Source organism: Zootoca vivipara, chromosome 11 (assembly GCF_963506605.1).
Source record: "Zootoca vivipara chromosome 11, rZooViv1.1, whole genome shotgun sequence".
In the NCBI taxonomy this organism is placed as follows: Eukaryota; Metazoa; Chordata; class Lepidosauria; order Squamata; family Lacertidae; genus Zootoca; species Zootoca vivipara.
The window spans coordinates 53,223,655-53,288,919 of NC_083286.1; the positions used below are offsets into that span (position 1 = coordinate 53,223,655).

The following is a 65,265-nucleotide window of genomic DNA, read 5'->3' on the forward strand; positions in this document are numbered from 1 at the left end:
AATTTGCACCAAGTTCAGCTCCGCCGGGAAAATGACAGAGACCACACGATGCTATCAGGAAAAACAAACTGATCCCTTTATTGCAGAATGCAAAGCTACAGCTGTGGGGTCCCTGCCTCTGGAAAGAAGGAAGGAACCCCAGGAAATGGTGAAGCCCCTTTTTATGCCCTCCTGTCCCTGCGTGAAAATCCCTGGACTGGGAGGGAGGGGAAGGACAAGGAGGATGGGTGGTGATCGGATTAGCTGGGTGGGGAGATGACTTTTTCTTTCAGATGGCGGGATGTCAATTGCTCTTCTCCTGTCGCTGATGGTGCTCCCTGTTGTTTGGCAGGAGGGGCAATCAGTCGAGATGGGTGCAGAGGTGGGGCAGTTCCTGGCATTTCCGTGGGGTGGAAGTCCGCCCAGCAGGTGTTTTCCTCCAGGCCATGGAAGGGTGGGCTACGTAGAGGATGGCAATTTATTTGAATAAAGTTGTTCCAGCTAATCCCTCTATTGTCCGTGTGTCCTTGAATGGGTATAGGGTGGTAGTAGGGCAAGGTTCAGGTGGGTTGGGATCATACAGGGTTCATACAGAAAATATACCTGGAAAACACCTAATACAGGGATTTCTAATTAAAAGGTAGCAGTCCTGACATATACAGTTCTAAGATATAAAACAGCCATTCTAATACAGGGGCAGCGGATAGAGATTTCATGGTAAGAGAACATATAATAGGCTGTATTATTAACTTGAGTAGAAAAGTGTCACTTTGGATTTGGGCGGTTTCCCCCCCCCCCTTCTTCTTGAAACATTGTTTTGTTCTGGGCGGAGGGGAGGTGGAGAGGGGAAATGTGTGAGTTTATGCTAACTGTTGTGCATATGCAGATCCTTAAGCCTTCCTTCAGGCAGGGTCTCGTCCTAGCGGGAGGGGTGGGGAGACAGGGAAGATGGCATTGAACAGGATTCTGGGTATTGCAGCTGTCAAATTCTGTCACCCCTCTCTGTTCATTAATAATGGTGTCCTGCAACCCCCCCCCCAATATTATTTTATAACACTTTTCTGGTTTATCACCACAACAGTTCTCAAGACTGGGCTTTAGGAAAGCAAATAATTTAATCAGGCAGCGCCTATATGATACTGAGCACGACAGACTGATTTGGCCACGATAAGGAAATTTTGTCCATGGTATGATTCTTTCCCACCTAGTCATTTTGACACGTTGGCACCCCATCTGCAAAATTTAGCAATTCCAAAATACAGAGCGCTTTCACTTACGCAAGATTGAATAGGCTGCCTTCGTTAGGGTCGATTTTTTAAAAAAATCTCCACTGGAAAAACAGTTATGTCCCTGTGGAAATGGCAGTATTGAATCAGTAGTTCGTGTGCTTCTAGCTTGCACTCTATTAAGATTTGAGGAGTGAGGTTATTACCCCTCTAGTACTATCCATACCAGGTTGTTCAACCATTGCTACTGTGTCCTTCTAGCAGATCAAGATAATCAGGCGACAGGGGGGGGGATGCAAATTTTTTTAGCGGGGGCAATTGGAATAAGATTTATTATTTGATTATTGATGTAAACCTCCAGAATGTATTGTGTATACTTAAAGTTTTTACCTCTATCTTCAGTACATTTTATTTTTATTATATTGCTATGGCTAGCGGCTGATGCAAATAAAGATTCTTCCGATGATGAATTAGAGAGCAAGGCAAGATAGTTTTTAAGGAGGACTGGGAAAAGTTTGCAGATTGTTTAAAAATTCTTGTACATGTGTTAAAACACAAGCAGGTTTTGAGTAAGAACAGCAGCAAAGTGTACGCTGAGAATATGGTGGAGGAGAGACGGCATTGTATAATTTTAATATGAAGAAGAGGAGGAGTTTGGACTTGATATTCCGCCTTTCACTCCCCTTAAAGAGTCTCAAAGTGACTAACAATCTCCTTTTCCCTTCCTCCCCCACAACAAACACTCTGTGAGGTGAGTGAGGCTGAGAGACTTCAGAGAAGTGTGACTGGCCCAAGGTCACCCAGCAGCTGCATGTGGAGGAGCAGGGAATTGAACCCGGTTCACCAGATTACAAGTCCACTGCTCTTAACCACTACACCACGCTGGCTGGTATTAGCAGTATTAGGAAATTTGGGGAAACCATGAAGTCGAACATTAATGGAATGCTAATTGGAAAATGTTGTATAATTTGTTTTATTTTCTTTTGGGAAACTTAAGCGTTAAAAAGAAAAGGTACAACATATCACTGTATATGCAAACAACTGCCATTTCATATATGCTTGTCTAGTATGTAGGTATGTGTTATTATCCAAATACATATACAGTGGTACCTCGGTTTATGAACACAATTGGTTCCGGAAGTCTGTTCATAAACTGAAGCATTCATAAACTGAAGCGAACTTTCCCATTGAAAGTAATGGAAAGTGAATTAATCCATTCCAGATGGGTCCGCGGCGTTCGTAAACCGAAAATTCGTAAACCGAGGTGTTCATAAACCGAGGTTCCACTGTATAGCTTTATACAGTGGTACCTCTGGTTACGAACTTAATTCGTTCCGGAGGTCGGTTCTTATCCTGAAACTGTTCTTAACATGCGGCGCCATTAGCGAAAGCGCGCCTCCCGCTAACATCCCAGGGCAAAGTTTGCATCCGGGAGCAACTAATTCCGGGTTAGCGCTGCTCATAAACCTGATGCGTGCGCAACCAGAAGCATCCGTATCCAGAGGTACCACTGTATGTAGGGGAAGCCACAGAGATCTGCTTCTGCATGGACAAGACTGGTGCAGCTTATCACATGTATCAGCTTGAACATATGTGGAGGATTTTATGCGTCAGCCTTCCTGGTGCCCATTCCAGATCAGTCCTATCCACCGATGCCAATAAGTGATGCAGTTGCCCTGTGGCACCACCACTGTGCAGATGATTGAAAGGCATATTGACAAGCTGGGAGGATATTGACAAGCCGGAACATGTGCCGAGGAGGGCAACCAAGATGATGAATGGTCTGGAAACCAGGCCTTATGAGGAACACTTGAGGGAATCGGGCACGTTTAGCCTGGAAAAGAGTAATCTGAGAGGAGACATGATAGGTAAAGGGACTCCTGACCATTAGGTCCAGTCATGACCAACTCTGGGGTTGCGGCGCTCATCTCGCGTTATTGGCCGAGGGAGCCGGCGTACAGCCTCCAGGTCATGTGGCCAGCATGACAAAGCCGTTTCTGGCGAACCAGAGCAACGCACGGAAAGGCCGTTTACCTTCCCACTGTAGCGGTACCTATTTATCTACAGTACTTGCACTTTGACGTGCTTTCGAACTGCTAGGTTGGCAGGAGCTGGGACCGAGCAACGGGAGCTCACCCCGTCGCAGGGATTCAAACCGCCAACCTTCTGATCGGCAAGCGCCACCCGCATCTCAGTAATCTGAGAGGAGACATGACAGGCATCTTCAAATATTTTAAGGGCTGTCCCATGGAAGATGGAGCAAGCTCATCTTCTGCTCCGGAGGGTAGGACCCCAAAGCAGTGGATTCATGTCACAAGGAAGGAGAACTTTCTGATGGTAAGAGCTGTTTGACAGTGGAACAGTCTTCCTTGGGAAGTTGTGGACTCTCCGTCCTTGAGAGGTTTTTTAAGCAGAGGTTGGATGGCCACCAGACATGGATACTTTAGCTGATATTCCTGCATTGCAAGGGGTTGGACTAGATGGTCTTCTGAGTCCCAACTATGATTCTATGATGAAGGAAAGCTGCATCAATGAGTGAATAAGTAGAGAGGGGGAGGGCTCCCTTGTGCGCGAGTCGAAGGCTCGAGCAACTTGGCAAAATAATAGTTTCACACACACATCGTAGGCAAAAGGGACGGCTTTTACTATGAAAATAGAAGACCATAACACGTATCTCAGTACAGTTACAATATTACCAAAGGAGAAAAATAAACCCACATTTTTAAACACAGTGTTTGTTCATTTTTAAGCCACAGAGACTACTTCGCAATAAACCATATTCTGAAAAAAGGTACATCCTGAGGATTTGTATTTTGACTATGCAAGAATTGCTCCCGCAAAAGTGTTTGATTTGCTTTAGAAACAGCCCAAATAGCCTTTATGCAAGACACAACAGCTGATGGAACTAAAATTGCCTTGCTTTTGTGCCATTTTGGGCTATCAGAGAGAGTTGGGGTTTCTTATTTCCCATCGGGATTCCTCATGCAGAGGAGCCAGAAAAATGAAAAGGGTTTCCCACTAGAGCCATAAGAAAACTGTCCCTTGTTTCTGTATACAGTACATGGTTTCAGGGCCGAATCCAGGAGCCCGACACATGGCAACAGGAATTTCCTGTTGTATAGATCAGTGGTCCTCAATCTTGGGCCTCCAGATGTTTTGAGACTACAATTCCCATCATCCCTGACCACTGATCTGCTAGCTAGGGATCATGGGAGTTGTAGGCCAAAAACATCTGGAGGCCCAAGGTTGAGGACCACTGGTATAGATCATCATGTACACTTTAAATTCAGACAACATTGGGTTTCAGCACATCTCAAAAAATGTAGCTTCTGACACATTTCTGGTGGCATGGGCCTAAAGCGGATCTGGGCTGAATTCAATAAATAGTGGTGGTTACACAGACCCAAAAGGACATCACGGGTTCAGGCGGTTGTGTGAACAGCTCCTTCACTGACACTGGATGTCTGACAGCTAAGGAGAGACTTGGGTCAAGTTTTCCAAACCAGAGTTTCGCCTCTCAAAAAAGAATTCCAAGCTTCTCCAAGCTAACAAGATGTACAAATACATAACGAACCCTCTTCTGAAGAATTGCTTTCAGTCCCTCTAAAGTGGCATTTAACCTTTTGTCGCACTCATGGAAAAGCAATCTTCATGCACAAGCCTCAAGAGCAATCATTAAAACAGATTTGTTAAAAACGACTTACAGAATAAATAAACGTCGCTAAAAAGAAAACAAGGGTTAGGAAGTGGGGAAGTGCAATGATGAAGCCATGTTATAAGGCAAACAAAGGGGAGGGGGAATCCCTTCTAAAAGAGGTGCCAGGTGACACTATTTTGTGTGCAAAAAAAAGACATTACAACTGAGACACATTTTTAAGTAGCATTGTCAACACCCCATTTTTTTTGCCAAGATCACAAGAGAAACTTACGCTCACAGCTACATTATAGTGCCTTGTTTTTCACATGTTATTTTACTTGCACTATTTTTTAAATGGTATTCGTCAAGGATCTTGCAAAGATCGACTTGAATTGAAGGCAGCCCATGTTCACATCCCTGGAGGAGGAAGATCGAGTAGATCGGAACTGAACTACGCTCAGCAAACTCACAAGATTCACCTGTTCCCGGACTACCACTTCACGCTTGAGGGGGGCAAATAAATATCCGAATATCCTAATTTATTTATTTTTATTTTTTTTAAAAAAACACCTTCCTGCACATCACAGAACTAGTATAAGGGGAAGGCTGGTTCAAGGCAACTTTCTCCTTGACATGTTCCGTTTTGCATGTGCACAGCTCTCTCTCGCTTTTTATTCTGGGGAACATTTAAGCACGCAATCCCCACTTGGAGTCTGAAGGAGGTGCAATCCAGCGACAGATACATCACCCGAGTCTGATAGTTGTGTGAGCTCAGTTCTTACAAGTGCAACATGGGGAGAAGGGAAACAGTAGGTGGACCATCTCTCAGACTAAATACATTCTGTCAAAGCTTGTGTACTTGGATCCAAGTGTTACCACACAACTACTTCTAGAATCCAGCAAATTATGTGCCCAACTGCATTAAGCATGCCTCTGAAGGGGGGGGGGGTAGACAGTTTCAAACTGCTCCTGCATCTTAAAACTGTAGCATGGAAAACACCCTCAAAATACTCCTTTGAATTTTCTATGTGTCCAAGACATACTGGGCTGTTCATATACAATATGTATGATCCAACTCTAAAGCCTTGAGGGCGTGGCATGGGAGAAGAAGACCTTTCTGTTCTGCTTTCTGTTGAGAAGTGTGGTATAAGCAGTGCTGCAGGAACAGTCCAGAAACCCCAGTGAAATCCACAAGACTTTACCCAAAGAACAGTAGCTGGCTTGAGCAGCTCCAATGAATTTACTGGAGCTTGTGCAAACACCGGTATATTACGCCTTTTGTAACCACAACCTTCACTGGTGCAAAAATTAATCTCTCTGCTGTATGAGCATGCAATCATCTTGGCAGACATAAAATAATGCAGAGAGGCGAAGTAGGAGAAATGTTAGAGAAGACATTAGCATAATGCCAATCTAAAGTTCAGTACTAAGTGACGCTTGTCCAGCAGCTCATCAGTCTGCCGAGAACATTCGAATTAAATCTGTTCAGAAATGTACCCCGTACGCTCGTATGGTTTAATTTCTTTCATCATGAATGTCTTCCATCCCTTTTGGTAGGCAGGCGAGCCATTAAGGGCAGCGAGCGTGGAGTGCCACATATAAACCCCGATATCTCATTGTTGCTTCTACACAAAATGAGGCGGCCAAGAAAAATCACTCTGCAGCACCTAATCCATTTCCCAAGTCTGTTTAAAACTCGAGTTGCTGTCACCTGATGCTTATCGGAAGCTTTCTCCATAGTAAACAGGGAACAATGCCCACTCTCCATTTCCCACAATCATCACAATTGTATAGGTAATAACTCATTTGAGAGATTAAAAAACAACAGCCAGGCAAACTAAATGTTACGTGTATCAGATGAAAATTCAGTTTTGCAACAGCTGTACACATAGCGGATCTGTGCAATCTATAGTTAAGGGCGGTTCAGTCGGGTGGAAGCCGTGCCAGACTGCTCACCGACCACGTTGCATGCCTAACGCAACCCTTGCATCTGGTCAGGTCAAAATGCAGCTTAGCAGCACTGGGGAAGCCCACACTGAAACTGCCCCTTGTTTTAAGAGGCGCAATGTACCCAACAATTCTTGCTATTGCGTTGTAAAATAAAGCGGGTTCAAGCTAACTCCTAAATGCATGCCTCAATCCAAAGCTTGGGTGGGTATTGTGTTTTTCCAATGCAGAATTCCCATGGGAGCTGGGGATGCCCTGTGCAGGAGACTGAAATGCAGAGATGGGAAGACTACCCCAATGCTGATGCCATTGGGACACAGCTCTGAGGATGCATTGCAGGTCCAGGATTTGGGGCTATGGAGTGTAACCACCCCGCAGTGAAAAACTTTGAAAAGGCAAAATGGGTAGAATGGATACCTCACACGTACCTTGGTCGCAAACCCAAAGTTGCATGAGACACTGTAGAAGCCAACACTGGGCGCACGGGGTGGAGAACCTTTGGCCCTCCAGATGTTGCTGAACTCCAACTTCCATCAGCCCCAGCAAGCATGGCCATTGGGCCAGGGATGACGGAAGTTGTAGTTCAGCAACATCTGGAGGGTCAAAGGTTCTCACACCCCTAGTATAGATTCAAGAGACTTAGGTCACTTACACACAGTTTACTGTGGACTCTGTGCTGTTCACGCACAAAGGTTTTTTGCTGCATCCCTGAAACATCATCCTCATCAGAATGCCATCCCATAATTTAGCCCACCGCATTTAAGCCAGTTCTATTGTTGTTGTTTTTTGCGAGGAGGGTGTTACTTCCTGGATTTTCTGCAGAAACGGTAAACCCGTATTAAATGGGAAAATAATATGGGAGGGCATTGTGACATTGTGTGGAAGCTGCATTTGTGAACGGCAAAGACTTCACAATAAACTGCCTTGTGGAAGCACTCTGAAATCATGCTTGCTGGCAAAGTTTTGTTTTTGTCTTTTATAGCAGAGCTAAAGAAGGGCAAAGTTGCTTACTCGAAGCTCAGAACAGACAACTCATCAGGTTTACCTGCAAAGGAAGCTGGTAGCCCGTCCTAAAATCTGACATTGCCCAATTGAGGCCACAAAGCTCAGAACATCAGACAACTGCAAGGGCCATCAGGCCACATATAAAATACAGTACAAAAAGGGGATGGAGAGATTTGGTAGCCAGCTGAAGGCCCAGTTTATGCATGCAGTCAGATCAAGAGGTAAAACCTTTTCTGCGCTGCACCACTTCAGGATACTGGAAGGTTGCATGTCTGAATGTTTCCTCCATAAAAAAATAAGTTCTGTGCAAGTAGAAAAACAGCACATGCCAAAAGGCTAGGCCAAATCTTTCTGACATGCTAATTTTCTACACTCAGTGAGTTTATTCCTTTCCAATATAGATAAAGAAGATCACTTGCAGTCTGAAGTGGGGCAGCTCAGAAGAAGCTTCAGCACTAAATATATAAACTGGGTCTATATAACAGGAATGACAATTAAGGATTTCCTGTATATGGTTAAGTGACCCTGAGGACTGTAAAAGTGAAGTTTTTTTTAAAAAAAAAAATCAATGTAAGTTTTTGTATCTTGGTTCCAGATAAATCACTTCCATCCACTGGAATGCAAATCGTCAGAGGGAAAATCTACACCAGGAGCAATCCAAGCAATTGTTATGGGGCAAGGTTTAAAAATACTTTTGTTGTTGTTGGAAAAAAAATAAAAGTCTCAAAACATTCCTGGTTTTAAATCTGTTCCGGAAAGAGATTCCCTGCAGAATTTCAGGTGCCACCTGAGGAACATGCCCCTTGGGCGAGTCAGTGTGTTTTGGGTGGATACGCCGTAGATTCTGGCCAATCATACAAATCTGGCAGAAACGATTCGTACTTAGTGTTCCAGATCCTCGACCGTATGTGCTTGTTCTTGTCTGCAGGCTCAGGGTAATGGAAAGCCATGTTGTTGGCATACAAAAATTCCATAACCTGGGGGAGGGGAAAAAGATCAGATTATTGCTCTGCAGAATTCCCACAATCTATCTCAGAGATGGAGAACACAGAAAGCTGCCTTATACTGAACAAGACCACTGGTCCATCTCATTCAGCATTGTCTACACCTCTGGCGAGCCAACCTGATGCCCTTCAGATGCTGCTGGACTACAAAACCCAGCATCCATGACCATTGGCCATGATGGCTGAGGCTGATGGGAGTTGGAGTCTGACAGCATCTAGAGGGTGCCTCTCTATGGTTTCACATGGGCCTCTCCCAGCCCTGCCTGGAATTGGATCTGGGACCTCCTGCCACTGAGCTACAGTCCTCCTTGTGGTCCTCCAGCTTGCTGTTGGACCCTCCAGCTCCCATCAGCCTTAGAGCAAGGCCAGCAGTCAAGGATGATGTCTTCCTATTCCCCATCACTGGTCTTCCTATTGCAATATTTTGTTTCCAACCATGATCAGCCAATTGCTTCTGGAAGCTCACCAGCAAGGCTTGAAGACGCCCAGATGTTTGCTACCTACGTCCTTCAAGGTTTCCATTTAATGATGATTGTCATTATCCAAACCTTGTACGAACACCTAGAATGGGCAGTTTAGGTTCATCCCATGCAATCAATTCCAACCCCTAGAATGTCATGGAATGTTCCCACCTGCTCCACCATGCGATATTCAGAAGAATTAAGACAGGCTGTACATCTATCCAAACACTCCTCCTTCCACCACCACCCCCAAAAATGGCACTTACTTTAACGGCAATGTTAATGGAAACCTCCCGGATGTTTGCAAGAGGAGGATAAAGCCGTCCCTCGGCAAGTTCTTCCTCGGTCAGCTGCTCTGTTAACGCCTTTTTTTAATACGAAGAGAAAAATATTACACAGGAACGAACCAACACCTGGGGTTACACTGGTCCTGGGCCGTTTAAGGCTTTAGAGACGATAACCAACACTTTGGCTGAGGCCTGGAAATGGCTCCCAAGACAGTAACGTTGCTGCAATAATGGGGGCCATACGATCACAGTAACTGGCTCCGATCTACATCCTTGCCGCTCCGTCTTTGAGCCAGAGGAAATTTCTAAACCCACTTCCAAGGCAGCCCCATGTAGAGCACATTGCGGTCACCTTGATCTAACCAAGGTATTTGCTGTCGTGGAGCAACCTCCTCGCTTCTAGCCTCTTAAGCCAACCAAAGCACAGGTCAGTTTTGAACTGATCTTCCATCTTTTCCATTCGAAAAACCCCTTTACACATGCGGAAACTGCAATGCGCGTACTATTTCACCCACCAGGAGTTTCGCCTTCGGACCACTTACCTTCGCAGCCTCCAGGAAAACTTGATCGCTAATGTGCCGAACCCCACTGAGAATAACAGCAAGAGCAACACCTAAAATACAGAGACATTCAAAGTCATTTTGCAAAATCATCTGGATTTGCGGAACTGAAAGGCTTTTATGCCACTGTTTGCGTAGAAGCTTACAGCACTGTTTTTTTTATAAGCGTCGCTACCAACAATGCTCAGCAATGAAAGCCAACAGCATGAAGGAACTGAAGGTGGGGTAGCACAGAATTCCCTGATGCCTTTGTGGCAAAAAATATTTTTATTATGAACATGTAACCTGTCATCACAAAACCCCATCTCGTAATGCAAGAGGCCTTTGGATTCTTACAAGCCAAAATTGTTTCTTAACAAACTGCTTTACCTGGAAATATGTACGCATTGTTTCCTTGTCCCGGTTTGAAGGATCGCCCATCACTTAGCTTCACTGGCTCAAAAGGGCTGCCGCTTGCGAACAGACAACGCCCCTGTCAGATAGAAAAAAAGAGGAAACGATACTTTGGGAAGCCACTTCTGCAAGAATAAGGGCAATACAGTACAGATGAAGTTCCACTGCAATTTTATACATGTGGGTATTTGTACACTGGACAGACGCAACTCTTTTAGCTATGCCAAGATGTGCTCACACATGTCTCCAGCCAAATATTACAAACTGCCAGGGTGGATTTTATTTAAGTCAGTAAAGGTAAAGGGACCCCTGACCATTAGGTCCAGTCACGACCGACTCTGGGGCTGTACAGCTTCCAGGTCATGTGGCCAGCATGACAAAGCCACTTCTGGCGAACCAGAGCAGCACACGGAAACGCTGTTTGCCTTCCCGCTTGGAGCGGTACTCAGGGCCGGCCCTAGGGCAACGCTGGGTAGCGCAGGACGCCAGGGTGCCGCACTGCTGTGGCCGTGGAAGCCGTACTGCACGAAGCTCCCGCCAGCCAGCCGCGCTGGGAAACGGGGGGGGGGCGCGGAGGGATTGTTGCACCACGGCGCCCGATATGCTTAAGACGGCCCTGGCGGTACCTATTTATCTCCTTGCACTTTGACGTGCTTTCGAACTGCTGGGTTGGCAGGAACAGGGACAGAGCAACAGGAGCTCACCCCGTCGCGGGGATTCGAACTGCCGACCTTCTGATCGGCAAGCCCAAGAGGCTCAGTAGTTTAGACCACAGCGCCACCGGCGTCCCTTAAGTCAGTAAGACTTGATGTAAATCTTTTTTCTTTCTTTTTTTACAGAAAGGCATTCCTGCTGGTATAATCTTCATATTTACAACCAGATGAAGGTTTCATTTTTGGAATAATAAATTTTCAGAGTAGTTTTTACAAAAATTACTGATTTGGTTATACTAACAGAAATACATAGATAATTATGAAATTATTGTGAGGTTTAATAAGCTAACTGTTTTTTATATTTGGACAACTTTTCTGCTGTACTTCCTTGGAAGGAGAAAAATAATCATTTCCTTAATAACAATTTAAACAATTTATTTAACTAAAACAATAACATTATAGCATATGTATCCATGTTTGTTAACTGATGTGGTTAAACATTAAAAAAAAAACACAACCTCAGACTGAGTTTCAGCACACATGGAAAAACTTAAAACAAATCCTTATTTCCTGATGGCCTTTGGGCTATAATGTAACTTAAATAGAAAACTATATTTAGAAAGATTTTTTCCTCCAAAAACATTTTATTTTAAAAATCCAATTTAAATAAAAAAAAATCGATTCAAATAAAAAAAAATCCTATCTAAATAAAAAAATCTGATTTTAAAAAAAATCTTTTTAAAAAACCATTGATTTTTATCCACCCTACAAACTGTATTACAGCAGAATCTGACCCCTTGGCAAACCTACCACATATCTGTATGCTGGACGCATGTTTCCTTTGGAAGTGTGTAAGCCCAACAATATGACACGTTAACTTTTGCACACATAAAAAAGGGATAATATTGCTCTATTCAGTCTTTGTGTTTTGGATCCGGTGTGTGTTGATCGTTAAGTGAATATGACATCAAATGTATGGGTGTCTGGTACACCCAGAAGTAGGGCAGATACTCCTGGTGGGCAGCTGAGATTCTACTTCACCATGCCGATTCCATATCTAGTTAGAGCCTAATCAGAAGTTGTTGCTGCTGGCATCCATCTGTCTCAAGGGACAATGGAGTGCACCTCTGGGGATTATCGTCTTCCAAAGCAACTACTCTATTCGGAACTTAAAAATGGAAAGCGTAATGCTGGTGGTCAACAAAAGAGGTTTAAAGACTCTCTCGAGGCAAATCTAAAAAAATGTAGTATAAACACCGACAACTGGGAAACAATGGCCTGCGAGCACTCCAGTTGGAGAACAGCCTTTACCAAAGGTGTCAGGGGCTTTGAAGACACTCGAACTCAGGACGAAAGGGAGAAACGTGCTAAGAGGAAGGCGCGCTTGGCAAATTCACACCGTGATCAACTCCCGCCCAGAAACCTATGTCCCCACTGTGGAAGGACGTGTGGATCCAGAATTGGCCTCCACAGTCACTTACGGACCCACTGTTAAGACCGTGTTCATGGAAGACAATCTTACCTGGCTATAAGTGATCGGTGAAGGAGGAGAAGGAAAAGGAGAAGGAGAGGGAGGAGGAGGAGGAGGAGGAGGAGGAGGAGGAGGAGGAGGAGGAGGAGGAGGAGGAGGAGGAGGAGGAGGAGGAGGAGAGAGAAGAAGAAGAAGAAGAAGAAGAAGAAGAAGAAGAAGAAGAAGAAGAAGAAGAAGAAGAAGAAGAAGAAGAAGAAGAAGAAGAAGAAGAAGAAGAAGAAGAAGAAGAAGGAGAAGGAGAAGGAGGAGAAGGAGGAGAAGGAGGAGAAGGAGGAGAAGAAGGAGAAGAAGAAGGAGAAGAAGGAGAAGAAGAAGGAGAAGAAGAAGGAGAAGAAGAAGAAGGAGAAGAAGAAGGAGAAGAAGAAGAAGAAGAAGAAGAAGAAGAAGAAGAAGAAGAAGAAGAAGAAGAAGAAGAAGAAGAAGAAGAAGAAGAAGAAGAAGAAGAAGAAGAAGAAGAAGAAGAAATCAAACCACTGTGTTAGCAGCGTCCAAGTGACCTCCTCGGGGTGCCAACCTGGGCAGTGTGTCTGGAGGTCCTCATGAGAGAGGGAGAAGACCATTGATACCAGTTCTCGGCAGGTCAACTGATCAGCCACATTAGTGCATGAGCCACAACCACAGAATGTCTTCAGCACAGAAGGCGCTTCCTGATCAAGCTTCGGGCAGCTCAGTTGAGCAAGTCAAGCTGCACAGTCCAGGAGAAAGGCTGTGGTGACCAGCGACGCTTAAAAATATTTGGCTCACCTCTGTTAATGTGTATGCCTCCTCAGCAGTGCACTCGGCTTTCGCAGTAGGGTTACTCAGTGCAAATATGATCGGTCTCTGGTTGATGGAGCCCATCGCTTTGAGAACGTCGTGAGAGAAGAGCCGGCCTGCGCCTGCAACCCCTGGAAAAGGCAAATAAAATAATGCCTTTTTCTCCGCCCTCCTGCCCAAAAGGCGGCTTTTAAAAAAAAAACAATGCTAGCAATAAGACACTGGAACACAGCAAGTATTTCTGCAGCAACTGGGCTGGACATAGCATGGCCACTCTGGAGATGTGATGGCACACGTTTCTGCTAAAGCAAAATTATTTCTCATACTCCTACTTGCCGCAATGCCAGTGGGATATGAAAGCAGTTAATGCAGGACAGACAACACACCGACTCAGAACATACGTATTTCCAGCACAGTCTTGTCTCGTGGCAAGTTCATATATAATGTTTAATAGATTGTTGTGTTTTATTTTTCTGTTGGAGGCCGCCCAGAGTGGCTGGGGAAACCCGGCCAGGTGGGCGGGGTATAAATAAATTATTATTATTATTATTATTATTATTATTATTATTATTATTATTATTATTATTCCCTGATCTCCACACGTAACTGACAGGGACATGAGTGGCACTGTGGTCTAATTCACTGAGCCTCTTGGGCTTGCAGATCGGAAGGTTGGCGGTTTGAATCCCTGCGACGGAGTGAGCTCCCGTTGCTCTGTCCCAGCTCCTGCCAACCTAGCCGTTCGAAAGCACGCCAGTGCAAGTAGATAAATAGGTACCGCTCCGGTGGGAAGGTAGATGGTGTTTCTGTGCACTCTGGCACTTGTCACGCCTCAGATGATGAATGCAGAGTCTGGGATGGTTTATATGGGGAGGGGCGGTCCTTGAGGTATTGAGGTCCTGAGCCACACCTCTGTGGGAAGTTGCACAACTCAGGGGCTGAAACAGAGAATGCCCCCGTCCCGGCAAGGTTCTGATGGTGGAGGAACTATCTAGAGGGCCTCCTCTGTTGATCTTAATATCCAAGAGGAACTGTAGGGAAGGAAGCGGTCTTTCAGATATTTGTGGCCTACACCTCTTAGGGCTTTAAGCACCAACATGAATTGGGCCCAGAAATATTCAACCAAATGCCTACGGGAAGCCATTAAGCAGGGAAGGCTACCTCTAACCCTGAAGGCAGTATCTAGCCATTAGTACTAGCAGCCGCTGATAAATTTATGGAGGATAAGGCTCAGTTCTGCTTTATCGGGAATAGCAGGGCACAGGATGACCAACACACCTATACCGAGTGTGCAGTTGGGACGCGGGTGGCGCTGTGGTCTAAACCACTGAGCCTCTTGGGCTTGCCAATCAGAAGGTCGGCAGTTTGAATCCCTGCAACGGGGTGAGCTCCCATTTCTCTGTCCTAGCTCCTGCCAACCTAGCAGTTCGAAAGCAGGCCAGGGCAGGTAGATAAATAGGTACCGCTGTGGCGGGAAGGCAAACGACATTTCCATGCGCTCTGGTTTCCGTCACCGTGTCCCGTTGTGCCATAAGCGGTTTAGTCCTGCTGGCAACACGACCCAGAAAGCTGTCTGTGGACAAACGCCAGTTCCCTTGATCTGAAAGCGAGATGAGCGCCACAACCCCATAGTCGCCTTTGACTGGAATTAACCGTCCAGGGGTCCTTTACCTTTACCTTTTACCTTAATGAGTGTTCACACAGGTGTCCATTTCACACTCGGTTGACAGTACAAGCACACAAAGGCCAGTCACCGTGGAAAATGTAATTCTTGCAGGTCCTGTGCTCAGTAACCACATAGCCTCCTTTGGGAATCCACTTGACATTAAAATCCCTTCCTGAAAGCACTAGTATTATTATTACTGGGCTGCTAACCTGATATGAGAAGAGTCTGCAACACTCACCAATGATGGCCGAAGGCTGAAGCACATTCACTGCTTCTAAGAAGGTCTTTGGCACCTGGTCTGGGGCTGCGTGAGTAAAGGACTCTTGGTTGGCATCAACTGTTTGTTCCCGACCCTGGACATTTTAAAAATAAAGAATTATTGAGAGTTGGCAGGACGGGGTGGTGGTGGTGGCAAGAGTAGAGCAATAGGATTGTGCCCAACCAAACCCCAGCCCTCACCTGAACCAATAAGCCGTATTTGTCGAACATCCATATTTTCTTATAAGCTTTTTCTGGAGAAAGACCGCTTTCCACCATAGCCATGACGATGAGATTTGCAATTCCAAGGGCAGCCTGATAAATAAGAGAACTGCTGGGGAAATACTGTATTTATTCATGTATACGACTATTTTTGGCGACTCCGATTTAAGAAAATGGGGTGGTGGTGGTGATGTATCCGTGTATAAGACGAGCCCCAATTTTGAACATTATTTAAGAGTTTAAAAAAAACATAGGAGGACCAGGAGCAAGACAGCAGCGATCACTTCTCCAGGAATACTTGTGAGTGTGTGCTAAGCCACAGTTTGGCTTGGTGTGTCGTGTGAAACAGGCCAATATTTATATGTGCAAAGCTTTCTGTAATCCCTTACTGCGTTTGGTCATTGCAACAAAGCTGTGAAAGAACTACATGCCTCGCTCGAAAGCACAACTCACCTCTCCTGCACCAAGGAACAAGATCTGGTGCTCTGTAATTGGTTTACCAAGAACTTTCTGCGCTGCCAACAACCCAGCTAAGGCCACCGAAGCTGTCCCTATGAAAGGAACAGACCTTGCTGAAAAGGGCTGGAATAGAAGAGGCGTCTACAAATGCAGCCAGCAAAATGTCATCAAAACAAATACCCAAAAGGGGTGATTTACCCTGTATATCATCATTGAAGGTACAATATTTCTCTCTGTATTTCCTCAAAAAGCGGAAAGCGTTGTGGTTGCCAAAGTCTTCAAACTGAATGAGGGTGTTTTGGCCATACCTAGAGGGCAGAGTGAGAAATACGGAGTCAATAGCTGTGCTGCAAAGGGCATATGTTTTAATACTTCGTGCATGTTTGTACATGACTTGGAAACAGCCATGTAAGAATCTTGCCATGTAAGGAAACCAGGCAAGAAAACCTTTGTAAATCTAAGCTGCTGATTCGCTTCTTAACTTAGTTACTTTATAGTGAGTTGGTTGGTTAATCTAGCTAACTATAGCCTTCCTTATTTTTTACTTATTATTACAATAATATCCCACTTTCCCTCTAAGGAGCTCAAGGTGACACATATGCCACCCTCCCCCCCTGCCATTTTATCCTCACAACCACCCTGTCAGTTAGGTCTGGCTGAGAGAAAACTTCAGTTCATGTCCGAGTGGGGATTTGAATTCTGGTCTCTGAGGTCCTAGACCAGGCATCCCCAAACTGCGGCCCTCCAGATGTTTTGGCCTACAACTCCCATGATCCCTAGCTAGCAGGACCAGTGGTCGGGGAAGATGGGAATTGTAGTCCAAAACATCTGGAGGGCCGAAGTTTGGGGATGCCTGTCCTAGACTGACACTCTAACCACTATACCACACTGGTTCCCTTGAGTAGCTGCTACCCTTCAGGCTGTTCAGAGTCCTTCTCACTAATTTTCATTTTAACTGAAGATACTAAGGAATGAACATGGAAGCTTCTGCATGCAATCCAGAGGTGCTCTCAAAGAGCCACAGCTGCTGATGTGCTACAAGAGCTGTTCTGGGGTAGCGGCCAAGAAACCAAGCTGCAAACTGGAAAGCCCCAGGTTTGAATCTTGCCTCTGCCATAAATTCAATAAATGGCCTTCAGCAAGCTTCTCCCTCTCAGTCAGAGTCCCACCCCCTCCTGACACACACATTTGCAAAATGGGCAGAAGCGAATACTGACTTACAGATTTACAACTAGATAACAAACACGAAGCACTTTTGAGCAGCTGAAAGTGCCATGCCACCTTTCCGCACCCTGATACGTCCCAGATGTTTTGGACTCCAGTTGCTATCACCTCTGGCCACTGGGCTTGTTTGGCTAAGGCTGATCAGAGCTGCTGTCCAAAACATCTGGAAGGCACCACAATGGGGAAGGGTTGCACTATACAATGGTACCTCTACTTACGAATAACTCTACTTACGAACAGAGCTCCGTCCGCCATCTTGGATGCGGTTTAGATAGGGTTGCTTCGACTTATGAATTTTTTTTCTCCCAATTCATCCCTATGGGATTCGACTTACAATTTTTTTCAACTTACGGATGTGCGTTCGGAACGCATTAAATTCGCAAGTAGAGGTACCACTGTACAGATGTTAACAATGGCAACAATAATAACTGGCAGCAGCAGTAATAGAGGTGTGTCCAGATCAGGGAAAATTTATCTTTTGTGGCTTTACCTGCAATTCTGTTATAGAACAACATACACACTTTGCCCCTCCTGAAACCCCTACAGCAGCTTCCTGCCTGCTCCCAGATGCAGCACAAGCTCCTAGCCCTTAACTCCAAAGTCCTCCATAGGCTTGCCCCTCAGCCCTTATGTCCCAATGTAAGGTCTCATGACCTTTGACCTTTGCTCTTCCAGCCCCACCATTGACAGCCATCCAAAGATTTCTTGGTCCCCCCCAAGACTCTGCGTTTCCTCAATTGCTGCCTCATATACTTGGAACATGGGTTGATGTTTGGGATTATTGGAACACATACCTGTCTACGATGGCTTCCATGAACTCATCAATGAGTTCATCGTACAGCTGAGAGCGGTCTCGGTTCTGGTAGAGCCCCATATAAAACGGGTCCTGCAGAAGCGTCTGTGGAAAACGAAGAACAAAAGCCATTAAAGGAAGCGCTTAGATCATTCTGCAGTACCCTGCTCTACAGAGGACTTGCTTATTTTGTGCCATTCCCAGGAAGCATGGACTTTAGCAGCAGATATCAAGTAGCTAAACCGCTACTGGTGCACGGAGGACCATGACAAGTGCCAGAGCGCGTGGAAACGCTGTTTACCTTCCCACCGCAGTGGTACCTATTTATCTACTTGCACTGGCATGCTTTCAAACTGCTAGGTTGGCAGCAGCTGGGGCAGAGCAATGGGAGCTCACCGCATCGCGGGGATTTCAACCGCCGACCTTCCGATCAGCAAGCCCAAGAGGCTCAGTGGTTTAGACCACAGCGCCACCCACATCCCTGACTGGAAAAAGCTAGGGCTTTTTGTGTCCACCAAGTGGCAAACCCAAATGTGGAAGTCTAAATAACCACACCCCATAAACAAAGGGAAGGCCAAACCTCCCACTAGGCCTGGGCAACGTAGCGATACAAAACTGGTATCGGGAAAGGGGGTAAGGAAATGTTGTAACTTACCTGATTGTCTGTGCCGACATCAATACACACGGGGAGGCACTTGTCGGGTTGTATTCCAGCACATGCTGTATATAAGCAGAGCTTGCCAACAGGAATCCCCATCCCATACACACCCAGATCACCAAGACCCAATATCCGTTCTCCATCTGTGACGACAACAGCCTTGAAGGCACAAGGGGGAAATTAACCTCAGGGACATGAGTAAAAAGATAGAAGCAGTACAGTATAAATCTCTACAGTTTTTCTTTTCTGGTAGGTAAGAACATTTATGCCGAAGAAGCAATTATTTTCCTAATTAGGTTAGGGCGACTATGAGTACCCGACATTTTGCTGCACTATAGACTTAACTATTAAATCAGTTTATTCCCCTTTCCCAGAGAATCCTGAAACCCTTAGATCAGGGGTTAGGGGGAGCAACCAAAAAATTTCTCAGCACCCTGACTAAACCACAGGCAAAAGAGAGGACGATGAGATGTCACTTTGAGATTGCGAAGAGGTGGGGGTTGCACAAGTAAAAAAAAGATTAGACTTGGATTGCCTTGGATTGGGGAATAGGTGGACATGCATGTGCAATGTGATACATAAGTAGCAGTCAAGTACAACATTCCTTGTTTTCTTAGAGAGTACATGTGGGGGAATGTTTGGTCAAGCCAGTCGAAAACTTCCTGTTTCCTCCTGGCATGGAGCAATTGGAGCATCCTTCCTCTTGCATGTGACTAGAGATGGGCGTGACCTTACCTGTCTAGGTAACAAAAGGACAAGGCACACAGCACACCTTCTCTCTTTGACTTCTTCCGTCATTGGATCAGCTCTTTTTAGCTAGAAATGCTCTGTTGGCTTTCAGCCCACTGGAAATATCCCCATATGGGACAGATTGACATGTATATACTTTGTAACTAAGTCTACCTTCAGGAATACAACTGTAAACTGATGATGTGAGTAAACTTCTTTTACATACTTTACGAAAGATTGTGGCATGTTCATTCTTTTAAGAGGGATATAAGGGAACTTACCAGGAACCTAATATTGAGAGGTTTACACAAGCCTGCAACCAGCTATCTGGTGTGTGTTTAAAAGGAGAATGTAAAACTCTGCTAAGTTACAGAACTTGCTAGCAGAAGTTATGAAGGATATTAATAAACAATATATCCTTTCCTGCCTCCTTGAACATTCCCACAATGCATACACATTTTAGAAAGCTCTGTCAATGGTAGAGAAGCAAGGAGATGCAAACAGTTGCCCAAATCAGTCTTCCCAAACCTGGTGCAGTCTAGTTGTTCTTTGGCTCAAAGAGTGAGCACAATGGGTCTCACAAAAAATGGTCCTGTTTTCATGCATTCCTAAGTTTCATACTCAGAAACCCAGAAGCGGAGCACATGTTCGTCAAGACATGGGACAAGGTGGCTGTGCAGCATTCATAGTTCTTGCATGACACAAATTCCCTGACTGCAAGACAAATAACCCCTAGTATTTGTCTATCCAGTTTCCCCATTGGTGTAAAAGCAAAGCTGGAACTAAGAGAAATACACACATACGAGGAAGAGGATGCAGCGTACCTTCACATCGTTTTCTGGCCAGTTATTCACAACGGATCTGATATGGCCCCTATCTGTTATGGCAATGAATAACCCTCTGCAAGAAAATAGAAACACGTTGCTCACTGACGCATTCAAATCATTCCTTTCCTTTGCAGTGTGAGCTTAGCAAAGGGCACCCTCTCAATTAATAAATCAAGCTAAAGATAGTGCTTTGAAAAAGAAGAAGAAGACACAATGAATATTAGATTGGAATTTTGGAATGTACTATTTAAAGGTTATGGAGTTTGGAAAATGTGAAATTAATCCACCCCAACTTCAATCTGTCACATGAAATGAAATTAGACAGAACTTCATAAATCAGCAAGCTAAGCTGACAGAAGTACTTAGGGTTTAGATCAAGTATAGGACTGAACAGGGAGAGAAAGATGGGGGGGGGGGACCAGTACTAACATTCTCTTCTCCACACTATTCTCTGTGAACAGAAATTCACAGCTGCACAAAAGGCAAAGCAGATGTTTGTCACCTGTGAGTAGGGTTGCCAGACTCAATAGAGGACAGGGCTTCTGTGCCTTTAATTGCCCTGCTCTCTTTTGAGTCTGGAAACCTTGAAGAGAAACCAGCAGACCCTTTGCTTGGAAATTAAACAAAGGGTCTGCTGGTTTCTCTTTAAGGTTTCCAGACTCAAAAGAGAGCAGGGCAACAGGACATGGGGCATGGGGCAGGGATGATGGGAGTTGGAGTCCCAAAACATCTGGAGGGCTGTGTTTGCCTATGTCTGTTTTTGAAGGGGACTCTGAAACTACAACTAATCCAGAATGCAGCAGCTAGCGTGGTGACTTGGAGTGGCCACCGAGACCATATGACACCGGTCCTGAAAGACCTACATTGGCTCCCAGTATGTTTCCAAGCACAATTCAAAGTGTTGGTGCTGACCTTTAAAGCCCTAAACGGCCTCGGCGCAGTATACCTGAAGGAGCGTCTCCACCCCCATCATTGTGCCCAGACACTGAGGTCCAGCTCCGAGGGCCTTCTGGCAGTTCCCTCATTGCGAGAAGTGAGGTTACAGGGAACCAGGCAGAGGGCCTTCTCAGTAGCGGCACCCGCCCTGTGGAATGCCCGCCCATCAGATATTAAGGAAATAAGTAACTATAGAACCTTTACAAGACATCTGAAGGCAACCCTGTATTGGGAATTTTTTAATGTCTAATATTTAACAATTTTTAATGTGCTGTAAGCCACTCAGAGTAGCTGGGGAAACCCAGCCAGATGGACGGGATGTAAATAACAGTATTATTATTATTATTATTATTATTATTATTATTGCTCCCTCTGAGTTCAACAACTGCCACTGTTTTGCCAATAGAATACCAAACACAAATCTAAAGGAAAGATAGATGAAGGAGAGAGGAAGGCTTGAGGAAAAGGGTAAGCATATTAAGAATGGCAGCAAGTGATGGTAGATAAATTTAAGGTGTCAATTTCAACAAAATTAGTCCATCATTTGGCTGCTGGCTCCTGGTTTATTTATGCTATATACACGGTGCTTTATCAAGTAACATAAGCAAGCAAACAGACAGCAGCTTTTCTGCTCCTGAGTCACCATGGTACAGCAACTGTAAATTCTGACAAGCTTCACTGACTGAGGCATAAAAAACACAATATTAAAATGTTCTTACTTTGGCCTCCTAAAGATATGTCCATACTGGGAACACGCTAAGCCTACTGTTGGTGTATAAACAATTGGCATTAATTGCTCAATATCATCTTGCAATACCCTGTAGAATAGCTTCTCGTTTCTTTCCTGCATGCCCATCACATAGATGTATCTGTAAATGAAACAGTGGAGATGCAAGATTAGGTTTATTTATATACCTTCCCACTAATGTGGAATACTCTGAAGCTGAAAAGAAAGACGGAGAACAGTAACAAAATCATCCCCACCCCCATTTTTATTTTATTTATTTATTTGCTTTTTGAATTTGTGGTTGTCCCGTGCTGTGAGGGACAGGGGATATCGCGAAGTCCCTCCCCTCCTAAGTTCAAGCCAATCCCCGAGCACAGGGGGAAGCAGAGAGAGTTCCGATTCCAGTGGGGAAGCAGGAAGTCGTGTCCGAGGCTCAGGCAAGGTAGAGGAGCCAGGGTCCCAGGTGGGACAGGAAGGGGCGAATAAGGGCGGGAGACCCATCCCCCCAACTCCGGAATTACGCAGAAAGAGGAGGGGAAAGAGGATGGGTCTGCCAAAGCTTTTGTGTTGGAGAAAGACGCGCCAAAAGCCATTAGGAGGTTCTGAAACCGACTGACAACATCACTCCGTGTAAATAGCAATGACTTGAGCACTGTAAATACGCAGCACCAATAAAAGAATAAAATGCAGAGCTGCGTAGCGTCGTTACTCTGAAGTAGTCCACTCCGGCCACTGTGACAGCAACCTCCTAATCCTTTTTGGGCTACTTTGGAGTTGCCGGGATGAGCGTGTCAGAGGCGGAGAAATGGCGGCAGATCGCGGAGCAAGCCCAGCAAGAACTGCAGCAGCTGTCGCTGCAGGCGCAGGGGGAATTGAAGGCAGCTAAAGAGGAGACTAAGAAGGTCCAGGACGACCGGCTACAACTTGCGGAACAGGTGAGAGCGCTTCAGGAAAAAGAGCAGCAATTAAGGGCGGTGGCGGTAGACCTCCAAAACAAGCTGGATGCAGAGAAAAACAAGGCGGGAGGGGCACCCCAAGTCCAAGTGCTGCCAGGAAGGAGAGCCGGGACCCTAGTAAGCAAGTTCAATGGAGACCCGAGGGAATTTCAGGGCTTTGAGACTGAGATTGTGTATGCTCTTGAGCTGCACCACGATGAGTTCCCTGATGATGAGCACAGGGTAGCGTTTATTGTGGAGCACCTTACCGGGGCAGCCAGGGAGTGGCTAAGACCGTTAATTGCAACAAGGAATCCTTGCATGAAGAATGTCAAACTATTTCTAGAAGGTTTGAAAACGATGTATTCGTCCGATAGTCATATGGATCAGACTAAGGAGGAACTTCATAATTTACGCCAAGGAAATATGACAGTTCGCGCGTATTGGGCGAAATTCACCATGCTGGTGCACAGATTGGGGTGGGAACTTGAGTCCCCCCCAATGCAAGCGGCGTTCTACTTGGGGTTGCATGAGGAGGTGAAGGATGAGCTCTCGAGAGGTCCAAAGCCCAGTAATATGGATCAGCTGAGCAAAGCGGCTCTGGCGGTGGGGGTGAGACAGGAATCCCGGTGGAGCGACAAGCAAGCAACGCGCGCAAAGCGGGCTTGGTTCCCACGGTCGCAGGAGAAGCCACTCCCCCAACAACCCTTTCAAGCCACGCCTGGGGCCAGTCAGGACCAGGAACCCATGCAGATTGATAGCGCGCGCGCGCGGGCTTTTCAAACCCCAGCGGCGCCAAGAAGCAAGGAGGGAAGGGGTGGGAATTGCTTTCTCTGCAACTCCCCCCAGCATCTCGTCAGAGACTGCCCACATCGCAGGGAGTGGCAAGGAAAGGCGGGAACGGTTGTGCCCTCCCCCACTGACGCAGCACCACAGCAGGGAAACGGGAAAGCCTGGCTGCAGGAGACAAGGGGCGGCAGCCAGGCACAGTCAGCAGACAACAGCCCCAGCCCACCCACCCGCACAGAGAGGAGCAGAGCCAGCCCACCCCTCCCAGAGCAGGAGTGGTTCTAGAAGTGACGCTCACGCTTCCAAATGGCTATCCCCTGACAGTCCTCGCCCTAATTGACAGTGGGGCGTCAGCGAACTTCTTCTCGAGAAACTTTGCAGAAGAGCACCAGATCCAGCTTCTGCAGCTGGATTTTCCTCTGCACGTGGCAACCATTGACGGCAGAGAGCTGCTGGGAGGGGCCATCACGCATCAAACCCCCCCCATGAGAATGACGGTTGGAAGGCACTCAGAGACACTGGCATTCAACGTCACCACCATCTCAGACCCCCCCATCGTTTTGGGCATGAGCTGGCTGGCGCGCCATGACCCCTCCATAAGTTGGCACCAGAGATGCATCACTTTTGGATCGGACTTTTGCCTGGAACATTGCATGCAGCACCAACCAGGGGAGGGGCCTCCGATAGCCACGGTGGCCACCATGCACGTCAAAGGGGGTGAAGCGATACCCAAGCCGTACTGGGACCTGCAGGAGGTCTTCAGCGAAGCGGAGTCCGACCACCTACCCCCACACAGGCCTTTTGACTGCCAGATCAACCTGGTGCCAGGGGCAACTATACCCCCAGCCAAGCTGTACGCCATGTCAGACCAGGAACTGGAAGATCTGCGCGCTTTCATCGACAAGAACCTCAAGCGGGGGTTCATCAGAGAAAGCAAGGCAGCAGGGGGCAGCCCGGTCTTCTGGGTGGACAAGAAAGACACGCAACAGCGCCGTCTTGTGGTGGATTTTAGACGACTGAATTCAGTGACAGAGCCAGTGGCTTTCCCCATGCCCAGAGTGGATGATCTCCTGACAGCGGCACGCAGGGGCAAGATTTTCACCAAGCTAGACCTGAGGGGGGCGTACAACTTGATCAGGATCCGGGAAGGCGATGAATGGAAAACCACGATGTTCACGCCTCTGGGCTCTTTTGAATATCTGGTGATGCCCTTCGGGTTGCAAGGGGGCTCAGCATGCTTCCAGGCCTTCATGCACCACGTCCTGGGGTCCCTCCTCTTCAGGAAATGCTTGGTCTTCCTGGATGACATCCTTATTTACTCCAACGACCCAGTGCAGCACGTGAAAGATGTCAGGGAGGTGTTGCAGCGCCTGAAGGAGAACCACCTGTATGTGAAGCTGGAGAAGTGCAAGTTTCACACCAAGGAGGTGGACTTCCTGGGCTACAAGCTGTCAGACAAGGGGCTGGCGATGGACAAGGACAAGGTGCAGGCCATCCTGGACTGGCACAGCCCCAGGACTCGCAAAGATGCCCAACGCCTACTAGGCTTCGCCAACTTCTACAGGAAGTTCATCAAGAACTTCTCTCGCGTTACGGCTCCCATCACTGACTGCCTGAGAGGCAAGCAGAAGTTCAGGTGGACACCAGAGGCGCAAGCAGCGTTCGAAAGCCTCAAGAGGGTGTTCGCCTCAGACCAGAACCTGTTCCACGTGGTTCAGGACGCGCCCCTACGCGTGGAGACAGATGCTTCTGATAAAGCTGTGGGCGCCATTTTGTTGCAACTGGACGCCAACCGAGAGTGGAGACCCTGTGCCTTCTTCTCCAGGAAATTGACTCAGCCAGAGCGAAACTACACAGTGTTTGATCGGGAACTTCTGGCGATCCACGCTGCGTTCCAGCACTGGAGACACTTCCTGGTGGGCGCCAAGCACCCCATCCAGGTGTGCACAGACCACAAGAACCTGGAGTTCTGGAGAACTGCCAGGGTGCTCAACCAGCGGCAGATACGGTGGGCAGAGTTCTTCTCGAACTTCAACTTCTCCATACACTACATCCCGGGAGAGCAGAATGTCAGGGCGGATGCCCTCTCCCGCAAGCCAGAATACATGGAGGAGGAGGCGCCACCGGCACCCAGGCACATTTTCCCCCCGTCAGCATGGTCCTGCGGAGCAGCAGTGGTGAGCGAGGCAGAACTCACAGCACTGACGGCAGCGGATGAATTTGCCAACCGCATCTGCAGAGAACTGAGAAGGGGGGGGGGAGCAGGCAAAAGACTTTGCAGAACGCAGGGGGCTGCTTTTCTACAAGGGTGCACTGTACCTGCCCACCACCCAGCTTAGACGTACGGTCCTCAAGCAGATGCACGACAACCCAACGGCGGGTCATTTTGGGAGGGACAAAACCACTCACCTAGTCATGAGACACTTCTGGTGGCCAGGGGTGCGGGAAGATGTTCGAGACTATGTACGGGGCTGTGACACCTGCCAGCGGGCAAAGGTGGTCAGAGCAGCGCCACCGGGATTGCTGGAGCCCTTAGCCACGCCACACAGGCCGTGGGAAGTGGTGTCCATGGACTTCATCACAGATCTGCCTTCTTCCAGGGGCAAGACCGCAGTGTTGGTGGTGGTGGACCTCATGTCCAAAATGTGCCACTTTATACCGTGTGCCGGGCCGTCTCGGCAGAAGAGACAGCCAAACTGTTTGTGGATCACGTATTCAGACTGCATGGATTACCCTTAAGGGTTATTTCGGATCGTGGCCGCCAATTTGTTTCCAGGTTCTGGCGGCGGCTCATGAACCTCCTGCAGGTGGAGGTCAGCTTGTCGACGGCTAGACACCCGCAGACCAATGGACAGGCGGAGAGGGTCAACGCCATTCTGCAGCAGTACCTGAGATGCTACGTCAGCCAGAGGCAAACGGACTGGGTGGATCGCCTGCCACTGGCAGAATTTGCCTACAACAATGCGGTGCACGTCTCCACAGGGGTGTCGCCCTTTAAGGCCAATTACGGGCGTGACCTCAGATCTTTCCCTGAGAGGGAGGGGGAGGAGGAGGAGGAGGGCCCACAGGCTGAGGATTGGGCAGAGGAACTGGAGACGGTGCACCAGCAGCTCAGAGAACACTTGGAGAGAGCCAAGGAAGCGTACAAGAGGGGGGCAGATCGCCACAGGCGACCGGGGGAGGTCATTAGGGTGGGGGACAAAGTTTGGTTGTCCTCGGAGGGCCTTCCCATCAGAGGGCGATGCAAAAAGCTGGCGCCCAGAAGGTTGGGCCCCTTCACGGTCACGCAACAGGTCAACCCGGTGGCATACAGGCTGGCACTGCCAGAGGACATGAGGGTGCACCCAGTGTTTCATAGATCGCTGCTGTCACCGTACAGGGAAAGCAGCAGGCTCCGAGACAGCGAACAAACCCCTGAGGGAGGGGGGGAGAGGGAAGGCAGGGAGCAACTCAATGAGGCCACAGCCATCCTGGATTCAAGGTGGGGGGTGGGGGGCCTGGAGTACCTCATGGCATGGGAGGATGCTCCACCGTCCCAGAATGAATGGGTCCCAGCCACTCAGATACAGGAGGAATTCCTGGTAGAAGAATTTCACGCCCTTTTTCCCCATAGACCCAAGCCCTGGCACATGGAAAGGGAGGGGGAGGGGGAGGAAGCACGGGAGAGCAGTTCACCATGGCGCTGGGAAGCGGAGTTTGAGGAACCAGAGGATGAGGTATGGGTGTCACCGAGATCCACCCAGTCAGAGGAAGGAGCAGATTGGCAGAACATTTTTACCCCCACCAGCTCTGACGCCACAGACTTTTTGGGATTCCCGTCCTCCCAGGCGGAAGGGGGGGGCTTGCAGGACTGGGGGGAGGTGTTCACACCAACGGGCTCGGAAAGCACTGAGTTCTTAGGCTTCCAGTCGTCACCGACACCTGGGGGGGACCTGGGGAGGGGTGAAGGAGAGCTTGGGAGGGGGGTGGATGTGAGGGACAGGGGATATCGCGAAGTCCCTCCCCTCCTAAGTTCAAGCCAATCCCCGAGCACAGGGGGAAGCAGAGAGAGTTCCGATTCCAGTGGGGAAGCAGGAAGTCGTGTCCGAGGCTCAGGCAAGGTAGAGGAGCCAGGGTCCCAGGTGGGACAGGAAGGGGCGAATAAGGGCGGGAGACCCATCCCCCCAACTCCGGAATTACGCAGAAAGAGGAGGGGAAAGAGGATGGGTCTGCCAAAGCTTTTGTGTTGGAGAAAGACGCGCCAAAAGCCATTAGGAGGTTCTGAAACCGACTGACAACATCACTCCGTGTAAATAGCAATGACTTGAGCACTGTAAATACGCAGCACCAATAAAAGAATAAAATGCAGAGCTGCGTAGCGTCGTTACTCTGAAGTAGTCCACTCCGGCCACTGTGACACGTGCTATCCTTCTCAAGGAGAAACTATTCATTTCGCTTAGATGAGTATCTCTTCTCTTTTTTTTATAACAGAAAAACCACACAAGCCGCGTTAAATTTCAGCAGCAGGGCAGCAAAAGGGTGGAGGAGGACAGAAGAGAAGGGGCTGCTTAATCATCTCCCTTCCACTCACCTTTCTGCTCAAAGTCTCCCCAGGCTGCTTTTCACCCACAGGGGAAAAGGTACAAGTATTCTGTATATTGTTCCCCCCCCCATGGAACAAAAAGCAGCTTTTAAAGAGGGGTGAATTTTGAGCAAAAATTGTTGGAAGGGGGAAAAAAGTAAGCAGACCCCTTTCTCCTCCCCTTCCCTCTTCCCAGTGTGGGATTGACGCATAATAATAATAATAATAATAATAATAATAATAATAATAATATATTATTTATACCCTGCCCATCTGGCTGGGTTTCCCCAGCCACTCTGGGCGGCTTACAACAAGCTATAGTCTAGGGCCCCACTCTCTTGGGGGCCCCAAAAAAATTTAAAGGGAAAAAACCCCTGGATGTAAATTTCCAAAATATAAAAAACAAATATAATAAAACCTACATACAGCAACAGTGTTTTGTGTCGTGTAGGCTCCTATGATGTGAGTAATGGGCCCCACCTGCTAGCCTGCTCCCTAAAATATCACTGGTTTGCTCATTTCTATATATAGGGTGCCTACATTCTGCATGGACTGGTTGCAGGGCAACATGTGCAAATGGCTTTAGATACCTATTAGGTCCATAAATTACCATCTAGCATATATTCAACACAAAAAACAGCGACCAGTTGTTATTGACAAATGACAGCTGGACATATTAAAAAAAAAACCATTACTGTGAGGGACAGGGGATATCGCGAAGTCCCTCCCCTCCTGAGTTCAAGCCCGTCCCCGAGCAAAGGGGAAAGCAGGGAGAGTTCCGATTCCAGTGGGGAAGCAGGAAGTCGTGTCCGAGGCTCAGGCAAGGTAGAGGAGCCAGGGTCCCAGGTGGGACAGGAAGGGGCAAGCAAGGGGGGAAGACCCATCCCTCCAACTCCAGAATTACGCAGGAAGAGGAGGGGCAAGAGGATGGGTCTGCCAAAGCTTTTGTGTTGGAGAAAGACGCGCCAAAAGCCATTAGGAGGTTCTGAAACCGACTGACAACATCGCTCCGTGTAAATAGCAATGACTTGAGCACTGTAAATACGCAGCACCAATAAAAGAATAAAATGCAGAGCTGCGTAGCGTCGTTACTCTGAAGTAGTCCACTCCGGCCACTGTGACAGCAACCTCCTAATCATTTTTGGGCTACTTCGGAGTTGCCGGGATGAGCGTGTCCGAGGCGGAGAAGTGGCGGCAGATCGCTGAGCAAGCCCAGCTAGAACTGCAACAGCTGTCGCTGCAGGCGCAGGGAGAATTGAAGGCAGCTAAAGAGGAGACTAAGAAGGTCCAGGACGACCGGCTACAACTTGCGGAACAGGTGAGAGAGCTCCAGGAAAAAGAGCAGCATTTAAGGGCGGTGGCGGTAGACCTCCAAAACAAGCTGGATGCAGAGAAAAACAAGGCGGGAGGGGCTCCCCAAGTCCAAGTGCTGCCAGGAAGGAGAGCAGGGACCCTTGTAAGCAAGTTCAATGGAGACCCGAAGGAGTTTCAGGGCTTTGAGACTGAGATCGTGTATGCTCTTGAGCTGCACCAGAATGAGTTCCCCGATGATGAGCACAGAGTAGCGTTTATTGTGGAACATCTCACCGGAGCAGCCAGGGAGTGGCTAAGACCATTAATCGCAACCAAGAATCCTTGCATGAAAAATGTCCAACAATTTCTAGAAGGTTTGAGGACGATGTATTCGTCCGATAGTCATTTGGACCAGACTAAGGAGGAACTGCATAATTTACGCCAAGGAAATATGACAGTTCGCGCATATTGGGCGAAATTCACCATGCTGGTGCACAGACTGGGGTGGGTTTTGGATTCGCCTCCCATGCAAGCTGCGTTTTACTTGGGTTTGAGCGAGGAGGTGAAGGATGAACTCTCGAGAGGTCCAAAGCCCAGTACTATGGATCAGCTGAGCAAAGCAGCTCTGGCGGTGGGGGTGAGGCAGGAATCCCGGTGGAACGACAAGCAAGCGACGCGCGCAAAGCGGGCTTGGTTCCCACGGTCGCAGGAGAAGCCACTCCCTCAACAACCCTTTCAGGCCACGCCTGGAGCCAGCCAGGACCAGGAGCCCATGCAGATTGATAGCGCGCGCGCGCGGGCTTTTCAAACCCCAGCGGCGCCAAGACGCAAGGAGGGAAGGGGCGGGAATTGCTTTCTCTGCAACTCACCCCAGCATCTCGTCAGAGACTGCCCACATCGCAGGGAGTGGCAAGGAAAGGCGGGAACGGTGGTGCCCTCCCCCACTGACGCAGCACCACAGCAGGGAAACGGGAAAGCCTGGCTGCAGGAGACAAGGGGCAGCAGCCAGGCACAGTCAGCAGACAACAGCCCCAGCCCGCCCACCCGCACAGAGAGGTGCAGAGCCAGCCCACCCCTCCCAGAGCAGGAGTGGTTCTAGAAGTGACGCTAACGCTCCCAAATGGCTATCCCCTGACGGTCCTCGCCTTAATTGACAGTGGGGCGTCCGCCAACTTCTTCTCGAGAAGCTTTGCAGAAGAGCACCAAATCCAGCTTTTGCAGTTGGATTTTCCTCTGCACGTAGCAACCATTGACGGCAGGGAGCTGCTGGGAGGGGCCATCACACATCAAACCCCCCCCATGAGAATGACGGTGGGAAGGCACTCAGAGACACTGGCGTTCAACGTCACCACCATCTCAGACCCCCCCATCGTCTTGGGCATGAGCTGGCTGGCGCGCCACGACCCCTCCATCAGTTGGCACCAGAGGTGCATCACGTTTGGGTCAGACTTTTGTCTGGAACATTGCATGCAGCACCAACCAGGGGAGGGGCCTCCGATAGCCACGGTGGCCACCATGCATATCAAAGGGGGTGAGGCAATACCCAAGCAGTACTGGGACCTGCAGGAGGTCTTCAGCGAAGCGGAGTCCGACCACCTACCCCCGCACAGGCCTTTTGACTGCCAGATCAACCTGGTGCCAGGGGCGACGATACCCCCAGCCAAGCTGTACGCCATGTCAGACCAGGAGCTGGAGGATCTGCGCGCTTTCATCGACAAGAACCTCAAGCGGGGGTTCATAAGGGAAAGCAAGGCAGCAGGGGGCAGCCCGGTCTTCTGGGTGGACAAGAAAGACACGCAACAGCGCCGTCTTGTGGTGGACTTTAGACGGCTGAATTCGGTGACAGAGCCCGTGGCTTTCCCCATGCCCAGAGTGGATGATCTCCTGACAGCGGCACGCAGGGGCAAGATTTTCACCAAGCTGGACCTAAGGGGGGCGTACAACTTGATCAGGATCCGGGAAGGAGATGAATGGAAAACCACGATGTTCACGCCTCTGGGCTCTTTTGAATATCTGGTGATGCCCTTCGGTTTGCAAGGGGGCTCAGCATGCTTCCAGGCCTTCATGCACCACGTCCTGGGGTCCCTCCTCTTCAGGAAATGCTTGGTCTTCCTAGATGACATCCTTATCTACTCGAATGACCCAGTGCAGCATGTGAAAGATGTCAGAGAGGTGTTGCAACGCCTGAAGGAGCACCACCTGTATGTGAAGCTGGAGAAGTGCAAGTTTCACACCAAAGAGGTGGACTTCCTGGGCTACAAGCTGTCAGACAAGGGGCTGGCGATGGACAAGGACAAGGTGCAGGCCATCCTGGACTGGCACAGCCCCAGGACGCGCAAAGATGCCCAACGCCTACTAGGCTTCGCTAACTTCTACAGGAAGTTCATCAAGAACTTCTCTCGCGTTACGGCTCCCATCACGGACTGCCTGAGAGGCAAGCAGAAGTTCAAGTGGACACCAGAGGCGCAAGCAGCGTTCGAAAGCCTCAAGAGAGTGTTCGCCTCAGACCAAAACCTGTTCCATGTGGTGCAGGACGCGCCCCTACGCATTGAGACAGATGCTTCTGAAAAAGCTGTGGGCGCAATTTTGTTGCAACTGGACGCCAACAGGGAGTGGAGACCCTGTGCCTTCTTCTCCAGGAAGCTGACACAGCCTGAACGCAACTACACAGTGTTTGATAGGGAACTTCTTGCGATCTACGCTGCGTTCCAGCACTGGCGACACTTCCTGGTGGGCGCGAAGCACCCCATCCAGGTGTGCACAGACCACAAGAACCTGGAGTTCTGGAGAACTGCCAGGGTGCTCAACCAGCGGCAGATACGGTGGGCAGAGTTCTTCTCGAACTTCAACTTCTCCATCCACTACATCCCGGGGGAGCAGAATGTCAGGGCGGATGCCCTCTCCCGCAAGCCAGAGTACATGGAGGAGGAGGCGCCACCAGCCCCAAGGCACATTTTCCCCCCGTCGGCATGGTCCTGCGGAGCAGCTGTGGTGAGCGAGGCAGAACTCACAGCACTGACGGCAGCGGATGAATTTGCCAACCGCATCTTCAGAGAACTGAGAGGGGGGAGGGAGCAGGCAAAAGACTTTGCAGAACGCAGAGGGCTGCTTTTCTACAAGGGTGCGCTGTACCTACCCACCACCCAGCTTCGACGTACGGTCCTCAAGCAGATGCACGACAACCCTACAGCGGGGCATTTTGGAAGGGACAAAACCGCTCACCTAGTCATGAGACACTTCTGGTGGCCAGGGGTGCGGGAAGATGTTCGAGACTATGTAAGGGGCTGTACCACCTGCCAGCGGGCGAAGGTGGTCAGAGCAGCGCCACCAGGGTTGCTGGAGCCCTTAGCCACACCACACAGGCCGTGGGAAGTGGTGTCCATGGACTTCATCACAGATCTGCCTTCGTCCAGGGGTAAGACTGCAGTGTTGGTGGTGGTGGACCTTATGTCCAAAATGTGTCACTTTATACCGTGTGCCAGGGCAGTCTCGGCAGAAGAGACAGCCAAACTGTTTGTTGATCACATTTTCAGACTGCATGGATTACCTTTAAGGGTTATTTCGGATCGTGGCCGCCAATTTGTTTCCAGGTTCTGGCGGCGGCTCATGAACCTCCTGCAGGTGGAGGTCAGCTTGTCGACGGCTAGACACCCGCAGACCAACGGACAAGCGGAGAGGGTCAACGCCATTCTGCAGCAGTACCTGAGATGCTACGTCAGCCAGCGGCAAACGGACTGGGTGGATCGCTTGCCACTAGCAGAATTTGCCTACAACAATGCAGTGCACGTCTCCACAGGGGTGTCGCCCTTTAAGGCCAATTACGGGCGCGACCTCAGATCTTTCCCAGAGAGGGAGAGGGAGGAGGAGGAGGAGGAGGGCCCACAGGCTGAGGATTGGGCAGAGGAACTGGAGACGGTGCACCAGCAGCTCAGAGAACACTTGGAGAGGGCCAAGGAAGCGTACAAAAAGGGGGCAGATCGCCACAGGCGACAAGGGGAGGTCATCAGGGTGGGGGACAAGGTGTGGTTGTCCTCGGAGGGCCTTCCCACCAGAGGGAGGTGCAAAAAGCTGGCACCCAAAAGGCTGGGCCCCTTCACGGTCACGCAACAGGTAAACCCGGTGGCATACAGGCTGGCACTGCCAGAGGACATGAGGGTGCATCCAGTGTTTCATAGATCGCTGCTGTCGCCGTACAGGGAAAGCAGCAGGCTCCGAGACAGCGAACAAACCCCCGAGGGAGGGGGGGAGAGGGAAGGCAGGGAGCAACTCAATGAGGCCACGGCCATCCTGGATTCAAGGTGGGGGGTGGGGGGACTGGAGTACCTCATGGCATGGGAGGATGCTCCACCGTCCCAGAATGAATGGGTCCCAGCCACTCAGATACAGGAGGAATTCTTGGTGGAAGAATTTCACGCCCTCTTTCCCCACAGACCCAAGCCCTGGCACATGGAAAGGGAGGGGGAGGAGGAGGAGGCACGGGAGAGCAGCTCACCGTGGCGCTGGGAAGCGGAGTTTGAGGAACCAGAGGATGAGGTATGGGTGTCACCGAGATCCACCCAGTCAGAGGAAGGAGCAGATTGGCAGAACGTTTTTACCCCCACCAGCTCTGACGCCACGGACTTTTTGGGATTCCCGTCCGCCCAGGCGGAAGGGGGGGGCTCGCAGGACTGGGGGGAGGTATTCACACCAACGGGCTCGGAGAGCACTGAGTTCTTAGGCTTCCAGTCGTCACCGACACATGGGGGGGGCCTGGGGAGGGGTGAAGGAGAGCTTGGGAGGGGGGTGGATGTGAGGGACAGGGGATATCGCGAAGTCCCTCCCCTCCTGAGTTCAAGCCCGTCCCCGAGCAAAGGGGAAAGCAGGGAGAGTTCCGATTCCAGTGGGGAAGCAGGAAGTCGTGTCCGAGGCTCAGGCAAGGTAGAGGAGCCAGGGTCCCAGGTGGGACAGGAAGGGGCAAGCAAGGGGGGAAGACCCATCCCTCCAACTCCAGAATTACGCAGGAAGAGGAGGGGCAAGAGGATGGGTCTGCCAAAGCTTTTGTGTTGGAGAAAGACGCGCCAAAAGCCATTAGGAGGTTCTGAAACCGACTGACAACATCGCTCCGTGTAAATAGCAATGACTTGAGCACTGTAAATACGCAGCACCAATAAAAGAATAAAATGCAGAGCTGCGTAGCGTCGTTACTCTGAAGTAGTCCACTCCGGCCACTGTGACAATTACCTTCAGTAGCTTAGGGCCTCATCAAACCTAAATCTGGCCCTGCCTCTTCCCCTGCCATTACTCTATTGAAACGGGAAGCCTCTGAGGCCACTTTTAATGGAAGAACGAACCCCATTAAATTAAACTCGCGCTTTCAAATGCATACGAGTATCCACACATTCTCGCAGACACCCATTATGACACATAACACGCAGAGACATTCATTCTGATAAATACTTATGCAATCTTTCTCTCTCTTACACGCACACACACACACACACACACCTACCTTTAAGATGCATTGGACATTCTCCCCCAAACCTAACTGCTGGATGGGGGAATCTTGTGGAGAAGGGGAGCAGCGTGGGGAGAAAAGCGCTTCCTTCCCTCAGTTGCAAACTTCTCTCTCTCTCTCTCTCTCTCTCTCTCTCTCTCTCTCTCTCTCTCTCTCTCTCACACACACACACACACACACACACACCACACACACCACACACCGCATGGCAATTAGGTTTGAAAACAGCTTCTCATTGGAGCTGGGATGAGGCTTCCCCCCCCCAAACCAAATGTCAAGCAGGGGTCCAATTTTTGGTGGTGGGGGGAAGTTAGCTCCCATGCCACTGCCGCCACCACCCCAACATCTGTGGCTCTCATCAATCCCCACTCCCAGCACGACAATTAGGATTTTAATAGCCTAGTTGCTGTGTGAGGAAGGGTTTGGTGTGACAAGGGGAGGCTACGAACTGGATGGGGAGGCCCCAAAGGCTGGAGGGTGCCCTCCCCTGCTATTTGGAGTATACAAAAAAGAAAAAAGCATAGCAGTGGGAAACTTAAGCACAAACACATAGGGTACCCAAGCGCCCTGGAGTAGGCCACAGCATCCAAACATGTACTCAGATAACAAGGCCATGATGAAAATCCAAGTAGATCACCTTTCAAGTTGGATTGGAACAAGGCACTGATGAACTATTTTTTTAAAAAAAATTGGACTGCACATTCTATTCAGTGCAGGTTTTGCATTCAGAAAATGCAGCTGTTAAATGCAAAACGAAACGAAAAGTCAAGTGTCAGTTGCAGAAACAACCTTGAACCGCAGTCCAAAATCCCACATAAGCTTAGTGCCATGGTTTTCAACCAGTGTGCCTCTGCCTCCCAAAGGCTTGCACAGCTGTTTGTTACAGCAGCCCTGGCTACAAGCTCTGCAGGCCAATGGTGCCTCTGGGGCTGTCCAGGGAGTGCTGGTTTCCAGGAGCTGAGGCGGGCTCAAAGTAAGCAAGCAAGCAAGCAAGCAAGCGGGCGAGGGAGCCCAGCCAGCCAGCCAGTCCGCCAGCCAGCCCCTTGCTGTTGGGAATGGACAGACAGGTCCCAGGGCTCCTGTGGGGCAGTGTGAGGAGACACCTCTCTTTGAGGTGAGAGACCAGGGATGGTGGCAGGGGCTGCCCAAGGAGAGGGGAGAGGAGGTGAGGCTGAGGGAACACTCCACGAGGGAGGGTGTTCGAAAAAGGGTGAGAGGCTGCCAGCTCTGCAGGCAAGGGGTGACATAGTTGGGCTCCTGAGCCCCACGGGGGTGCCGCAGAAAGAACGCAGTTGGTCGAGGGAGCCGTGGACTCCAAAAGGTTGAAAACCTCTGGACACTTTGTTCATGGAGTTTACTTCCACTTAAGCTTATGCAGGATGTCGGACTCCAGTTCAAGGTTATTTTGACAACCGACACTAAACATTTTGTTTTTATTTTGCATTTAACAATTGCATTTGCTGACTGCAAAGTAACCTCTATGAACCAAGTGATAGTTTCTTCCAAGAAACACGCACTGGATCAGGCTTTATGGGGAAACCTACTTAAGGGGTGGTGGAAATGAACGTGATCCGGTGTAACCATCGTTTGCTCAATGGACATGGCACTCCCTTGATAAGAGAGCTGTTTTATTAGACAGAACACCGCTTTATGGGCACCTTATCTATCTTTCTGTTACTGCGCAGATCCTAAGTGCCTACACATTAACACTCAAGTCAGTAATTACTCTTAGATTTATATCAGGGATGGGGCAAGGGCTCTAGCTCAATGGCAAGAGCATCTGAAGGTCCCAGGTCCAAGGAGGGCTTGGGAATCTCAGAAAAAGAAATGGAGAAAAGAAAGCAGGTTGCTTTACTAGAAAGGAACCCAAATGGTTGGTGGTACTGTCAGATCATGGAGGGAGGGAAACCTTTTAAAGGCTGGGTGCCCTCAAATTATTTGGAGAAAAAGAATTAGAGTCTTTTAATTCCATTATTTATACTTTTATACTGTGTACATACGGAAGGAAGGGGAAAATACAATGATTTTATTCCCTTTTTATTCTATCTAATATACAAGGGACTGTTGATCTGACCTTTGCTATGACCAGCAAGTCTGCCGTCTTTGAGAGTGTGTGAAGGAATTGGCTTGTTCAGCAAATATCAAGGAAAAAGGCAGCTGGAACTAATGGCATTCTCTTTCTGTTTCGGTGCAGACTTTCCTAATTTTGAGTGCAACACGGTTCATTATTCCACCATCCTGGTTGTCATAAAAGGAAACCAAATGTGTGCCTTTCACAGTATAGTTTGGACCTGTGCATCCACTTGTGAATGGTGGGGAGTTTGGTGCCAACCTGGACATGTTAAAAAAATCAGCTTTACTAGTAAATATATTTAATAAGAAGCAAAGCAACAAAGGCTTCAAAGGGGTATATTTGGAAAATGGGAACAAGTTGAAAGAAGCATGGCTTATACGTGGCCAGAAATGCTTTGATGGAAACCCTGATGATGTTTCGATGGACATGTTTAGGCAGTGTTGAGTGTTCTCTTATCAGACATTTTTTAAGGGCTGATTCAACCAGCTACTTTCAAAAGCTGAGTTCGGGCCAAACCGGCTTTCCCCCCGTGAATCTGGAGCCCTGACACATGTCCAAGCTACAACAGCAACAGCAATAAAAACAAGAGAATGAATGATACAAGACTAAGTGCCTGCCAACACACACACTTACTTTTCCAAAGGGTCGGTCATTTTCCCCACGTTCCTATGAAACCGTAAGGCTTGGATGTCTTGCGTCTCAAACTTTGGTGGTAGAAGTCCCTGGAGGCCAAGCATTTGCCGCTCTTTTAACGTAAACGCCATGCCCTGGAGACAGAGAGGAACAACAGAAGTTAGACGCTGTTCAGCCTGGGAAAGAGGAGACTGAGAGGAGAAATGAAAGCCATCTTCAAATATCTCAAGGGCTGTCACAAGGAAGAGGGAAAAAGCTTGTTTTCTCCTGCCCTGGAGGGCAGGATTCAAACCAATGGATTCAAGAAAGGACATTCTGACTCAACATCAGGAAGAGATGTTCTGCAATGGAGTGGACTCCCTTGAAAGGTGTGGGGGGCTCTCCTTCTTTGGAGGTATTTAAACAGAGGGTCAATGGCCACCTGCCAGGGATGGAGCCAGGGCAACTTGTTTCTCATTTGGCGTGCTGGCAGCTGGCAGTAGAGGAATTCTCTCCGCCACCAGCACCTGCCAAGGGAGCTGAGGTGGTTTCACCCTGGTGCCTTGCAGAGCCAGGGCCGATGCAGCTCGTTCCTCCCTCTGCTTTCCAACATTGCAATGTTGAAAAGGCTGATCTCGCCTAGCGCTAGTCCAGGATTCTATTTAGTACAGGAGACCACAAGCAGGACATGAGAGAAACAGGCCCTTCTCACTCCTAGCAACCAGTATCCCCGGCCCCACTCTTAAGATTTCCTTCATCATAAGAATGCGAAGGAAAATAAAAACAAGCGCCCCTGTTCTAGTTACCAATACTAATCTAATTCAACAAGCCAAAACAACTCTTGGCAATTCTCAGTACCATCTAGTTGGGTTTTATTTTTTTAGCAAAGCCGAATCCCAGCGAGCCTGACGTCTTATTTAGCTAACAGGGCCCATAGTTTCCTCAATTTTAATCTGCCAGGGATGAGGAGGCTTGGAGAGTAATGAAGGATATTGTTTTTTTTTAAGGAGAGTAGGGGTCACTAATCTCAGATGGTATCTTGTTCAGTCTCTTCAGAGATTTGAATAGTGTTCAGAAGCCCTCATTTTTCAGAAGACTGAGCTTCAATATGGCCTACTTAGGGCTTATCCAGATGCTCAACAAACATCTGTTTAAGAAATAATAGATATTAAAATATTATTGTTGAAATGGGCAAGGATTTTTTCTCAGGGGAGGGGGCAGAAGAGAACCAGGCAGCCATTATTTAGCACTTTTTTTCCAGAGCCCATTCCCCCTCAGCTACCCCTTTTGACATCTATCTGTCTCGACTTCATTCTTAATCCTCTTATGACTCAGCCTCAATAAAAACTGCTGGATTGAACAATAAACCCAGCAGTGACCTCGGGGTTCATCACTCCTATCATTTTGTCACAAGGAATTGCTTCTTATTTTTCCTGTCAACAGAGTCATAACTCTTTTTTTTTTTGGCGTGGGGGGAAGAGATCAGTCTGTCAGAGCTCCATCCTGCCCCACCTCCCCTGTGACCCTCCAAATGTCATTGGATTCCAACTCCCATGAGCCTCAGTGAGCACAGCCAATGGTCAAGGATGATGGGAGCTGCAGTCCCCATGACATCTCGAGCAATAGCCCCCAACCTTTTTAGAAGTGCGACTCACCTTTAGATCAAACATGCATTTGGGGATCCACTTTTAAACAAACACCATATACTTGTACCATTGTAGTGTTGTGGCTGTGACCCATTGTAAGTTGGAGACCAGCTAACTAGAGGGCCACAGGTTTTGTGGTAAGACACTTTGGAAAGGGGACAGTAGGTAAGTTGGGGCAGCCGACACCCAACCTATTGCCGTACCAATCACTCCTCTCTTGGCTCTGGGCTGGCAATAAGGCAGCCAGGTGGCATTCTTCTGAAGGTCAGACTTAGCCAAGAACCACTGAAGATAATCCTGAGAGTTTTCAAGGAAATGATCCCTGTATTTGGCAGGCACCCAGCACCCACCCCACTTCTTGTCACTTTCCATTCCCTAGTTAGGAACTTTGCAGTAGACCAAAAGTATGTGGAGAGTGTTGTTGAGAAAAAGCCCTCTTTTAAAAGTTACTTACCTTAAAGAACCCAGTTTTCCCCCTCCTGGTGAGTGCTAATCTTAAACCATATGGAATGAACCTCTTCTCTGATACAAACTTTCCCTCTTCTCTACCCTTTCTCTCTAGATTCATTCTCATAATTCCCACAGCTTCTTCTTCTCTCAATTCTCCCTGTGCCATTCCTTGTCACTAGATTCCTTTATCCTCTAGCTGACCAGTCGGTCCCCTGTGCTTTCCCTCCCAGCCCTGCACCTGCCACGTGAAAAGTTTTGATCCCAGCCACACTGACAATGTCTCCTTCCCTTATGGAAGAAGGACTGCAAACTGCTGTGTTTCCTGATCAGCTAAGTATTCCATGACACTGCACCAACACAAGCACAACGCACGACCACCACCAGTTTTATACTGGTATACAGTCGTACCTAGGAAGTCGAATGGAATTCGTTCTGGAAGTCCGTTCAACTTCTGAAAAGTTCAGAAACCAAGGTGCGGCTTCCAATTGGTTCCCAATTGTGCAGACGCGCCGGAAACAATAGCGGAAGCCGTGCCAGATGTCCGGCTTCCAAAGAAAGGTCGAAAACCAGGACACTCACTTCCGGTTTTTGATCGTTCGGGAGCCAGAACATCTGACTTCCAAGGCGTTCGGGAGCCATGGTACAACTGTACTATTGCAAGAGGAGGATTTGCTGCAATTCTCTATGTCAGGCGTCCCCAAACTACGGCCCTCCAGATGTTTTGGCCTACAACTCCCATGATCCCTAGCTAACAGGACCAGTGGTCGGGGAAGATGGGAATTGTAGTCCAAAACATCTGGAGGGCCGAAGTTTGGGGGTGCCTGCTCTACGTTGTCGCCCTTCCATTCAAACTAATAAAGATATGCAAAGTTAGATGTGGTCATTTCTGGCTCTGCTTAAAGTAAGGCTTCTATCTCATTTACAACACAATCTGAACCACACCTACTCAGAAGTCAATCCTATTGAATTCAATGGAATTTAATCCCAGGTAAGTGTGGGTAAGAATTGCACCAGCCACAGTCTTTTTTTCTTTTCTTTTTTGGGAGGGTGCAGGCTCTGAGTCTCAGCACAAGAAGCTTCCTGCTCTTGCAGAAGCTTTTAGCTCTGGGTAAGATCCACAGCACAGATAGCAATTCAAGATCAGACGTGAAATACATTCCATGCGACCAACCTTATTTGTTCTGGGGTTCAGCATCAAGACCTTGCCTTTGTCTTTTGTATGTACTCCGCGACATGCCGACACGCAGGGAGCGGAAGCTATTCTTAATCTGGAGAACATTCTGTATGGTTTGCCTGGAGAAAGAAAACATTACGTTACACGTTACAAAGAGGGCAGTCTTGTTTCACGCTGGCAACACACAGAGGAATAAGAAGACCCTTTATGGATAGTTAAGCTTTTCTCATTCTGGCTAGATAACAACTATAGCCTTCAAAACAACAACTCGGCCTACAAGCAAGGCAGGGACACCATTTGGAGAAATGAAAAAGAGCTAAGAGAAGAGGGGGGGAGGAAAGCAACCTTAGTTCCTTTGCTTTACTCCTGGCACCTTGTGGCTGTGTATATGAGGGTGCAGCACAACTACAGTAAAAAAACAAACAGGTAAAGGTAAAGGGCCCCTGGATGGTTAAGTCCAGTCAAACACAACTATGGGTTGTGGCACTCATCTCACTTTTCAGGCTGAGGGGGCCAGCGTTTGTCCACAGACAGTTTTTCAGGTCATGTGGCCAGCATGACTAAATCGCTTCTGGCGCAACGGGGCACCATGACGGAAACGAGAGCGCACGGAAACGCCGTTTACCTTCCTGGTACAATAGTACCTAGTTATCTACTTGCACTGGTGTGCTTTCGAACTGCTAGGTTGGCAGGATCTGGGACAGAGCAACGGAAGCTCACTCTGTTGTGGGCATTCAAATCGCCGACCTTCCGATCGGCAAGCCCAAGAGGCTCTGTGGTTTAGACCACAGTGCCACCCGTGTCCATCGTGTGCCATCGCTTGCCGAGTTGCAGAAATTGCAAATTCTCATAACCCTAGAGGCTCAGAGATGTCCAATGAAGCTGAAGGCTGGAAGATTCAGAATAGACAAAAGAAGGCATTTCTCTGCACGGCACACAGTTAACCTGTGGAATTCATTCGCACAAGATGTAGTGATCGGCACCAACTTGGAAGGCTTAGAAAAATCCATTGAGGACAAGGGCTAATAATTCGCGGCTATGAGCCATGATGGCTATGTTCAACCTCCATGATCAGAGGCAGCAATGCTTCTGAAGGCCAGCTGATGGAAAGCGCGGGAGGGGAGAGGGATGCTGGACTCTGGCCCTGCTGGCAGGCTTCCCACAGGAATCTGGTTGGCCACAGGATGCTGGACCAGGTGGGCCACTGGCCTGATGCAGCAGGGCTCTTAATATGTTCTTACTGTAGCTCAGGCATGTCTAACAGGTAGATCGTAATCTATTGGTAGGTTGCGGGGCATTCCTGGCAGATCCTGGGGGCCCCAGTGATCTCCTCCCCCCCCCCAAAAAGAGGGGAAGCTCAACAACTTTGCTTTTCCCAAAAAAGCTCAACAACTTTGGTCTATCCAATGACAATGCGGCCTATGCGGCTTGGGACCCTCGTACCTACGGGACCGCCTCTCCTGGTATGCCCCGCGGAGGACCTTAAGGTCCACAAACAACAATATTCTGGAGATCCCGAGTCATAAGATGGCTAGATTGGCCTCTACTAGAGCCAGGGCCTTTTCAGTACTGGCCCCAACTTGGTGGAACGCTCTTTCCCAGGAGACCAGGGCCCTGCGGGATTTGTCATCTTTCCGCAGGGCCTGCAAGACAGAGCTGTTCCGCCTGGCCTTTGGGTTAGACTCAGCTTGACCCCTGTGTTTTCCTCCCTCATGGCTTGGATTTATGGACTACTTGAAATGAGGCTGCACTTTAAATTTTAATACTGTATTTTAATTAATTGTTTTTATGTTTTATTGTAATTCTGTTGGTGTCAGCCGCCCTGAGCCCGGTTTTTGAATGGGGAGGGCGGGGTATAAATAAAAATTTATTATTATTATTATTATTATTATTATTATTATTATTATTAATGACACTGCCAGTTTTTTTATACTGCAAGTAGATCGCAGTCTATTGGGAGTTGGTGGTCCCTGCAAACCAAAGTACCTGTAACTGAAACAATCCCATTTCAGGGAAAGGGGTACATAGGGTACAATCTACCATTCTTCCTCTGTTGTTTCCTTGGGTATATTTCAAGATTGCTAGCCCTTTGCAGTAGGGACTTTAGTAAAGTGTCATATACATGGCACAATATAACTAGAATCATAAGAGTTGGAAGGGACCCTGAGGATCATCTCGCCCAACCGCCTTCAGTGCACGACTCTGCAGCTGATCCATATGGGGTTTGAACCTGCAACCTTGGCATTATCAGCACCACGCTCCAACCAACTGAGCCACCCAGGCAACAGCAGCATCTACCTATGAGTCTAAGTATTTGTTTTGCAAGCTTGGGCGCAACCTACATTTCATGGTTTGAAGCAGAGGCCATGCCTATAAATGCTGAACTTTTCAATAGGGGGAAAGGGGTGGGCAGGCTTTCTTTGATGTGCCATAGCAGGGATGGCAAAGAGTGTTTCGTTGGTCTCATTTGGGCGCCAGAATAATTATATCTGGTTTTCTAATATCATTTTATAGAATATTAAATGTGGTGGGGAAAGGAGTGAGATGCATAGGCTCATAAGCCAACATATTTTAAACACCAATGAAATGAAATTCTGTTGGAGGCCTCTTTTGAATACCATACTGTTCCATGTCTCAAGTTATTGATTAATTAGCAGGGGGAGCTGTCAAAGTTCTAGGCATAATATTATGTTAATCAATTATAAACTAGTGAGTTGGGGAAGTAGTTATAAAGTACTGCACAGTACGGCTTTGAAATCCGATTCAGGTCCCTATTATACAAGGTGAGGTTACTGCCATAAATTGCTCTCTCTCTTTAAACAAACAAACAAAAAAACCGTTGCCAGGAATGTAAAAACCTCCAAATGTCCTTTGGAAAGCTCCGACAGCAACGTGGGAACCGATTGTGCCTTTTTATTTTTAGTCTGTCTTGAGTTCCATCTCTCTTAACTGCCCGCTTTAAGATGCGGGTATTATGGGAGAGAGAAGAGACTTTGTTTTCTAAATCTAAATCTGGTGCACATCTGCAAACCTTTGCTGTGTAGGGCCCTTTAAAAACAAATGAAAGTAAAAAGAATACAAATAAGACGTTTTCTTTTGAATCACCCTAGTTCAGAGGGACCTGTGGCCAAGTTTATTCATTTACAGCCTGGCAACCGGAGCAACGGAAACTTCATTTACAGCCTGGCAACCGGAGCAACGGAAACTTTGTCGCTAACAGAAACACAAGCTGCTTTCTCCTTGCTCAGCAAGGTGGCTGGGGACAAAGCCCAGCTGGCCTGCTGCAATTAATCGGTGGAGAAAGATCTATAGCATAAATCTGTATCAAATCCAATTTATTGAAGAGATGTCATTAGTACACAGACAATTCAAACAGGAGAACTTGAGCTAGGTTTAAGGTTTTTAGAACCTGTCAACCAACGAAAAGATTTTGGAGCTTATTTGCCAGTCGGCTTTTAATGGAACTAATTAATTAATGCTTTGAAGTTATGCACTGCAATGGCTCAGTGAAGAAGCCTAAGTTCTCCAATACCCCCCCCCCCCCCGGAAAGGTGGTTTCCCTGGATACAGGCAGAAAGGCAACTCTAGACAGATTCATCAATTGCTATCGCCCAAGCATCCTAAATAACACTGGTCCTTAGATCCCAGTTTGACAGCAATTACCTCTACGGTCTGCTTTGCATTACTGACAGGCATCCATTAGAGGAGGCTAAACACCTTCAAATTCTAAACACCTTCAAATGGCTAAATTCAAAATTTAGCCATGATATAAAGCCAACAGAAGGGACTCCTCCCAACAACTTAATTCACCTGTCTCCAGTTAATGAGCAACCTGTGGAACAGGATTGCTCTCCCGTTGCAGGAGGAGGAGGAACAAATGAAATATGATACAAGTGTCATCTGGCCCCGGTATAATCTAATTAGCCATTACTTATTCTCTCCCGAACTCTGTCCTTGAACTCATAACTTAAAATAAATGCCGTTTAAACCATAATGAATTCTGACTTTCTACTTGTCCTTCGAATTAATTTAGTTTTTCAACACAAGGAGAATACTACACACATGAGTTTTGTTTAATTTCTTTTTGCCATGGGTAAGAAAAGTTGCCCCGGTGCTTCAAACCACAGGGCAAGCAGGAGTTGGGAGAATGGGATAGGGTGGAGAAAATGGGGCGGGGGCACTTGCCAAGCCCCTGCTCACCTAGGGGCTACTGCTAATCGCCCTAGGTGAGTGTGTGTGAATGTGAGCGTGCAAGGTTGAGTCAAGTGTGCCAAATGCCAGCTGGGAAAAACAAGGATGTCATAGAATCATAGAGTTGGAAGAGACCACAAAGGCCATCCAGTCCAACCCCCTGCCAAGCAGGAAACACCATCAAAGCATTCTTGACATATGCCTGTCAAGCCTTTGCTTAAAGACCTCCAAAGAAGGAGACTCCACCACACTCCTTGGTAGCAAATTCCACTGCCGAACAGCTCTTACTTGTCTTGCCGTGGTTTCAGACTTAGGGCTTGTCCAGAAAGCCCAAGAGATTTCCCCCCACTTGTCCTGTGCTGTCTACGCATGGGTCCAAGTAATTTTTCATTTGTCACACAGTTTACTCTTAGAAAACCTGCTATTTACTGCTGAAACGGAACAAGCTGCAATCTGCAGAAAAGAACAGCGGGTTTTTGCCGGGGGGGGGGGGGAAGCAGTGGGACAAGCAGAAGTGGGGGGCGACCACTGAACTTATCACTAATGTCACTTACTCCACACAAAGCACTGGCCCAGCTTTCCTGGGGGAGGAATCCTCAGCAAACAGGTAAGTTTGGGAGGCAAGTTGAAAAGCCACAGCAGCTGCTTGCAGCCTGCAACCGTCGGCTCAGACAAGGAGGAAATCAGAAAGATGGGGACTTGGCAAGCCACGGATGCAGGGGGAAGCGATGATTTGAAAAGTGATACAGCTGTGATTGAATCTCCTTCAATGTTTTTATTTTGGGGAAGTGGGGTGTAAGTGCGATTGTGGCAATCCCAGGATGCAGAAGGGAGCCATGGTGCTGGGACAGAGGGAATCATAGAGTTGGAAAAGACCCCAAAAGTCATCTAGGAATATCAGCTAAGCATCCACGACAGGATGGCCATTGAACCTCTGCTGAAAAACCTCCAACGAAGGGGAGTCCACCACCTCCTGAGAGACCATTCCACTGTCAAACAGCTCCTGCTGTCAGAAAGTTGTTCCTGATGATTAGTTGGAATCTCCTTCCTTGTAACTTGAAGCCACTGGATCAACTCCTACCCTCCAGAGCAGGAGAAAACAAGCTTGCTCCATCTTTCATGGGACAGCCCTTGAGATACCGTATATTCCGGCGTATAAGACGACTGGGCGTATAAGACGACCCCCCAACTTTCCCAGTTAAAATATAGGGTTTGGGATATACTCGCCGGATAGGAAATACAACCCGGCGTATAAGACGACCCCCCCCCCGACTTTTGAGAAGATTTTCCTGGGTTAAAAAGTAGTCTTATACCAGGAATATATGGTATTTGAAGATGGCTATCATATCTCCTCTCAGCCTCCTCTTTTCCCGGCTAAACATGCTCAACTCCTTCAACCACTCCTCTTAAAGCTTGGTTTCCAAACCGTTAATCATCTTGGTCGCCCTCCTCTGCACATGTTCCAGCTTGTCTATATCCTCCTTAAATTGTGGTGCCCAGAATTGTACACAGTATTCCAGGTGTGGTCTGACCAAGGAAGTTAACCTCCTGTGTTGTTTTTCTGATCCCAACCACCCCTCTCACTATTTTGCACATTTTGAACTGCAATATTCTAGAAGAAGAAGAAGAAGAAGAAGAAGAAGAAGAAGAAGAAGAAGAAGAAGAAGAAGAAGAAGAAGAAGAAGAAGAAGAGGAAGAGGAGGAGGAGGAGGAGGAGGAGGAGGAGGAGGAGGAGGAGGAGGAGGAGGAGGAGGAATGGCATACACAATGCTTTATTTGAGATTCCTGCTTTGCAGGGGGTTGGACTAGATGACTATGACTCTCGGGGTCCCTTCCAACTCTACAATTCTATGATTGCAGTGGGGCAAGGCAGGGGAGGGTTTTACTGGGGAAACTCCCCAGAGGAAAATGGTTAACCACATCTCCACCTACCCTTTAAAAAAAGAAGCAGTATGTTGGATCTCCATCTTCCCAACATCTTGTCCCCTTGCAGGGAACCAGGCAGAGGGCCTTCTCGGTAGTGGCACCCGCCCTTTGAAACGCCCTCCCATCAGATGTCAAGGAAATAAACAACTACCTGACTTTTAGAAGACATCTGAAGGCAGCCCTGTTTAGGGAAGTTTTTAAAGTTTGGTGTTTTAAATATTCTGTTGGGAGCCACTCAGAGTGGTTGGGGATGTCCAGATGGGTGAGATAATAATTATAATTATAATTACTATTATTATCCAGAATACTAACTTCAGTGCCAACCTTGTTGCTGGCATTCTCCGTCATGTTGAAGGATGGAGGGGGAAGAGATGCACCAGACACAGAGATATTTAATTACAGCCCTGATCTGAAAAACATGTAGAAGCAACATGTGCAAATGAGAGTATGGTTCTTTCTTATTCCATCAGTATTTGGAGAAGGAAGGGAAAGAGTTCCATCACAAGGCAGCAACATTCCCACGGGGCTGTTATTGTACGGCAGGGGAAAACACTGACAGGCTCCAATGGGCAAAGCTTTTCTTCTTTTTGCAAAAGAAAAAGACTTGAAACCCCTCTCTTACGCCTTGTATTATTATAGCAAGCCCACTGCCTGTAATGAAAATTAATGCAATTTGCCCTTCTCTCCACACACCAAAAAGCAAATCACATCTACCCGTAATGCCTACCGCCCCCACCGCCGAAGTCACAAAAATCATGCTGGGAAATAGTTCAGCACATGCTGATATTAAAAGATAAATAAAATGGGATTGTATAGATCAAAGATTGGATTACTTTAAATAATTCGGAAATCCTGGATCTGGAGGGTTGGAACAACCGGTCGCCCAGTAATCTTGATGGCTGAGTGGGGAACTGCTCCCTGGGATGCTAGTTTTACTTAGAGTAAACCCATAGGTTGCAACGTAGGTGAATTAATTTCAACGGGATTACTCCAAGCAAGGCTTGCTTGAATACAACCCCAGGTCCGCTAGGTCAGAGGTGGACATCCTACAGCAACCATCCCCAAACTCAGCCCTCCAGATGTTTTGGGACTACAACTCCCACCATCCAGGGATGATGGGAGTTGTAGGCCCAAAACATCTGGAGGGCCGAGTTTGGGGGTGCCTGTCCTACAGCTCCCTGCCTGATTTTATGTAGAAAATTTATCACACCCATTTTTTCCCTTGACTGATGTGATTTCCGTTCAGTCAGACCAGGGGCACCAATGACTTTCCCCCTCCTAATTGCATTACCCATCTCGACTTCACACAGCCAATAATTTGGGGTATTTAGAAGCCGGCATTTCTCTGAGTCATGGGTGATTGCTGGTTTCCGAGGGGAAACCTCTTATCAGAAGGGCAGTTGGCCAGTTCAAACTAATCGTTAGCACTCTACAAAGGTGCTTATCTAGGAGCAAATGTTTTCCATCAGTGGGATGCAGTGTACACTGGTGTTGAGTTTCAACCTGTTTTTTGGTTTATTGTTAGTTTTAGCTTCTCCAAATTATTGTTGTTAATTCTTGTTCTGTTCTTATTTTATCTGCAACCCGCCTAGAGTCCCTGTCAGGGGGAAGCCAGGGCATAACTAAATATATTCTATTTTTGTAATAATATTTCTTATTGATAAAATCATTGTTTTATATTTTCTGTAAACCACTTACTGGTTTATTTTTATTTTTTTACAATCAGTGTATAAATTCCATGAAGTAAATAAATATTAGAGCCAGCTGATGCATTTACATTATTCGTCCCCAGCCAGCCCCTAACACTCAGGGGGAGTTAATATTTAAAAAATTTCAAAAAAGAAAATGAAGGGGGGGGGGGATGTTACACTGCAGTAGCCACATCATCTTGGAATGTACATTTCTTCTGAATTTTTTTTAAAGTTATTCAAAAGCAGCCAAAGCAATGCTTACACCAAACATGGGGGAGAGTGGACGGCTCAAGGATGTACAGGTGAAACTCAGAAAATTAGAATATCATCAAAAAGTGCATTTATTTCAGTAATGCAACTTATTATTATTATTATTATTATTATTATTATTATTATTATTACAAATGCTTTCTTTTGGAAATTCCACGGTAATAAAACAAATAGTTACAAAAATACAAAAATACCGGTAAACAAAAATAAACATCGCTATTACATTTCATTAATTACATTCCATTTATAATTGACCCGCCTAATGATAAACAATTACAATTACAACAAATAAAGGCTTGACATATCTTGCTTTGCATGTCATGCATCTATCTCATACTGTATTGGTTTCACCTTTTAAATTGCGTTACTGAAATAAATGCACTTTTCAACGATATTCTGAGTTTGATCTGTAAATTATTTTTCTGAGCTTGGTTAGTTCCTACACACATTCACAAATGCCCTCCATCAAGACAAGCGAGAAGCAAATTCCAGCCAGGCAAAAACACTCCAGGAGGGTGCGAAGTCAGACCAGCGAAAAGCATGGGCTGGGAAGCGGGTGTGCAATGGGGAGAGAAGTTTGAGTGCTGGGCTAGAAACTGGAAGACCAGGGTTCAAATCCCCACTCAGCCATGAAGTTCACTGGGTGAGCTTCAGCCTAGCCTACCTCACAGGGTTTCTGTTAGGAGGATAAAATGGGGAGGGGAGAGGAGAATGCACACCCCCTAAACATATAAATAGAATAAGCAGAGAGGGAGCATTCCATTGGGCCTCAGCAGAAGGAAAGAAGGAAAGCAACAGGACATCGCCTAGACTTGGGCGCATCCTGCTCATGGATAAAGCAGAGGTGTCTGCTTTTATTTTCAATTAGCTGGCCCTGCACGCGTTGTTGTGCGTTAGTCTGTCAAATGGAGGTAATGGCCCCCCTTCAGATCCCCCTAAGTCTCAGAGTCCCCCTGTTTTACAGGATCTCATAGCGGAGGCGGGGTTTGTGGGTGTGGGCTAGACTCCATGGGGAGGGAGGAGGAGATGGAGGAGGAGCTGTGGGAATAACGCCACTTGAGGGCGCTGTTTTAGTTTGTGGAAAAGCAGGTTTTTACCTGCACAGGTATGAGATCTGAGCAATCCGAGGTTGTGCAAACACTCAGGTAGTAGCATGGACCGTTGTGTCCAAATTCCAGGACAACCGGTCAAGCGGTTTCGGAGAAAAGTGGAGCCCACAGTTTCACCTTTTTTACATTATATATATATATATATATATATATATATACACACACACACACACACACACACACACACACACACATATACATACATACATACATACTGTAGATGGAAAGGGGGCACTTCCAGCACCAGAACTATTAGGGGGAAAGGGCTTCACTAAGAGGATACTCCTCCATGCAAATCCTTCCTTGCATATAGAAACCTAGCATGTCAGCATACTGAACTCCCTGCATTCTGAAAACTAGGAGATAGGGGAGCCTTTCTCCCTGACATGCTAGCTTTCTATGGGGAGGATTATGTTCTGTTTTAAAAAAGATCACATGGGCCTCCAATCTGCAGTCCAAAGTAATAAAGAGCAGAGACCTTGTACAGGATTAGACCTCATCCAAAGGCATGAGGACCATTAAAAAGAAGGACTTTATGCTCCTTAGAACGAGCAAGATGAATCACAGTACTAAGCGTTCTCTCTTTTTGTGGAAATAGCCAGACCTTTTTATAAGCTTGAGACAGAACAGGCCATGCTAGATTGGCTCACCACTTTAGCAGAGATAAAACAGGCTATAATTCATTAAGCTGGGCAAGTTCCAGGTACAAATTGATCGACGCATTATGGCTCTGCTTCAAACACACAGAGACACTCCCTCTGCATATTACGGTAGATTTCAGAATCAGTTAAATCTTCACATTTTTTTTGTCCCGCAGCAAAAAAGTGAAGACATTTACGTTAGATGTTACAGACATATTAAAGCAATTATCTTGCTCAAGATGGCTACATCAAAATATATATAATATACTGGAGTGCAGTGAGCAACCACGTATTTTCAGGTGGTCTTAAATAATCTACTTTGGACTTCTTGACTTTATAGACAGAGTAGCAAAATTAAAGGTAAAGGTAAAGGGACCCCTAACCATTAGGTCCAGTCGTGACCGACTCTGGGGTTGCGCGCTCATCTCGCATTATTGGCCGAGGGAGCCGGCGTATAGCTTCCAGGTCATGTGGCCAGCATGACAAAGCCGCTTCTGGCAAACCAGCGCAGCACATGGAAACGCCGTTTACCTTCCCGCTGTAGCGGTTCCTATTTATCTACTTGCATTTTGACGTGCTTTCGAACTGCTAGGTTGGCAGGAGCTGGGACCAAGCAACGGGAGCTCACCCCGTCACAGGGATTCGAACCGCCGACCTTCTGATCAGCAAGCCCTAGGCTCAGTGGTTTAACCACAGCGCCACCTGGGAAACACGTTAATGCCCATTTTAATAGCGTGTCTCTAGACCTTTAGTTAAAGCCTCCTAATAGTGTAAATAGTAAAAGAAGGAATACAGTAATTAATTCCTTTGCCTGTGTATGAAATGGAGAGCATCACCGAGACACAGAAAAGAAACTTCGAAGTGGCAAGCAAAACACATCTACAGGCAGCCAGGGAGGAAAGCTTATTCAAACTAGAAGCAAGTTTTAGGTTTGCTCCTTTCAGGGATGCAGGAGTATGTAAGTATGTGATGCAAGTGTCTAAGAAGGGACTCTCTAACATTGTGTCTCTACAGTACTTTATTTCCTGCTAATGGTAGATCTTAGGATTTCATAATGCTAAAAAAAAGAGAACCTACGTCATCCCATGACAAGCAAGCCACACTCCATTCCCAACAACAGGAGAATTTAAAGACCACATATCAAACATATGCATTTCTGTTTTACAAAATGTTGACATGGAACCATTTTCCAGCTGTGTGGAACTCTGCTTTTGTTGTGATACCCAAGGCCCGAAAAACTTAAGATTCATTGCTGCTTTCTTGTGATTAAAGCTCCTAACAGGCCTGCTGCAGTTCTGGTATTGATTTTGACCCTGAAAGGCAGGTTATGCATATTTTAAATAAATGAGCAATAACCTGCAAAGGAAAGTGGAAGACCAGTGTGTCGAGTGGGTGGGGTTTTCAACCTCTCCTCTCGTAACCCTGCTGCTAAAAAGCTGTTTTAATTTGGCCTGAGAAAGAACCTTTGCAGACAATAGTCCTCATGGCTATTCTCTCCCCCCCCCCCCATTGCGCTAATTTTCAGAAACTGAAGAGAAGGCCCTTGTCACTGTGGGTATGCTTGTGTTACGCCCCTCCACCACATAAAATGCAGTAAGATTGACTGGTCCAAGCCCAATACTGTACTACAACACAGAATTTCCCATGCAGCAGTATCTCACAGGGCATTTCAATGGAGTACATAAGCAGGCATCAGAAGCCAAAGCACTCTACATGCAAATATGTGCACATGGCAGGTGGCTCCAGCAAGTGAGCCACTGAGCATATTTCAAGGAACAGATTGAACACTATAGAAAATAACACAGCCACCAGCCCACCTGCTATGGAGAGACATTCCTGTGTTCTGTGTATGTCCCTCCAAACTAAGGAAATGGTTTCATACAACAGAAAGCAAAACTCACTCTGGCTGTCCTGACAGCACAAGTGGTCTTTATTTGCTGCAATTAAAGGTGGAATGGAGAATAATATTCCAGTGAACCACAAGCAAAGAAAGGATCGGGAAAAAAAGAGTCAAGAATTAACCATCAATTAGTTGTTGCTATTTCTGCAGTTTATGTGATAAACTTAGATGGAACATTTCATTATTTCTATTCTGGTCCCCTTTCTATGGCCCATTAGGACGGATTTTTTCTTTCTCTCTTTGCTGCTGCAAGCTCTAAGTGACGTTTTGGCTCTACATATATCAAAGTCACTGCAAAAGAAATCTGCGATCAAAACCCAGATTAGCTGAGTCAAAATGTTTGCTTCCGTGTCTGAAATCTTCACTTCCTGACTTTTACGGTTGAGAAGAGAGAGAGGTTCACTTCAGGCCAAGAGCTGACACACAAAATGGCTTTGCTCTAAGGGCTGGACGTGCAGCAATAAGGATGACTAGTTTTAAAGCTCAACTACCATCAGATTTTACCTTGAAGGCAGAGCTACCCTTCAGGAGAAGTTTCCTTCCCCACACAGCCATGTCTCTTTATTGACAAGTCTTCATTAAAGTGAAGGGTGTTTGTTTGTTTGTTTTTGCAAATATACTCTCACTTGCTTTTATAACACACACACTTCATTTCAGACAGCTTGTTTCTTGCAAAATAAAACCGTAGACACTGTCCCAAGCAGATTGTGCTGTGCCAATGAACCTTGCCAAATACCAGTAAGCAGCCTGCAGGAATGCAAACCGTCCCCACTGTTGGAAGTAATAATTTGCAAACAGAGGAGGACTGCGAAAAAATTAATCGGATATGGATCTGGGGGGGGGGGTGCTCATCCTGCCCAAGTGAAAAATCTGTTTGATCTAATTTCTAAGGGCAAATTATTTTGAGGAGATCACCACCCCCACAGCATGGATGCTTAGCTGTCTACCAAAAGACACAGAATCCTAAATCACTCAACAGAGGGCCTGCGGAGAAGCAGTATTGACCAAGCAAGTTTCAAAATGCCATTGTAAACAGGGTGACCCATCCAGCGGCCGCTGCTATGATGAATTATTATTATTATTATTATTATTACCAGCTTGAGATGCAGTTTAATTATGAATTTGCTCATAGAACGCACACACACACGAAGAGTGTGTGTATATATATATATATATATATGTAAAGCTACATTAAGAGTCTAAAAGACAGGTCCCGGAAGGGAAAGGGACTGAACTGAAAAGCAACCAGGAACCAAATAAAATGAATATAACTACAAAGGGCAACCATAAGAAACGCAGGTTGTAGGTTTTAATAAAAGTGAGAAATAGTTTACCAGGCAAGTGGCTGCCGACACCTTCTGCTCTTTGTCGTAACGCTATGTGATGCTATTCCACCATCTAAGCCCTCTGCCAAGCCCACGATCCTCTCCTCCAGGCCCCGGGAGTGAATGAAGCACGTAAGCCGGAGTCAGGGAGGGACACCCCGAGGGGCGAGTCTTCCCTCGCTGAGCGACATCGCAATCCGACCAATGAAAGGCGCAGGCGAGTAGACAGCCGGGAGCGGCCTCCAGCCAATGGTGCTTCCGCAGCTCGGTCCCCTCCGCTCTCGCCTTGGAACCGCGGAAGGGAGGGGATGGCGGGGGGGCGTGTTTGAATTGTGCTGATAAGCTGGCCGGAGCAGCCAATCAGAGCGCTCTCGTAAGGATAAAGCATCTTCAGAAGGACCACCGGGAGGGGATGCAGAGGAAAACATCTGGCTGGGGAGATGATGGCGGACTTGGGAGGCAAAGAAAGCGACGCGAGGTTGGTGGGTGCGGCTTGGCCAGCCGGCGCTGATTTAAAGGGAAAGGGAGAGTTCGCACGAGCATTTGGCGGCCACCTGAAATTCCTCCACGTGTTGCTGTCTACCTGTAGCCAAGCAATTAAATACATTTTTTTTTGTAGCTGGAACTCACCAGAACTCGGTTCCAGCACCTCTCAGGTGGACACCATTGCCATTATAAGATAACACGGGAGGCTTTCATTTTGAGTCCCGCCACCTCTTTTTCCAAGAAAAATAACACTGATTGTTGATTGATTGCATTTATATACCACCTTTTTCTCCAAGGAGCTCAATATGTTTACACTTCTCATCCTCCTCATTTAATCCCCACAACAACTCTGTGAAGTAAGTAATTTTATTTTTATTACATTTGTCCACCACCCTTCATCCGAGGAAGACAGGACCGTTTACATACAATATAGAATCACAAAGATACATAACATAATGAAAAACAAAACAATAACCCCCTCCACACACACACATAAGACATGTTTATTAAAGTAAGCCGACAAATGTCCAAACCGATAGGCAAATGAGAATGACCATGGTTAAGATACATGTCTGAATGTACCGTAGAAAGGGAGGTTTTTCCTTCCAGCCTTACATGTTTGTACACACCAGAGCTTGGTAAAAAGGGATACCTCTCCAGGTTAATAGGGAGGGCGTAAAGTGTATGACAAAACAAGAGTTGCATAAGAGGCAGCAGCAGAGAGAGATAGCTTGAGACTGAGGCCATATTCACACCATTTAAAGCAGTATGATACCACTTTTAAAGCACTATGATATCACTTTGAAAAGTCATGGCTTCCCCCAAATAATATTGGGAGCTGCTGCAGTTTGTTAAGGGTGCTGAGAATTGCTAGGAGGCCCTTATTTCCTCCACAGATACAATTTCCAGAGTGGCTTAACAATCAATCCTGCGTCACAGTGAAATTTAAGTTGTGTGAGGGACAGGGCTGACTGTCTCGGGAGACAATGGAGGAGTGCGCCTCCGGGGGATGAAGTCAAATTGTTGAAAGGTTGCAGCACCTGCTGTGGATATAGAGACAGATACAGGAGAGACATATTGCATTGCATCTGGGGCAGATGTTGGTGTTCAGTTGTGCTGCTGCAGACACACCATGGTGTTTCTTATCTCTGTACCCAGCAGCCATTCCTCCTCTGGTCTCTGCTATGGCTACATGACGTGACTGTCTGTCTCCAGGCACTGGTGTAGCAACTAGAGGGAATCAGCTTCACAAAAGCTCTCTTATCAGCAGCGATGTGAAGCGGTCGCTTCACTCTGATAGTAGCGTCAACCCTGCTTGCTGTTTTCAAACCCCACTCCCCTTGCAAAACCAAGCTGCTTTTAACCATAACCCCTTTGGGAAACATGGATTGCAGATTGTGGAGCTGTACGGAGAACTGCCAGAAAGCCACACAAGCAACACCAACTACTGGGTTTGTGATGGGAAGCATTTCCATGTAGGAGTTAGTGTGAAATCCATAGGTTGAGCTTCTCACTGTGCATGTGGGCACATGAAAGGAAATGCACAACACATCAAGACACACACACACACCACAGGTTAAAGACTTCCACTTTCTTTATAGACTTCAGCGCAGAATGGAATCTCATTTGATGGTAGGGAATATTACAGATCATGCCTGAAATCTCGGCTGCATCATGTGTCTTCAGACCATGCACTGCACTTTATTGGGGAACATCAGTGGTTTTAGGCAATGTTGTCTTTAAGAAAAGCATACCTACCTGCCATTTCTGATCTTCTAATTGAGGTATCCCAAGAAGCTTACAAAGAAGTCCAGGTTTCTCTGGAAAACCATTTGAAAGCCTTGCTTCATATACCAAAGATATAAATCTCCAAACAGAAGGCATTGTTAAATTTCCTTTATTGTTGTTGGTTACATACTTGAGAAAGTCTTGGCTCGTGGCTGGCTGAAAACAATCATGTGGTAAGTTTAAGAGCGCTCTGTTCTTTTTAAAAGTGGTTTGATAATACTGGAATTTGAAACAGTGTGAACTGATTGTGTACCAGTGGAGATCCAGAGAAAATGATAAAGTACCAAGAAACAGAATGGTATGGGGTTTTTCCTGATCTTTCAATGGCTTCTCTATATTGGACAAACAGGCCAAACCCTACGCCAAAGGATAAATGGACATAAATCTGACATCAGGAACCAGAAGACAGAAAAACCAGTAGGAGAACACTTCAATCTCCCAGGACATTCTATACAAGATCTCAAAGTAGCTGTCTTACTACAAAAGAATTTCAGAAATAGACTGGAAAGAGAAGTTGCTGAATTGCAACTTATCACCAAGCTCAAAACCATGGAGGGACCTGGTTTGAACAGAGATATCGGGTTCTTATCTCATTATACATGATAAGCGATCTTCAGCCATCTCCACCCTTGCTTTTTCATGCAAAACCATTTGCAGTCGTTTCCGGTCATCAACAGCTATCAGTCAGTCAATCACCCATTTCCACCACCCTTCTGAGTGATCCCCCCTCCCCCTCCCCACCCCTCCCCACCCCTTCTCTACATAAGTGCCTGGAAACTTCCATTTCACTGTATCTGAAGAAGTGTGCATGCACACAAAAGCTCATACCAAAATAAAAACTTAGTTGGTCCTTAAGGTGCTACTGAAGGATTTTTTTTATTTTTACTTCGATCCAGACCAACACGGCTACCTACTTGTAACCATTTCAATGGCTTCCTCATCACAATGGCCATTTCAAAGAAACAGAATTATTTTATTAACATTCATATCCACGGTGATAAATTTCAAGATGTATGATGACATTCAGACTGTATGTTTAAAAGGAAATGCATATAAATAATTACTTGTGACTTCTTGTTGTAGCTATTCATGTTGCAATGTATAGCAACATCACGTCTCATGTGATGGGAGTGCATTTTCATCCATCAAATGGGTACAAAAGAGACATTTAAAATTTGACAGTAATACCCAATGTTTGAACATCAGTTTTCCAGGAGCAAACATTTTAAACATTTTAAATGTAAGATCAGTTGCTCAGATCTTGAATCTTAGCAAGAAAGTTTCCGATGCAATGGCAATTACCAGATACTCGTCCCTGGATGGGGCTGTTGACAATATTTCGTTGCTCATGCCAACACCCACTGAGATTAAGAAAGTAAGAAAACCCTGGTGGATCAGGCTGGTGGCTCAACTAGTTCATCATCCTGTTCTCACAGTAGCCAACCAGATATTTGTGGGGAACTTGCAAGCAGGACCCAGGCACAAGAACACTCTCCCCCTGCTGCCGTTTCCTGCAAGTGGCATTCAGAAGCATTGCTGACTATCATTGCTTCTGGGAGTGCTGTGTGGAAAAAGTGCTTCCTTTTTTGCCTTCATTTGTCACCCTGCCTTTCCACCTACGTTGGAACTCAAGGTGTGGTACACAGCCTGCCAATCTAGGAACTGACCAGATCCACTTAGCTTCAACAGGGTGAATCAGGACCATTCTTTGACACAAAAGGAAACATTTTAAAAACTGCTTTTGAAACTTCTGTCTTATAAGGGTTACACCAGTCACCACCATAGGGGGTATGGTTTGGCCACAGTTAAGTGCTTTTAAGTCCCACTGATTTCAAGTGTTTAACTTTCAGCTAGAACATGTGCCTCACCGTGGATACTTTTTCAACTGGTACATTGTTATGTGGGTTGACCATAGGGGATTCTCTGTTTCTCTGTTTCCAATGTGCGCTCATACAGGAACATATGTTCTAGTGATACAGCAGTAGCCAGCTATAAGCAATTGAAAACAAACTCGGTCCACACAAACTGTCTACGCAGGTGAACAGCATAAGATCAGAGACATGAACTCATGTGGAATTGCTTATTTTTCTCAAGCTGGCCGCTGGTGTGGTGTCAGATCCAACGTACAGTGAGGAAAAAAAGCAAAATCTATGCTACAAATTTGGTTAGTAGTCATTCCCCCGGAGCAAGGCGATTCTCAGGGGGCGAAGACAGGAATCTCTAACAAGGAAGTCTCAAAACTCTCAGCAATCTAAAATTCCTAGTGTTCTTTGGAGGAAGCAGCAGTGAAGCTGGCATAAAACAGTTATGTGGGATACTGCAGATACGTCTAGAGAGAGAATCAATATTAAAGCTATAGTTTGTTATGAGCATTTCTTTCAATGGAACAGCGGGGCAACTTCTCCAAATAAATAAACACATAAATACATAAACTATCTAGTGCATTCCTTTATGGTTATGACGATTCCAATGTTCATCAGCTTTTGATCTGTCCATATGTAAAACCTGAAAGGAATATTTAAAAAAAACAACCTCCTGGCAAGATAAGATGCTCTGCTGTAGAGTACTAAACATTTGGGTATGTGCACCTGCAATGGGTCCCCTGCAAAGCTGTGGGGGCTTGGCAGGTGCTCCACAACGCCAAACCCCGGCACCAGCTCTGACAAACCGGGGGGGGGGAGGAAATCGCGAAGAAGCAAAGCAGCTGCATCAAGAAAGCAGTTGCATGATCACCCTCATCCCAAAGGGGGGGGGGGAAGCTAACTGGGCCTGTTACCATTAAACTATGAAGGCACACGCAGAAAAATTATGAATTCATTGCAGCCTGTGGACTAATAAATACATAAATAATATTTGTACGAATTTGGTGGGGCAACGTAAAATTCATACTATACCTAAGGTCCGTGTAGTTATAACCTCACTGAAAACAACTGGGCCTGTTACATCAAAGATTAAATTGGGCTAGAGGACATGCCAAGTTTTTTTTTTGTTTCTGAGGTATATCAATTCTTTGGAACCCCTCTGCTCCTGGTTCTCTCATTTTGTTCATTGTAGAAAAAGACTCACCTGAAAATACCTTTAAAAATTTTTTTTTTAAACTGCCATAGAAAAACTCCCTGCTGACAGGAAAACAAGCAGGTCAGGAAGATGTCTCTAGCGTAGCTTTCTTGACATGCTAGTTTTCTAAGTACAGGGAAGTGGAGGGGTGTGCAGGGGGAGCAGTTTCCTTCATGAAAGGCTGAACTATGTCGTATTTCTTTTCTAAATAATAATAATAATTATAATAATTTATTATTTATACCCCGCCCATCTGGCTGGGCCTCCCCAGCCACTCTGGGCGGCTTCCAACAGAAATATTAAAATACACTAATTTCTTAAAGATTAAAAGCTTCCCTAAACAGGGCTGCCTTCAGATGTCCTCTAAAAGTCTGGTAGTTATTTTTCTTTTTGACATCTGGTGGGAGGGCGTTCCACAGGGCGGGTGCCACTACCAAGAAGGCCCTCTGCTTGGTTCCCTGTAACTTGGCTTCTCGCAGCGAGGGTACCGCCAGAAGGCCCTCGGCACTAGACCTAAGTGTCCGGGCAGAACAATGGGGGTGGAGACGCTGTAGTACATCTATGAATTCCAGCATTCTGAGTTTTGCCGAACTAAATGCTGAGGTCTGCTGCAACCTCTGTGTCACAGTGGCCGGAGTGGACTACTTCAGAGTAACGACGCTACGCAGCTCTGCATTTTATTCTTTTATTGGTGCTGCGTATTTACAGTGCTCAAGTCATTGCTATTTACACGGAGCGATGTTGTCAGTCGGTTTCAGAACCTCCTAATGGCTTTTGGCGCGTCTTTCTCCAACACAAAAGCTTTGGCAGACCCATCCTCTTGCCCCTCCTCTTCCTGCGTAATTCTGGAGTTGGAGGGATGGGTCTTCCCCCCTTGCTTGCCCCTTCCTGTCCCACCTGGGACCCTGGCTCCTCTACCTTGCCTGAGCCTCGGACACGACTTCCTGCTTCCCCACTGGAATCGGAACTCTCCCTGCTTTCCCCTTTGCTCGGGGACGGGCTTGAACTCAGGAGGGGAGGGACTTCGCGATATCCCCTGTCCCTCACATCCACCCCCCTCCCAAGCTCTCCTTCACCCCTCCCCAGGCCCCCCCCATGTGTCGGTGACGACTGGAAGCCTAAGAACTCAGTGCTCTCCGAGCCCGTTGGTGTGAATACCTCCCCCCAGTCCTGCGAGCCCTCCCCTTCCGCCTGGGCGGACGGGAATCCCAAAAAGTCCGTGGCGTCAGAGCTGGTGGGGGTAAAAACGTTCTGCCAATCTGCTCCTTCCTCTGACTGGGTGAATCTCGGTGACACCCATACCTCATCCTCTGGTTCCTCAAACTCCGCTTCCCAGCGCCATGGTGAGCTGCTCTCCCGTGCCTCCTCCTCCTCCCCCTCCCTTTCCATGTGCCAGGGCTTGGGTCTGTGGGGAAAGAGGGCGTGAAATTCTTCCACCAAGAATTCCTCCTGTATCTGAGTGGCTGGGACCCATTCATTCTGGGACGGTGGAGCATCCTCCCATGCCATGAGGTACTCCAGTCCCCCCACCCCCCACCTTGAATCCAGGATGGCCGTGGCCTCATTGAGTTGCTCCCTGCCTTCCCTCTCCCCCCCTCCCTCGGGGGTTTGTTCGCTGTCTCGGAGCCTGCTGCTTTCCCTGTACGGCGACAGCAGCGATCTATGAAACACTGGATGCACCCTCATGTCCTCTGGCAGTGCCAGCCTGTATGCCACCGGGTTTACCTGTTGCGTGACCGTGAAGGGGCCCAGCCTTTTGGGTGCCAGCTTTTTGCACCTCCCTCTGGTGGGAAGGCCCTCCGAGGACAACCACACCTTGTCCCCCACCCTGATGACCTCCCCTTGTCGCCTGTGGCGATCTGCCCCCTTTTTGTACGCTTCCTTGGCCCTCTCCAAGTGTTCTCTGAGCTGCTGGTGCACCGTCTCCAGTTCCTCTGCCCAATCCTCCGCCTGTGGGCCCTCCTCCTCCTCCTCCTCCCTCTCCCTCTCTGGGAAAGATCTGAGGTCGCGCCCGTAATTGGCCTTAAAGGGCGACACCCCTGTGGAGACGTGCACTGCATTGTTGTAGGCAAATTCTGCTAGTGGCAAGCGATCCACCCAGTCCGTTTGCCGCTGGCTGACGTAGCATCTCAGGTACTGCTGCAGAATGGCGTTGACCCTCTCCGCTTGTCCGTTGGTCTGCGGGTGTCTAGCCGTCGACAGGCTGACCTCCACCTGCAGGAGGTTCATGAGCCGTCGCCAGAACCTGGAAACAAATTGGCGGCCACGATCCGAAATAACCCTTAAAGGTAATCCATGCAGTCTGAAAATGTGATCAACAAACAGTTTGGCTGTCTCTTCTGCCGAGACTGCCCTGGCACACGGTATAAAGTGACACATTTTGGACATAAGGTCCACCACCACCAACACTGCAGTCTTACCCCTGGACGAAGGCAGATCTGTGATGAAGTCCATGGACACCACTTCCCACGGCCTGTGTGGTGTGGCTAAGGGCTCCAGCAACCCTGGTGGCGCTGCTCTGACCACCTTCGCCCGCTGGCAGGTGGTACAGCCCCTTACATAGTCTCGAACATCTTCCCGCACCCCTGGCCACCAGAAGTGTCTCATGACTAGGTGAGCGGTTTTGTCCCTTCCAAAATGCCCCGCTGTAGGGTTGTCGTGCATCTGCTTGAGGACCGTACGTCGAAGCTGGGTGGTGGGTAGGTACAGCGCACCCTTGTAGAAAAGCAGCCCTCTGCGTTCTGCAAAGTCTTTTGCCTGCTCCCTCCCCCCTCTCAGTTCTCTGAAGATGCGGTTGGCAAATTCATCCGCTGCCGTAAGTGCTGTGAGTTCTGCCTCGCTCACCACAGCTGCTCCGCAGGACCATGCCGACGGGGGGAAAATGTGCCTTGGGGCTGGGGGCGCCTCCTCCTCCATGTACTCTGGCTTGCGGGAGAGGGCATCCGCCCTGACATTCTGCTCCCCCGGGATGTAGTGGATGGAGAAGTTGAAGTTCGAGAAGAACTCTGCCCACCGTATCTGCCGCTGGTTGAGCACCCTGGCAGTTCTCCAGAACTCCAGGTTCTTGTGGTCTGTGCACACCTGGATGGGGTGCTTTGCGCCCACCAGGAAGTGTCGCCAGTGCTGGAACGCAGCGTAGATCGCAAGAAGTTCCCTATCAAACACTGTGTAGTTGCGTTCAGGCTGTGTCAGCTTCCTGGAGAAGAAGGCACAGGGTCTCCACTCCCTGTTGGCGTCCAGTTGCAACAAAATTGCGCCCACAGCTTTTTCAGAAGCATCTGTCTCAATGCGTAGGGGCGCGTCCTGCACCACATGGAACAGGTTTTGGTCTGAGGCGAACACTCTCTTGAGGCTTTCGAACGCTGCTTGCGCCTCTGGTGTCCACTTGAACTTCTGCTTGCCTCTCAGGCAGTCCGTGATGGGAGCCGTAACGCGAGAGAAGTTCTTGATGAACTTCCTGTAGAAGTTAGCGAAGCCTAGTAGGCGTTGGGCATCTTTGCGCGTCCTGGGGCTGTGCCAGTCCAGGATGGCCTGCACCTTGTCCTTGTCCATCGCCAGCCCCTTGTCTGACAGCTTGTAGCCCAGGAAGTCCACCTCTTTGGTGTGAAACTTGCACTTCTCCAGCTTCACATACAGGTGGTTCTCCTTCAGGCGTTGCAACACCTCTCTGACATCTTTCACATGCTGCACTGGGTCATTCGAGTAGATAAGGATGTCATCTAGGAAGACCAAGCATTTCCTGAAGAGGAGGGACCCCAGGACGTGGTGCATGAAGGCCTGGAAGCATGCTGAGCCCCCTTGCAAACCGAAGGGCATCACCAGATATTCAAAAGAGCCCAGAGGCGTGAACATCGTGGTTTTCCATTCATCTCCTTCCCGGATCCTGATCAAGTTGTACGCCCCCCTTAGGTCCAGCTTGGTGAAAATCTTGCCCCTGCGTGCCGCTGTCAGGAGATCATCCACTCTGGGCATGGGGAAAGCCACGGGCTCTGTCACCGAATTCAGCCGTCTAAAGTCCACCACAAGACGGCGCTGTTGCGTGTCTTTCTTGTCCACCCAGAAGACCGGGCTGCCCCCTGCTGCCTTGCTTTCCCTTATGAACCCCCGCTTGAGGTTCTTGTCGATGAAAGCGCGCAGATCCTCCAGCTCCTGGTCTGACATGGCGTACAGCTTGGCTGGGGGTATCGTCGCCCCTGGCACCAGGTTGATCTGGCAGTCAAAAGGCCTGTGCGGGGGTAGGTGGTCGGACTCCGCTTCGCTGAAGACCTCCTGCAGGTCCCAGTACTGCTTGGGTATTGCCTCACCCCCTTTGATATGCATGGTGGCCACCGTGGCTATCGGAGGCCCCTCCCCTGGTTGGTGCTGCATGCAATGTTCCAGACAAAAGTCTGACCCAAACGTGATGCACCTCTGGTGCCAACTGATGGAGGGGTCGTGGCGCGCCAGCCAGCTCATGCCCAAGACGATGGGGGGGTCTGAGATGGTGGTGACGTTGAACGCCAGTGTCTCTGAGTGCCTTCCCACCGTCATTCTCATGGGGGGGGTTTGATGTGTGATGGCCCCTCCCAGCAGCTCCCTGCCGTCAATGGTTGCTACGTGCAGAGGAAAATCCAACTGCAAAAGCTGGATTTGGTGCTCTTCTGCAAAGCTTCTCGAGAAGAAGTTGGCGGACGCCCCACTGTCAATTAAGGCGAGGACCGTCAGGGGATAGCCATTTGGGAGCGTTAGCGTCACTTCTAGAACCACTCCTGCTCTGGGAGGGGTGGGCTGGCTCTGCACCTCTCTGTGCGGGTGGGCGGGCTGGGGCTGTTGTCTGCTGACTGTGCCTGGCTGCTGCCCCTTGTCTCCTGCAGCCAGGCTTTCCCGTTTCCCTGCTGTGGTGCTGCGTCAGTGGGGGAGGGCACCACCGTTCCCGCCTTTCCTTGCCACTCCCTGCGATGTGGGCAGTCTCTGACGAGATGCTGGGGTGAGTTGCAGAGAAAGCAATTCCCGCCCCTTCCCTCCTTGCGTCTTGGCGCCGCTGGGGTTTGAAAAGCCCGCGCGCGCGCGCTATCAATCTGCATGGGCTCCTGGTCCTGGCTGGCTCCAGGCGTGGCCTGAAAGGGTTGTTGAGGGAGTGGCTTCTCCTGCGACCGTGGGAACCAAGCCCGCTTTGCGCGCGTCGCTTGCTTGTCGTTCCACCGGGATTCCTGCCTCACCCCCACCGCCAGAGCTGCTTTGCTCAGCTGATCCATAGTACTGGGCTTTGGACCTCTCGAGAGTTCATCCTTCACCTCCTCGCTCAAACCCAAGTAAAACGCAGCTTGCATGGGAGGCGAATCCAAAACCCACCCCAGTCTGTGCACCAGCATGGTGAATTTCGCCCAATATGCGCGAACTGTCATATTTCCTTGGCGTAAATTATGCAGTTCCTCCTTAGTCTGGTCCAAATGACTATCGGACGAATACATCGTCCTCAAACCTTCTAGAAATTGTTGGACATTTTTCATGCAAGGATTCTTGGTTGCGATTAATGGTCTTAGCCACTCCCTGGCTGCTCCGGTGAGATGTTCCACAATAAACGCTACTCTGTGCTCATCATCGGGGAACTCATTCTGGTGCAGCTCAAGAGCATACACGATCTCAGTCTCAAAGCCCTGAAACTCCTTCGGGTCTCCATTGAACTTGCTTACAAGGGTCCCTGCTCTCCTTCCTGGCAGCACTTGGACTTGGGGAGCCCCTCCCGCCTTGTTTTTCTCTGCATCCAGCTTGTTTTGGAGGTCTACCGCCACCGCCCTTAAATGCTGCTCTTTTTCCTGGAGCTCTCTCACCTGTTCCGCAAGTTGTAGCCGGTCGTCCTGGACCTTCTTAGTCTCCTCTTTAGCTGCCTTCAATTCTCCCTGCGCCTGCAGCGACAGCTGTTGCAGTTCTAGCTG

At 48.0% G+C, this 65,265-nt stretch overlaps 1 protein-coding gene across 1 annotated transcript; it reads right to left on the reverse strand.

Moving 5' to 3' along the window:
- Window positions 1–6,906: 6,906 nt before the first annotated feature.
- On the reverse strand, window positions 6,907–54,175 carry ME2 (malic enzyme 2). Its single transcript, XM_035100715.2, has 16 exons — window positions 54,029–54,175; window positions 40,964–41,085; window positions 37,718–37,851; window positions 21,931–22,080; window positions 20,273–20,348; window positions 18,717–18,878; window positions 18,063–18,166; window positions 16,243–16,352; window positions 16,039–16,136; window positions 15,565–15,678; window positions 15,344–15,458; window positions 13,428–13,570; window positions 10,476–10,578; window positions 10,089–10,159; window positions 9,526–9,624; window positions 6,907–8,771 (listed from the first exon to the last, which is right to left on the reverse strand). Exons 2-16 carry the CDS (start codon window positions 41,069–41,071, stop codon window positions 8,607–8,609), a joined length of 1,752 nt encoding a protein of 583 aa, XP_034956606.1. The 5' UTR covers window positions 41,072–41,085; window positions 54,029–54,175; the 3' UTR covers window positions 6,907–8,606.
- Between the last annotated feature and the right edge of the window lie 11,090 nt (window positions 54,176–65,265).

Excerpts from the sequence above, each read along its gene's own strand:
- ME2 (XM_035100715.2), bottom strand. The coding sequence starts at position 41,071 with ATGTTCTCCAGATTAAGAATAGCTTCCGCTCCCTGCGTGTCGGCATGT. Across the intron at positions 18,167-18,716 it reads ATGTCGGCACAGACAATCAG|ACGCTTCTGCAGGACCCGTT; the intron begins GTAAGTTACAAC and ends CGTTTTCCACAG. Across the intron at positions 16,137-16,242 it reads CTTCAATGATGATATACAGG|GGACAGCTTCGGTGGCCTTA; the intron begins GTAAATCACCCC and ends TTCCTTTCATAG.